This window comes from Neolamprologus multifasciatus, chromosome 2 (assembly GCF_963576455.1).
Source record: "Neolamprologus multifasciatus chromosome 2, fNeoMul1.2, whole genome shotgun sequence".
Taxonomy (NCBI): domain Eukaryota; kingdom Metazoa; phylum Chordata; class Actinopteri; order Cichliformes; family Cichlidae; genus Neolamprologus; species Neolamprologus multifasciatus.
In genome coordinates, this window is record NC_140440.1 from 24973074 (window position 1) to 25034021 (window position 60948).

The 60948-nt window shown below is 39.8% G+C and overlaps 2 long non-coding RNA genes across 3 annotated transcripts; both read left to right on the top strand.

The window, feature by feature from the left end:
• The first annotated feature begins 38555 nt into the window (after positions 1 to 38555).
• Positions 38556 to 40906, top strand: LOC146524434 (uncharacterized). 2 transcript variants are annotated; one of them, XR_014877064.1, is made up of 5 exons: positions 38556 to 38596; positions 39743 to 39816; positions 40063 to 40181; positions 40274 to 40401; positions 40488 to 40906. It is a non-coding gene; the product is annotated as an uncharacterized LOC146524434 (long non-coding RNA). The 2 variants fall into 2 exon arrangements; XR_014877063.1 differs by lacking the exon at positions 38556 to 38596 and having other exon boundaries at positions 39103 to 39816; positions 40488 to 40905.
• A 10058-nt stretch (positions 40907 to 50964) lies between these two features.
• LOC146524435 (uncharacterized) lies at positions 50965 to 60713 on the top strand. Its single transcript, XR_014877065.1, has 2 exons — positions 50965 to 51584; positions 51679 to 60713. It is a non-coding gene; the product is annotated as an uncharacterized LOC146524435 (long non-coding RNA).
• Positions 60714 to 60948: the final 235 nt, after the last annotated feature.

The following is a 60948-nucleotide window of genomic DNA, read 5'->3' on the forward strand; positions in this document are numbered from 1 at the left end:
GAGGGAGCTCTCCGTTTTCCCCAGTGCTTCCATCCTTTTAGTCCTAGTATAATATTTACTATAAATAACCTCTAAGTCCTAATATTATAATATTAATTAATGAACACTAAAAATAATTTTTTCTTGCAAATAGGAGTTAAAATTATGTGGCCTTTTGGGATGAAGCAGGATGCAAAATTTGTGTAGCTGAAAGTGGATTTCTTTCAGGTTTATGTTTAATAAGGGAGAGAGGAAGGCATAGAGAAAATCCTCAAGAGCCAAAACAGAAGGAGACAGCAAGTTAAAGTGTTTTAATTTTTGAAGCCCAGATCAAGAAATGTCACGGGCCCGAATGCTGTAACCAGTGTGTTAGAATCCAGGAACCCCCCCTCCTCTTTTTCTCTCACTCACAGACAATGTATGTACAAACACATGTTGACAGCATAAAACACTCTCTGCCCCCACACGCACAAAAATCAAATGTGTGTAAGTGTGTGTCCTCTTGCACGGTGAAACCTACAAACTAAACCTGACACCACCTGCCACAGCGAGTCCCTGAGGTTTTTTCTCTTTTTCATTACAAGACCCCGTTTGTCTCTGCCGAGGTTGTAAGATGTAAAATCACACAGGAGACAGTCTGAGGAAAGTCGTGTACTCCCATGTGGCCTGGGCCGTTTCGATAGACTGAGGCAAATAAATAAATCATTCTTGAAATTACAATAGTTTTCACTGCTTCACTGTTGTGAAAGATATTTGATAATACCTTTTGTTTCAATTACAATTATAAAATAAGCTATTAAAAGTTAATTCCATCACAGTTACTTCTTGATAATCACACAAACCTATACCTCATTGTGTATAGGGATTACAGATTGGTGTAGGCCATCAACACATAAAATAACTAAGGTAGGTAACATTAAAAAATAAATGGTAACAGGAAAGAACTTTTAGATATGCTGTCACTTTTTTTCTTCCATTGAATACCAAACAACCTAAAATGATTTAAACTGTGCCAGAAAACTGTGCAGTTAAACAACTACATAATGCCAAAGTTGAACCAGTAATGACTCAATCACGCTATAGTAAAAACAGGACAGCAAGGATTCAAACTAGGAAAAAACTCAGTTTTCATATTCAGCAACCAATTGTAAGTAGTTATGGAAACCACTTTTGGTCACAAGGCAATTGGACAGGTCACCTGGTGGAAGGACACTGGTGTCCAACTAACTCTGGTCTGACTTGGGCTGAAATTGGAGGTTCAGAAAAAATTGCCATCTAATTTAGAAATCCAGACAGTCTGACTGCAACTGTCTGGCTGAGTCAGAGTCCAACTCTTCTGCAGAGGGATCTGACTTGATTAGCTGGGATAGGTTATATTCAAAACAACGTCTCTATGTCATTTTGCAGTTAAGTTGCCATTCTGAAATTTCCGAATTTCTGTTTAGAATCTGTGAGGTTTTGACTGGACTTTCATTGTAAATAAATGTGAATTTCTGTACATGCAGATGTCAACATTTCCCCACTTTTCGAACCTTAAATTAACCCCAGACAGTGCATCAGAAAATAAAATTTCTATTTTTCTTTAACTATCCTTCACTGCTTGTGTCACACATAACACATTCAAGCTAAGTACATTCATTAGAATTAGAAATCAAATGGGAATAACGTTTTGTATTCTCGTGTTCTAATAATATTTTAATATTATATTAATATGGCATAAGGTTCAGATACCTTTGCTTAGAAAGAGTTGGTAGAATCGTCCTTCAAGGAGCTTTTTTATTTACTTTCTGACTTTGAGTGTGTTCAGAGCCTGTACAACTTTTACTGTAGTATTTCTTTAAGCCAGGTATTTGTACTTCTACTTAAAATAAGAATGATGTTTTTTACTTTTGCCACCTCTGGCATTCACATATGTTAAAGAAAAACGGCAAACCTGCACAACTGAACATCTAAAACTTGAAGCTTTAAAACATGACTGGTGGTTAACAGATTGTTAAAATAGCTTTTCTGTGAAATGACTCATCAATCAGCACTTTGCATCTATACAGCTTGAGATATTCAGTATGCAAGGTACGCTTTAAGCAGTTGAGCAATAGCTCCTTCTTCCCAGGTGAAATACGTTTTTGTGGCACAACACAACCTCCATCACTGGCATATAAAAGCTGCCAAGCAACATAATAACATAATAAAGCTTCTTCCCAACACATCCACAATCTTCCGTGACCTTTGATGTTTTTAACCTTCTACATAACTCAGATAAGGACTTTTGATTGAGTACTTCTGGGGAGTGCGTAGGCAGGTGTTTGCGTGCGCATGCATTGGGGAATGGGATGTAAAAAGTAAGTTACAGAGTTTGACACTTACTCCATCAGCTCTATGAATTGTGGAAACGCATCGATCGCTGCGACAACGTTATTGTGTCTCGCCCAGCCCAGCTGGGGAGAGAGATAACAGAGATAACATAGCTCGTTTCTCATGAGAGCATGCTTCTGTCTGTTTCCCCGCCTCTTCCCCCTGGGCTGTGCATCTGAACACCTGTGTGTGTTTGTATGGATGTGTTTGGCCTATGCCGCTTGGATGTATGTTATAGAAGGGGTGTCTCGGTGACAGTGCTTGAGATAACACATCAGCAACTGGTGTGTGTGTATGTAAGAAAGACCAAGATTTCCCATGTAAAATATGTTTTCACTTGCAAACAGGCTAATAGTGGGCTGTCAGGTAGTTTGAAATTTAAGCCAAAAACAGACATGAACGCACAAACATCAGGTCTTATTGTCTGTCTTTTATTGTACTGCAGTGTGAGGAGGTAATGGTGCAATATGTTAACCAAAGACAGCTCCAAGGTTAAATGTTTGCATTCCTGTGTGCTCTGCCCCATCAGAGTTGCATTGATGAAAAAAGATTTCCCACTCTCTTATCTTTTTTTTCCGGTGGAGCCCTTTGGATGATGATGAAGTGGTGCCGAACATGTGCAAGCAGCAGGGGAGTAAGAGATTAGAAGAGGTCTTATGTGAACTAATAGACTGAAGGTGGAGCTCGATCTGACAATTATCTTTGAGCACTTTGACGCCTTGGCATAAAAATGGATCCCTAAACCTTTGCATTTGGCTCTCCTTTCTGCTCTGTCCATGTCTCCTTTTTCTTTTTTGCCATCCCCATTTTCCTGCCTTGCCTTTTGTGTCCCTCGCTCTTCTTCATCTTCAGCCGTCTCTCCTGAGAACAGAACGAGGCTCATTTTACTGCCAGCTCACTGTCAGAGAGAAAAACGAGATCATGAGACACATGGGACACAAAGTAGACTTTTGACCGTAATGTAATTATGAGGCGGTGGCTGAATATTAAAGAAGGGGGAAATGTAAAGTGACGTCTGAACAGAAGGCTAGCAACAGTTTGTCAGAGCTAGCGGTCGTTCCTGCGCCATGCCGTGAGAGGTGGATGCATCAGAGATGACAAGGAAAACGATAAAGGCTCCCACAGTCTGTTAAGTATTCCATTATGTGCCATCTTGTGATGCCAGAATGAAGAGGAAAGAAAGAGGGGTTGTTAGTCAGAACACCGGAGAAAGACATCCTGTGGAGGCCATGGTGCTCTCAATAATTCAAGGACAGCTTGCTAATAGAACTGTTTACATGCAAACAGCAACCCCCTCTCTCTTTCTGACGCATGCGGGTCTATAGAGCATACATGCATGCCATTTATATGCGTTCCTGTTTTTCCCTTTGCAACAGACTGCACCAATCTCTACACGCACACACTGAAATTAATCAAAACCAAGATTTCTTCCTGTATGTTTAAATTCAGAATAGTATGCTGAACTTGCTGTTTATGCCTGCATGTGTGTGTTTAGTCAGCAAGGCTCAATCTGGGACAAGCAGGCCTGTTAGTTTAACCTTGTGCCCTGCTTGCGTGCCCAGCAGATAATGGGCACTGTTGGCAGGAGCTAGTTAGTATCCACTGATTTCGCATCTGCCATGCGGTCTGGCCAAGTGTGAGGCCGGTTTCTGTTGAGGAAGGCTGCTGTACCTTCTGACTGATGTTAATTCTCACTTCTGCATCGTTTCTTAACACACACTGCAAGTCGGCATGCATGTGCTGTGTTGTTGTGTTGCACCTGCCAGCCCGTGCACCTTTCAGAGCTGCAGCAGGCTAGCAGCATAGGCAGCGATACACAGTTGTTTAATCAAAGGGCTTGAGCTCAAGCTGTCGCCGGGTCCTTGAGTGAGACGCTGTGTCGCTAATCCTGAAGGGAAAGCTTCTGGCTGGCTTCTTGGTTTCTGTGTCTGACTGGTTTGAAAATGAGATTCCTGCTACTACTGTTGACAAAATCTGCCTTCGAAATGACAATTTCTGTTCTATCGTCCCATGGGTTTCTTAAGAGGCAGGAACATCTGCCTTGAGAAGCACTGTAAAGCAATGGTGAATTCATATAACACAACACTGGAACAGGGCTGGCCAATAACTAAAGGATTTATCAGCTCTCAGCTGGATTGCATAGTGGTGAAATGGCATATTGTCTTACCTAGGCTGTAATATGTGGGGTTTCTGTCCAAATACCTGGCTTTTGAGCATCACCAACACCAAACTGTGATTAGATGCAATTGCTAAATAACTCAAGTAAACATAACCTAATGTGGGAGCAATAAAACAAATGAAGAGGGTATTTATTTGGCTAATTTATTTTAGCTCATTCTACCGCAGCATGAGAGTCTCTACTGCATATTGGTGTAATTTACGGTACTTTACAGCGCTAGTTTCTTTCTTCTCTTCATCCACGCTTCACAGTGTGAGCTCATTGTCATGCACAGGTGCTGTTAATCTGAAAACATTAACATCAGTCCAGAAACCAGCAAAGCAAACAAGAACATCTTTTTTTTAATCCAGACAAATTTGCCGAAGTAGGAAACGTAAATAAGCAATCAGACAAAAGACACCTTGAAGCCTCTAAATGAACAAATATTTCAGGATAACACATTTTATCAAAATTATGTGATGGTATTTGTGAATAAAAAGCAACGTATTGTCCCATGTATTTGCACTGGCACCAAAAAATTAAAAAGAAAGAAAAAAAACCTAGCCAAACTATACTTGCTATGTTACTTTGCTATATAAAACAAAAATCCTAATAAATAGTAAAGCAAGTTCAGCAAAATTAAATACAACCACAACCCTGCTTTTCCATGTTTGTCGACTCTCCAGATCAATGTTTGTTTGCTCATTAATCACAGTAAATGTTAATTCTCCTTTTCATGGTGTACACATGCACTTCTGCTGATGTGCGATGCTGTAAACAAAACTAACTAAATTAAGTTTCCTTCATAGATTTAGATCCTATCTGAGTCAGTATTGGTCAGCACCACTAGCTTAAAGCATCTGAATTTGTTGGGGGTTTTTTTCTATTCATCCATTCAAGTTCTTTTTTTACTCTCTGTGTAGGTAGATCGTATATTTCTTCTGATCTTGAATTCAATGTTGTACAGAGTTGGACTGTTCTGTTCTGGTAAATGTGGTTCATGCAGTGGAAAGGTTGGAGAGCCACAGATATTCTTTCTCTCCCTGACACCTCCTGGATATTTTAGACTAAAAGCTTTTATGCTCATGATAGAGTTTCCTTGAGGGTTTTTTTTTTTTTTTTGCGTGTGTGTGTGTGTGTGTGTGTGTGTGTCAGATAGAGAGACTGAGAAAGAGAAACACAGGTGGCAAATGAAAAAGCAGAAGAAGGTTTGCTCTCTGTAGTTATCTTGAAGCATTATTTAAAGGCTGCTTATTGATATACATATATATACATACACAAACAGTATTCATCTATACCAAATAACAATATGTATTTAATGTGACAATAGCTTCAATTTGTGTTTTGTGTGTATCATCTTTCTTATGACATGATTTTATTTCAAAATTCAAACACACACACACACACACACACATGCATACAGTTCGCCTGAGGCTCGCAACAGGATTTTATGGTGCAAAATAATAAAAAGACATTTTCTGTGATTAATATGCTTCTCCTCCAGCCTAGGGAGAACTGACGCCTCCACTCAATCATGTCTTGAATCTATTAGAAATTATTGATTTTCTAGGAAAGGCAGAGAGAGCGCCATAGAAAGAGAAGGAGAGAAAGAAAAGTTGAGATATGGAGACGGCATCAAGATGAAGACAAACAACGAGAGACAAAGAGTGCAGCAATAAAATTGTCGTGTCCCATCAGTAATTGGAAAATGCCATCCGAGCGGGCACGCTTAACTTTTTTCATAACAGTTGTTAAATGCGCTGACAAGTTTGGCAGAAGTTTGAGGAGCGCGGTGTAGTTCACACACGGCCCTGGCCTCAGGAGCACGGCGTCTCTGATGTGACCCTTTATCTTTGGTGTCGACTATGTCCTCTCTGCTCTGGCAGTGACTGATGTGGAGAGACAAGAGCGAAGCGGTGAAAGCAGTTTCAATGCAAAGCTGTTCACTGAGTCCAACAATTGAAGAATGGGCAGGAATTCAGAGTGCTCGGAGACTGGCAGGTCTTCTCCTGAATTTTAATATCTAACATATTAAAAAAATACACACAGACACCCATGCACACACACACACACACTGACCATAGGTGAAGTGGGTAGAAGTGTGTCTTTATGTGTGTTTATAGATCGGGTCTTAGGATGAATGTTTGATTTTAATTCCTAAAGACAGGTCTGGTATTTCATGGTGAGCTGAGGCTGTCTGAGCCTGATGCAGTGAGTTGATGACAGCAGACGTGCTCTCTCACTGGCCACCATCTGTCCCCATCTTACCTGTTAGCTGCAGATACATTAGTCAGTCCTCGGTAATAAGTAATCCACAAAAAGGTTTCTGTAAAGAGATCTGGCACTCCATGGCATTGAATGGGATGAGCTGTCATGATGAGCACGAAGCAGGCAGTGGATGGTCCAGACTGAAAAATATCACCAGCTAGAAAGATTGATATGGAACATGCAGACCTTTATAGATGGGATGTGGACTTCCTGACCGGTCCAGCATGGGTCAGATTTTGCAGACCCATATCTCCAAAATCAATTCAAGAGCAGTGAAATAGATTAGACTATTTTTTTATATAAAAAAAAAGAGAAAATGAATGGAGTGGATACTACTCTATAGAAGCCTCGAGCTGAGCTTTCTTTTTTATTTTCCCTTTCTGCTCTTTTTTTAAACAGGACGTGACCCTGCTTTATTGTCTCTTTTACTCTAAAGGGGTCCGCACTTTACAAAATGGACATCATGCTGTATTGAAGAAGAATTGAGATTGGGATCATAAAACTGTCTGGAAAGTATTTATTAAAGTTATAAATCAAGTGAGGAATAAGGTGATTTTTCCCATGGACTTTTATATAATCTGACTTCTTTTTGAAACTAGAAGAAGCACTGAGTGCACTGACTTCATTTTTCTCACCTAAAGTCTACATCAGTGTTTTATATTCGGTTTTATGTACAGTCTTTTAGAAAAGGGAGGAAATCAGCGGGAAGGCATAGGCTGGTAACAGGCAGACAAAATGCCAGGAAAGAAAGTCAAAGGGGGGATTGGGAAAGAGGCCGGCAGGATTAAAAAAGAGAAAAGAAAAAAAAGGTTGGAAAGCTGCTGAGATGAGGCCCATTGACCTTTCATTTATCACTGCCGGGCTATTGGTGATTAACTCATTCACTGGCTTCAACATACACACTCATGCTCTCCTCTGGCCTCTCATGTCAAAGCTGTCACTTGTGATACTGTGCTGCTACATTAACCTAAAGGCAAAGTAAATAGTAAATGATCCTGTTTTATATTTAATTTAATGTATTCACAGCTTGTGTGACTGAGCAGTAGTGCTCAGATTGTGGGTGACCAGTGTAGGGTGCATTTTAATATTTATCATCGGTAAGTTGTTGTTGTTTATCCAAGCCTTCTGGATAACAATGGAAACGTGAAACAGAATAAGACAGCCATCTGTCAAAACAGTTTCGCACAGATGACGAGTCCTTATTAACTCTCAGTCGTTCACCGTGATAGCAGATAATGGAGAAATAATGGTGCGGACTGGTTTCTTCTTTACTCTATTGGATTCATTTTGCCCTCGATGTGGCTATTTTCTAAAGATTGTTATTAACACGGCTGCCATAATTCATCCTCTGAATTGTTGGTTAAATGTCACATTCTTTAATTAGCCTCCAAGTTGGGAATCAGCTATCTGATTTGTGACCAGACTTGCCTCCTAACCTGCTGTCCAGGAAGGGGGACCAGATGCTTCTCACAGCATGATTAACTCATGAGACTTGACTGGTTTTGTGAAAGAGCAGATGCAATGCTCCTTGAGTTTTTATTTCCTTTTCTCTGCGCTTTCTAACAGGAGATAGAGACACTTTTCCCTTGTTTGTAAAAGTCCTGCAAAGATCTGATGTTGTTGAAGAAAAAAATCACACACTTGCCCTGCTAATGCGCTCAAGTACATTTAAGTTGGAAGCAAAAAGAGTAATGTGAACTCTTTAATCTTTAATTATACCAAGAGTGTAATTTGGGGACATCTACTCACAAGGTGGTTGACCATTGATTCACCAATCCCACTGCTTACTGGTTTTAAGGCCCGTTTGGACAGAAGGTGATCATTCTGTGTACAAATGGCTCAGCAATGTTGCTTAAATTGATTCTCCTTAATACTCTCTTGATCTTTTGTCTAGAAAAGCAGCTACAAATTCCCTTTTTGTCACTGAGTTTAAGTAAGCTAGGAAATTTTAGTGTCATCATTTCATTAGACATAATCCTTATGCAGTGAAGGATGCTCATATTTGCCTGTTATATCAACATAACACACATCCCAGTGTTTAGTGTGGTCTGCCTCTGAATCAGCAGCTTTTTTAAAATCGCTGCAAACCTTCTGAAGCAAATACATTAAAAATAGGTTGGGATGTCATGCTCAATTTTTATTTTATTTTATTTTTTATCTTGATTCAGATCCCTTTAATATATCATGTCTGCTCATGCTGCTGATAAGTCCTACCACCATATTTTTCACAAGCCAAACACTGAAGTTGATAATAAAAGGTTATTTATGTTTTATGAATGAGAGTTTAGCAGAGAGAAAGAAGGAAAGAAAGATTCTTGGCGTCAAAAACGAGACTGCATAAACACTAATTTCAGCTGATGATGAGTGTGATGATTTACCTCGTAAACGATCTTTGGCGAGGCGCCTGTGTCACCATACACTTAAGGCACATCTCACATAACTTCAGCACCTGCTGTTTGTCGGAGTTATTTTCTTTCTTGTGCATCTGCTGCAGATGGTACGCTTATGATTAATAAACCTGCTGCCTGCACTAATTTTGAGTCAGTTTTTTCAAAGTGGCAGTCACTTCCTGTTAAGTATATAAAATTCCTTACTGAGTAGATGGAGCATTTTGTATACAGTTGTGGTCAAACGTTTGATATCCGCTCATTGGAGCTTTTAATAATTTCTTTGAACTGTTCTTTAATCTTTAATGGCGTTAAAAAATAAGACTTGGGTGCACAAATTTGATTTTCTCTAATCCACACAGGCTCAAAGTATAAATACACTCCCAATAAAACACAGTTACTTGTCCAGATGCTTTTGGTAACCTTCACTAAGCTTGTGGAACAATTCTGGCTGAATATTTGACCACAGGAGGGACATTAAATTTTATTGTGGGGCGTGTTTACATTTGACCCTGTGTGGATTGGAGAACATCAAATAGAATTTCAAATTGTTGCACCCAATTCTTGTTTTCTTGAAGTCATTAACCCTTTAAGACCTACCATAGAACCAAGTCCGCTAGAGCTTATATTATATTTTTACATGCTGTGGAGCCATTTTTGGGAGCATTTCAAGTTGCTATACATCAATACAACCATTAAAGCCTAAATTGTAATAATATGCATGCATTAAGTGCATAGTAATTACATAAATTGCAAAAACGTGCAATAAACTACAAAAAAATTGAAAATCGTTTTTGTTTTTTAACATATATTTCTAGTTAGAGAAATTTAAGAGGCTTATCCCTCAAAACTGTAAATACAAAAAAGTTGCACAAAATAGTTTCCCACCACAGGAAATTTATTTTGAGTGTCTTCATAGTTTTATTTTTGAAATACACCAATTTTTATATACTGCAGGAAAAACAAAAATAAATATTATAATGCAAATTTGCAAAAGAGCAGCATATGCATCAAAATAAACTATTTCCAGCAGTGCAATATGAATCCTAAGCATCCCAGAAACGACACAGAAAGTCATAAAGTCAAACATAACTTTTAAAAACACCAGTATAGGCTCATGAGGCTATATGGTAAAAAACTACATTTCCGCGAAAATGACATCACTTTCGGTTTCAGGCAGGTCATGGCGGACATGCGATAGTTCGCGCTGATGGACATAGAAAGTGTTATGAACAGCTGATCGGATCGGCAAACCGTGTTTCTGGAATATTATGTTTTTGTTGCTGCAAGTGCTTTTTATGCAGTTTTTGCAAAGCTATATGTGGAAGGAAACTGTGACCGAAGACAAGCTGATGGCATAAGATGTAAGTACAACTCCTCCGGTTTCATATGCAAAAAAAATTATTGCACTAGCTTACGTGGTTGCAGAGCTACCGGGATTTAAAAATAGTTATGCAAAACAGAGCGTGCCCGCTCCGACCGGTTTTAAAGGGTTAAAGATGTTTGCTGTATAATCAATCCGCCCTGGAAAAAGAACAGTTCAAAGAAATCAGTAAAAGCTCTAAAATTACAATAACATTCATACCCATAATGAGTGTGTTTGAACTTATGATCACAACTGTACGCATCTATCAATAAGACTAAGAATAACAGCTTTGCATATTTTGTGAGCGACTGACTCAGAACAGACACAATCAGCAGAGCAACCAAACAGTTTTCTCATTTACACATGTAATTTTCATTGAGTGATGCTCACATTACAGAGCTCTGCGCTGCAACAGTAGCTGGCAGAGGTGGTCAACACTGAAAGGACCCGACTGTGTTCTGCTTCGTTTTAGCTGGTATTGATACTACAAAACATAATTTCCATTAATATATGGTATAGCGCTTTTCTAGTCCCTAAGGACCCCAAAGCGCTTTACACATCCAGTCATCCACCCATTCATGGTGATGGCAAGCTACATTGTAGCCACAGCCACCCTGGGGCGCGCTGACAGAGCCGAGGCTGCCGGACACTGGCGCCACCGGGCCCTCTGACCACCACCAGTAGGCAACGGGTGAAGTGTCTTGCCCAAGGACACAACGACCGAGACTGTCCAAGCCGGGGCTCGAACCAGCAATATTCCGATTACAAGGCGAACTCCCAACTCTTGAGCCCCGATTGCTTTATGCACATTTCTAATAAGGCACTTGGAGGGAAAAGGTGGGCGATATTTTCTCAAAATTATATCACAGTATTTTAACTAAATTTGTGTTCATATTTCTCATGATATAGATGAAAATAAACTGAAAGTTTTATCGATGATTGCAGCTTGCAGAAAGAAGCATTTATTAGCGCGAATGAAATGAAGGACATTTTTCATCCTTCTTTTTTAATGAGCTACTGTCACTGATGACAGACTACCTGATTTGAAGTGTGAATATATTGCCACAAAGTGTCAGCAGCAGCTTTATAGTGCAATAGTGAGACAGCAGTATATACAGGGGCACAACGTAAGTCAACTGTAAGGACAAAAGAAGCCTTGGTACTGTTTTCCCTGGAGATTTTAAGTAGAAGTAAAACAGAACTGCTTAACGTTTTAGTCTAAAAATAATCAAAGCAACTTGACTTTGCAGTTCTTCTGGACCCTACACAATATTGTCATAAAATAAAACTACAAAATTTAAAATAAAAAAGTTTCTACCTGGGATGTTGTAACTTGAGCCGAATTTTCTAGCGTTTGTGTTTATCCACTATTTGAAATGGCATCACATACTTGGCCCAACAATATGTAACTGCATCAGTAATTTCCATCCACCGTCTCTCTTCCTGTCATACAGAGTCTAATGAGCAAGTGCTCTAAAGCTTGGTTGAGCCATTTGTGTGCCTTTGCACTCTAATTGTGTTCCCTGATATGTTTTTGTCTCAAGTAGCAAAACGTATAAAATGTATGAAGTCTTCATCGAATGCAGACACACTGCTCTATCTATCAGACATTTCTGAGTTTGTCTCCTTGTTGTGCACATTAGCAAACCTAAATACATGGAGTTGCTATAGTAATGATATGGCACTATGATGACACTTTTTCCATGTAGAAATCTCTTCCAGTATTATTATATATTATATATATTAGATATTATATACCAACACCCTATTGGTGGGTAGGTTTTAAGAAAAGGACACAGTTTTTTGGATTTAAGCTCCCTGCATTTTCTGTTTATGGCATATGTGACTCTTAGTGGAGAGAAACTATCCATTCTTCATTCTTTTAAGATAGCGCTATGTGGGGTCAGTGTCATACTGTCTAAATAACTGAGAATTAAATGCCTACCTGATTAAACTGAATAATGTAAATCAATCATTCATTGTTGTTTGTTTAGGTGAAGGATCCTGTTTTGACAGGACATGTTTTGATCAGATATTTACCACCAACATGTCTGCGTGGCTAACTCTGGTTAGCAATCGCCCCTTTTCTTCCCCATGGATGTAATCTACTCCTCCACGAGTGTCTGCCTTTTACATTTATGCACTGGGCTTCTGCATTTCACATACAGTAACTTTTAAAGCAACTTGTCTATAAAAGGTTTTGTCACTTCTTTAGTAATAGAATCTAACATAACGAGAGATTAAAGGCGTTGGCTGGTGACTACAAAGCAGATAGATCTGTGAAATGAGACCAAGAGCGTTGGCATTCATATGGGCGTATTGTCTCCCTAATCTTTATCTGGACAGGCCTCACACAGACAGACAGATGCACACACACACAATGACATTTATTCATTGACATTTAAATAAATCTGGCCTCGGGGTCACAGAGAATATTTGAATCCATAAAGAAAACAATACATGACAGCTGTCATTTACTTACAGTCGTTAGCACTGACGTAAAACTGTCAAACAGCTCTGAAAAGACAAAGAAGATCTATGTGCTTTCTCTACAAATATAATAAACAGTAGCAGTAAATGACAAATCATCCACAAAGAGTTGTACGGTTCATATTGACGTTCTTTTTGGTGCTGATAGCGAGACTTTTTAGATCTTTATTTCCCTGCAGCCCAGCGGTCTGTTAGTGGGATTTCACAAGTGCCAGAGCCAGATGGTGTGTACGTGCCATCGTGAACATGTGCATGGTGCTGTGTTGAAACAGAATAAAAACAGGTGTGCCTCTCCGTGCACTGCAACGTTCAATAATTACACAACATACACATGAAATTTACAGTGCATTTAGTGACAGAATAGTATTCTGAAATGCTCTTGTTAGCTAATCCACCCTTCCCCTCGTCTGTCTTTGTTAACAGCTCTCCTAGTGTGTAAATACCAGCCTGGTGATTAATGGTAGGATGTAAGTCCTGTTGTGTCTTTGTCACATCATTTATCATACAGTCTAGGATCACCAATAGCACTGACAAGATGAATGGATCTGATAAACTGGGTTTGCTGGCCTGTTACTAAGTTGGCCAGCATTGTTTAATTTTTTATTACTTTTAAAGCATTTCACCTGGACACTGATTACCACACAATTTAGCTTAAAAAAAGTCAGCATGAATCTTAAACACAAATAATTGATTCAGCTTGTCAGCCCAGACTCCACAGGAGTTAAAAAAATACATTAGTTCTGCTATTTATAATGCATATTATCTTGGTATAGCCCTGTTCAGATTGGTGTGGCATTGCCCTCTCAAAATAATCCAAACTAGTAAAATATATGCTCCTGTGTGTGTGAATAAACTGTTGCATAACTAGTGTGAGCATGCCCACAGGGCACTACAAGGAAGCACAGTGCAATCAGAGAGCCAACATATTACATCTGGAGCTGAATCTGCATACCTCAAGGGCATACCCTGCCCTTTCTGAAATGCTATCCGTTGCTTTTTCGCCACAAAGGGGCCATTGGCTCTCACCTTCGCAGGCCAGGAGACCTTCCTGGTCCCCAGTGGTGTGATGACCTTCTCACTCATTGAAAGAGAAATCACACCCTTCCCTTGATTCCACACTGAAGAGTCAAAGGTAATGCACCACAGTGAGCACCTTTGCTAGCTAACAGGTAGCCTTTTTCATTTTGCATTCCTTTTGTGTTCTTATAATGTATTTAATTAGTAGTAGATGACTCCTAACTATTGGTAGACACACTGATTCTTTAATATTAACTTTCACTTGTTTATTCTGTGCCTAGTTACCCTTTCATTCATTTGTACTGGGTGGTTGTGATGTTGGTTTACAGGCACTGAATCAGAATATCATTGAGAAGGTCATTCTCTGAGGCATACCCATAGAAAAGATAAGATTCATGAGCAATGTACCATAAATGCCGTACAGCCTTAGCTTTTATTCCTCATAAATCACATAATGTTAATCAGCATAGGAGGGCCTCTCTGTTGCATAATGCATGGAAAAATGTAATGTCCTGAATTGCACTGATAGCTGAAGTGATGAACTTCCACTGTTATTGCTGTTGGTTTGCTATAACTGACGATCTTCACACCTAAACATAAAGCATAAACATCAAACACAACAACTAAAATGTTCAATAAGACAGAATATTTGGCTTAAATTCAGATTCACAAGAGGTCTCAGGTGTGAACAAGGCCGTTCTGCAACAATTCACTTCCTCCACTTGTTTTGGGAGTTCAGCTAACTGCGCTGACGTTCCCAGGAGCCGTCCACACAGAGCCGGTTGAGCTGGTGGATTCTGGCCGCTATGCTTGACCTCTCTGCAGCCTGAAGTAATTGGCAGTCTAAAATCTCACCTCTCATCTACAAAGGGATGGGTCTGTGCTCAGCATAAAAATAACATCTTGTCCATATACGCTGCAGAACACCAGCACTTGGTGTCATTGGACTTCATGCGGACAGAAAAGGAGAGAGGCAGAACGAAGGTCTCGTCTCCATCTTGCATTTTCTCTTTCTGAGGAAGAATTGTGTGATTAAAGATAATGAAACTCAGCTTTTTCGTTTTGAATTCACTGTACTTTGATAGCATCTCATTTTCTTTCATAGCAGTTCTGTTACTATTTCGAGCATTAGTATAATAGCATAATAGCTTATGCATTAATATAAATGTACAGCCTAGAGTACAGCTGCTCATCAGATGACCAAGATATCATGAATCTCGTGTCTTGGACTAGTGCTGACCAGCACTAACCAACTGACATTATAGTCATTAGCCCCTAGTGTGGCTATAAACACACATTTGATGATTATGTAGAAACTAGAATCTGACATGATGGCTGTAGTGTTTGTTGCTGGTGCATTCTTTTATAAAAGTAAAGTTTTCATATCACAATTAACATTAACATGTGCAATTATTGAAAATGATACACATACACTGTTCAAACTCAAGATTTCATCCATTCATCAATCTTTTTTAATCAAACTTAGGTCTTAAGGGACTGGAGCTTATCCCAGCCGTCACTGGGCAACACTTGGGACACAAAAACAAAGCCCGTTGCAGGGCTAACATATATCACCACTTAACCTATTGTGCATTTGTTTGGACTGAGGAAGGATGTTGGACCAAACTCCACAAAAGAAGGTTCTGTGGTCACAGCAACAGATGAATCACAACTAAAACTTTTAAAGGCTTATTTGCAAATGAGAAGAGTTCAGTGACCGCCGGTAGGGAGACGGGGCAAATTTTAATTACTGCTCGAGTATTTGGACAGCGTCTTTAGAAAAGGAGAAAGACTATTAGATAAGGCCAGTCTGATCCAGACAATTTCTACAGGTTGTGGTCTTACTTGTTAGTGTAGGAGATCTGAGCTGTGTTTTTGGCTGTGAGAGCAAAGAAGGCCCTGCACTCTCGACTCCTTGAGGGAACACGGGCTGATGTTTTTTCAAAGGACAGGAGGCAGACTTCAGGCAAGAAACAAGAAAACAGACAAAGGTCAAGGTCAAATTTATTTATATAGCACATTTCAAACAGCTGATGCTGCACAAAGTGCTTAACAATATAAAAATGGCATTAAAAAGCAACAATGTAATACAATAATAACAATAAAAAACAATAATAGGACAATAAAAGAATTAAAACAATAACTAAAACTAATTCAAATAAGACCAAAATGCTTGGGTCATAGTGTGTTAAAAGCCAGGGCATAGAAATGTGTCTTTAGTAATGATTTAAATTGCTCAAGTGTTTGTGCAGATCTAATATTTAAGGGGAGACTATTCCTGGTCCCAGTCTGGGACCTGCCACAGAGAAGGATCTATCACCACAGGATTTGCGATAAGTCCGTGGGATGGACAGCATTAGTTTTGAGCTAGACCTCGTGGTTTTTCTTGGAGCATAGGCAGAGATGAGCTCAGACAGGTAAGGAGGGGCTCGGGCATTAAGTGACTTAAAAACAATAAGTAAAAGTTTAAATTGGATCCTGTAGGAGACAGGAAGCCAGTGTAAAGAAGCTAAAACTGGGGTTATATGCTCTCTCCGTTTGGTACCAGTTAGCAGGCGAGCAGCTGCATTTTGAACCATCTGAAGACGATGGATGGTGGCCTGATCTAGACCATAATACAATGAATTGCAGTAGTCTAATCTGCAAGTAAGGAAAAGGTGAATAACACGCTCAAAGACGTTAGCCGGGAGGTATGACTTTACCTTGGCTAGCTGTCTTAACTGAAAAAAGCAGGACTGAACTACTGCACTCACCTGCTTATTCAATTTAAAAGAACCATCAATGTAGACACCGAGGTTTTTTACATGTGTTTTACAATACGAGGAAAGGGCACCCAGAGTGCTGTCGATATGATTGTTACGATATGAAAGTTGCCAAAAATGACAACCTAAGTTTTATTTTCATTTAGCTTTAAAAAATTTAATGACAACCACTGTTTGACATCATCAAGGCAGTGCAATAAGAGCTGGGGATGGTCTGACCCTGCTTTTAAAGGTAGATAAATCTGCAAATCATCAGCAAAACAGTGAAATGAAATGCTTTACCGCGAGAAGATGGAGCCCAATGGCAACAAATAGAGTGCGAACAGGGCAGGACCCAAAATAGAGCCTTGAGGTACACCGTATTTAAGAGGGGCTATTTTGGAGTTGTGGGGGCCCATATTGACATGAAAAGACCTTTCTGACAAATAGGACCGAAACCACTGTAGGGCAGATCCTTTTAGGCCAGCATGAAATTCTAGCCGTGATAACAGGATGTCATGGCCGACCGTGTCAAAAGCTGCTGACAAGTCCAACAATAAAAGGGCAGCAGGGCTGCCAGAGTTAAAAGAATATCGTTAAAAATCCTTAAAAGTGCCGTCTCAGTGCTATGTAGTGATTTAAAACCAGATTGAAATTTTTCAGAGATCATATTAATAATAATAATGGATTGGATTTATATAGCGCTTTTCAAGGCACCCAAAGCGCTTTACAATGCCATTATTCATTCACTCTCGCATTCACACAAAATCAAGGTGGGCCTGCAACTGTAGGTAGACCACTTTCTCCAAGACTTTAGATAGAAAAGGAAGCTTTGAGATAGGCCTGTAGTTGGACAGAACAGTTGGGTCCAGGTTTTGTTTTTTAAGAAGAGGCTGAACTATAGCTTGTTCAAAGCATGATGGGACCCAGCCTGTAGCAAGGGACGTATTAATTAATCTCAGGATAAAAGGCCCAACAGTATTAAAAGTGCTTTTAAGCAAGCTTGAAGGGAGACAATCAGAGGGGCATTGTGATGATCTTAGGTTACTAACTACCGCGGTCAAGTCATTAAGGGAGACGGGATCAAACTGCTCTAAGACAGCTGAGCACATAGGAGAAAGACTCGGATCTGAAGCAGCAGACGACGAGACAAGGGCCCTAATCGATAGAATCTTGTCATTAAAAAATGCTAAATGCTTGGTGAAGAAATGACTTCAGCATTATCACGTGAACTAAGAAAGCGATTAAGGACATTAAAAAGTGTGACTGTGACCTGTGACTGTTTACTGACACTAAGTTTGAGACAAACTTTGTCTTTGCAGTTTTTACAGCTTCTTGGTAAGCAGAAAGACGAGTCCTTAAAATCTGTAGGGAACCGTACAATCTGTCCTTTTTCCATCTCCTTTTGGTGCATCTGTAGTCACATCTGAGGCAGCGCGTATGTTCATTCAGCCATGGCTCTGATAAATACTTAGCGCGCACAGTCCTGAGCGGAGCATTAGAGTCCAAGATATCAGTGCAGGTAGAATGAAGAATGTCTGAAAGGTCCTCAACACTTTGGAGTTCATTTTCCAGAATCCATAAAGGCAGCAGAAAAAGCGGTCGCTGTTAGAGCATTAAGCGCTCGCTTTTTGCGCGCTGGGACGTACGGCTTATCTACCTAGCAGCGCAGCGTTAGAGTGAACAACACAGGAAGATGATCGGCGATGCGCAACTCGGATATTTCCGTGATGCACACATCCAGCCCGTGGGAGAGCACCAAGTCCAGTGTGTGACCTTTTTCATGCGTGGGACCGGTAACCCACTGGGTCAAGTTAAAAGAGTCAATAATATTTAAAAAAGTCCTTGACCAAAAGTTTAGAGTCACAGCAGACATGGATGTTAAAATCACCAAGGATTAAAAAACTGTCGAATTTAAGAACAATTCCAGCCATAAAACCTGAAAACTCTTTGATAAAATCCTTATTAAACTTGGGAGGACGGTATATGAGGGCACACAGCAAAGGCGCAGCAGAGTTTAGGTGTAACTCAAACAGGTGGAGTTCAAAACTAGAAAATGAGTCGTGCTGTAATGTTTGATGGCAATGAAATCGAGTGTTGAACACGGTGGCTAAGCCTCCCCCCCTGCCAGAGGGCCGAGGGAGACTGAAGAATGAGAAATTAGGAGGAACCAGTTCTGAAAAAGCTACAGACTCACCGGGTTGAAGCCATGTTTTTGTCAGAAACAGAAAGTCCAACTGTTGTGACTTTAGGAAGTCGTTTAATACAAACGTCTTGTTTGCTAATGATCTTACATTTAGTAAAGCCTTTTGGAGTGTGTAGATCTTAACATCAGATGTTCCAGCTCGGTTAAGTGTGCGAAGATTTCTGTGGTCCACACCGCATCCACGGGTCCGAGGCCGCTTAGGGAAATAGAATGCTGAGAGCGGGGGATCAAGTGTCGTGGGAGCTCCAGGGACAACAGGCAGGATCCATCTAAAGATGCACTCTGCTGGTCCAGTAGTTCCACGAGAAGCAGAGTGCATGGAGAAGAGCTCGGACTTTGATGAGTGTACCAGCCCGCTTTCCTCGTTTCCTCGGGCGCTTCTTCCAGGAAGTGGTGTAGGAGTGTTGTCACAGATAAACCGGAATACAGGGCTCAAAAAGTGGTGGAGGAGGCCCATAATCATCTCCTGTCTCCATTTGTTTAAGAGCCAGGTAATACGATGCTTTGATTTCTAAGAGTAACTGGCGATTGTACACACGCAGAGTGAGGGCATTTTGGGATATAATAGAAAAGGATAAGGCTAGCAAAAGCCAAAGCAAAGCTAGCAGAGTTGACAGACGCGTCACCGTGCATACTGCTGGCGCCATCTTCCAGCAGGAAGGAAACAAAGATGCTGGGTTACAGGACATAGCACATTAACACAAACGTAAGACTAAGAGAGCCAAGCGCACAGCCGGTCCTACACAGCCACAGTCAGTAGAGGCACAACAGGTGTGAAGGTGCAAGCTTGGGAAGCACAGCTCGGCCCATGGGCAGAACACAAACCAGCCCAGCTCTAAGAGAACAAGGAGAAAGAAAACTGAGTAAACCCCAAACTTGCTCAAACCCTAACAGTCTGAGATATGTAGTCAGGCTCAGGTTATTTTATTGATACCCTTAGGTAGATTTGTTTTGCAGTAAAAAATTAGCTTCATAGTTCAATCCATCGATCAATTTTCTTCTGTTTATCCAATTCCACCTTGTTATAACTAAATCATTTTAATTTAAAAAGGGTAAAATCCTACTTTTACAACTCATTGCACTATTTATAATATGTTATGTTTTCCTGCCATGTCTCTTAGCTTGGAGTGGCCAATCTCTCCATGTCTCATAGGCTACATCTGAAGTCTGAAGCAGAAAAAACTGCACCAGGGTGCATTGCACTGCTGTTCCGACTTTAACACACAGTATGCCTTATTGCAGGTGGATACTGTTTCATTAACCCACCCGTCTGCAGAGCAGGGTCTAACAACATTTCTAGAAGAAATCTAGCATTGCATTCTGTGCAGCTCGGAAAACAATTTAAAATTTAAAATATTCACTGAAAGCCTTACAACATTAAAGTAAAGGGAGCTGTGTTCTCACAGTCGGCAGCTGAAAGAAACAAAAAGCCATTTTCCCTCTAAAAGAGCCCATCAGCGGACCTTTCACTTCAGATCATTTGTCACAACAGGTGTACATGTGTTGCAATCAGTCCAGCTACGGTGCCTGGCAAAAATGTTGTTCCAATTACAAACTGATTGTGTTCTCCTGTCCTCTGGAATTTGAAATCTCAAATTGAGCTTGTCAGTTTTATGCTTCCAAGGCTCTTAGTCTGAACATGAAGAACAAAGTATTAAAAAGGTCTCGTTTTTTTCCTGTAGTCATGTTCTCACTGTGCGGTTGCCAAGCAAACAGGAAACCCTGTAGGCTCCATTTTAATAAGAGTTTCAACAATACTCCTGGCAAAGCATTAGATATGTGGAGAAAACCAACAAAAATGTGTATTTGGATATTTGTGGATCAAATCATTTAGGACTTGTGAGTCATACATTTCTGATCTCAGCTGGTACAGTATGTGTGCACAACTATATCTTATATTCCAAACATGTGCAGGCCTGTCTACACACACCTTTACATATGACTGAACAGCTCTCTTGGCTGTTTATTTATTCATTTAAGCTCTGTTTCTTTCAGAGAGCGACCCTCTGGCTTTCATATCTGTCTGTTTTCATGATGATATCTGCCATCACACCTTTCATATATGCACACAGAAGAACAATTGCGCTGTTCACTCTGGGCCCTTTCTAACCCCTAACACACACATACACGCACACACACATATAAAAGAGTATGAAAGAGTAGAACACCATTTCCACTGACACATTACAGCTTCCAGTATGCATGACCTACCTTGCCATTATCTCAACTTAGAAATAATTTGAGTGTCAGATGTTTCGTCAGGGGGTGGTGATTATTCACCCTGTCAAAGATTCTGAAATTCAAATGGGCGTTGAGGGAATGGTGTTAAATTTAGGCCCTGTATGAAAATGACAGTGGTGAGATTTGGCGGAGATCTGACCGGGAAAATGAGACTTGTGACTTATGGTTGTGCGGTTCAGCTTTTTAAAATGTGATGTGTTATCCCAGTTTTAAGATCGTTACAACAAAGTCCTATTATCTCTGCTAATGACCTCATCATTCAAAGTGAACAAGCTTTATTCACTCCCCTTGTGATTTTCAGTATAAGAGAGCAGACTTTTTGTGTATCTTTTTTTTTTTTTTTTTTTGTTCGGCAAGCTCACATGAAATCACTGCTCACTGCTACATCTTGAGTGCTATAGAGTGGAAGGTTGAAGTTCACCACGCAGTTGTAAAATCAGCCCCTTTTCAGCTTCCCTCAGCTGGATGATGGATTTGAAAACATGTTTTGTCAAGTGAAACATTTTAGGAAATCTGCCTCCAGATCAACATATCCTCTGGGAAAACATCAAACTGAGGAAGTAAGATGTAAAAATGCCAATCAGTGTGGAGGCCTTCATTTCTGGTGCTGTGAGCAAGGACATCCTGTCTGAATGAAGCCAATTCCCTGGATAGTTTATCAGATGGGTATTGGTGTTGGAGCAGCTGGTTTCCTTTAAGCTGAGGCTTGAATCACAAAAAACTGAGCTAAGAAATATGAAAAAAGACATAAATAAATACATTTCAGAATGACTCTATAGCCAATCTTAAGTATGCCACCTTTCAGTTGTAAGATTTTACATATTGGTATAAAATAAAAAAAATCATATTGTCTTGAAATGCAGTAAATACAGCCTGAGACCAACACCAAACCGGAGTGTAGCCAAAATGTAAAGTGTCAGAAACAAAGTACATCGCATGTTTCGGTTTCAACTTAAGGAGCAGTAACTTGAAGTACTCTTTTTGTACAGCTTTATCTGTCTCACATAGCTGTGGTGGAATTTTGGCACACTCCCTTTTTAATAAGTTGCTTTGGTGTGTTGAGGTTTGGAGGTATTTTAGATTTGTTTATGCATACTGTGAGAAGACCTTGAGAGGACTATTCCAATGGGGTTGAGGCCGTGACTTTGACTGGACCATTGCAGCACCTTTGTTCTTTTCATTTTCTTACACTAAGTTATTGATTTTCTGCTGAGCTTGGGAGTAGACCCAATTACAGTCAAGGTTGTCAGACAGATGGTCTCACATTTGACTCAAGAATATTTTGGTGTATGGAGGCGTTTATGCTCAAGTCAATGAGAGCAAGGAGTTCAGGTCCTGTTGCATCAAAACAAACCCACATCATCGCCCGTCCGTTGGTGCTTAATAGTTGGTATGAGATGTTTTGCAGATATGCTGTGTTTGGTTTTCACCAGATATGTTGCTGTGCATTATAACCAAGTATAGTGCTACAGTGATCTCTTTGGTCCAAAGGACATTGTAGCAGAGGTCTCATGGTTTTTCCAAATATAGTTTTGTGAACCTAATCCATGCTGCCATGGCTTTCTCATGGAGCAGAACCGCTGCTCCTGCATGTCAAAAGGAGCTAGCTGAGGTGGTTTTGGGCATCTGGTCAGGATGCCTCCTGGGCACCTCCTTTTGGGGGTTTTCCGGTCATCCCTAAGTGGGAGTAGTAGACCCAGAGCCCATTCGAAATTTGGCTTGGTAGAAATGGTCTGGCCTAAGATTGTCTTGAATCTATATCACTTGTGAATAATCCTTCTCACTGATGGCCAGCAACAATTGCTTCTCTAAGATCACGGCTGGCGTTTTTTCTCTTTAACATTGTGCCAACGGACACCTGAATGCTCCAGACCAGCAACCTTTGGGGGCTGTTAAGGATCAGCTTATTTTCATGTCCTGATACATGAAACCTTAGAATTGAAAGAGGGTGTACTTTCTTTTTACTATGACTGTAGGTTAAAGGCTGATTAAATTGGACAAAGTAGAAAGCCTCGCTTTCACTTTTCCACACCTACAGATTTTGTGATTGACAAGTGCATTAAACGCTCAGCAATCAAACAACAGGCTCCATCAGCTGTTGGCTCTGCATTATGGGGAACAAAAAGGCTGCCGCTGGTGATTAGTGTGACTGACACCGCTGACACGTTAGCTGGCACAACAGGGGTAGCCTGTTTACAAACCTCGAGATGCAACTGTGTAACCTGACTATAGACTGAGATGGTCCTGAAGGCATCAATATTTAACCAAGCAGGCTGGTGGACAAAAAGAGCTTGTCCTGTTTTATCTGTCCCAAGAGGAATCAAGTACTCCAGCAGAGTAATTGCATTACATCACTATGCACAGGCAATTTACACCTTTTTTTCTTCTTAGAGTAAACAGACCATATGCCCAGACAGGCATTTTGAACCATACGAGGCTTTCCACAAGGATATGAAATAGCCATCCAGATTCATATAGATATGAATGCATCTATTGCATTATGCATATGTATGGATCCAAATATTTTCAATAATTACATGGAATTATATTGAATGAATTGAAGATGAATTAACCAACATGTTGTAGTCCTTGCAGTTCTTGCAAGGACTAAATTGTTTTAGCCCTGACGTTATTGTCTAAGTGTTTGCTATAACTCAATACCTTCTCTTTGAAGCTCCCTGTAATTGATCAGTGCTTGTTGGCAGCCGTCATTACAGCTGCTAAAAGGATTGTAGCTTGTTGCTTTAAACCACCACCTGCACTGTGTGAAAGGCTCTGTTCCTGTTGGGGATACTGCAAGGTCCTAATAATAGAATATTGGTAGAATATCATTGGTCAGAACTAAATATTGGTGGTAAATTGTGTGCTGTTTGACTGTCCAACATATATATGTGTATTTCGTGTGCATTCTGTGCTGTACATATATAATGGAGGATAGAGGAGATTACAGGTGGTAGCCGGTGGCGGCGGCTATGGGATGCTCTTGGAAAGGTCTGAAAGCTCTGCTTAGCTCAGGCCTAACTGTAAGTGTGCATGAAAAAAAAGAAAAACAAGAATAAAAAAACAACACACAAGCACTGTGGCGCTGCATGAATTCTCAGTGATAAAATTGTAAGGCTTTTTTTAATCGTTTTGCAACATTATGAAGAGTGCTAAACAACCTTGAAAACAGAACACAGAAATATTGTCAAAGGCCCAAATTGCTTTCTTTATATTCTTATGATCAATAGCCTTAGGCTGTCTTGCTTAAATGAAATGTTTAGATTTCAAATAGAATTTGAAATGCAAAGTAGTTCATTATGCTAATATGCTGACTCCTGGCGTTTCATATGCATAGATAAACAGTCTAAATGTGAATCTCTTATAGAATTCACTTAGCGAGATGGCGTTACAGATCGCAGTGCACAGGATTTCGGGGAGAACAGCTGAATATATGACAGCTGTACAGTACATTTCTGCACATGTACTGTACCTGTATGTGTAATTTTTATGACTGGATTTCCTTTAGTGCCTAAAAGGAGCAATTAAGTGTTCAGAGGCACCTCGGCTTATTCAAGTGTGCTGATGGATTTAAAGCCCTGCTTAATGGGATGCAGAAAATTGATGGTCTCCTCTCCCAGCTCTGCCAGTGAGTGGGCTACCTCTCTCTCTCGCTCTCTCTCTCTCTGACATTTTAATACAATTCACTTTGATTCCAAATGTTGTACCTTTCTTCTAACAGATCTGCTTTAATTGTGCACTCCAACCTGCCACCTCTCTCTGACAGTCAGGAAGAAAATGCCACATACCACTTGCTGCATGTCAGGTTGCCTTAAAAGACGTCTTGTGGGTGGATAAACTAAAATGTAGTTCTCAGCGAGAAATGGCAGCTCTTTTTGTGTGTATAAAAGGAGACAGCTTCTGTGTCCATCACCAAGATCTGTTTAGTTAGATTTCATTATATCAGAGCAAGGTCTCCACATTGTCTATTAAAGTGAACTATATTTCATCAGTCTTCTCCAGTGATAGAGGAAATACAGTACATGAACACAGAGTATAAAGGAGCAGTACAGAGGCTGATGTGACAAAAGGGGACATCACAGATTTTTGCAAACAGTGTCAGTGGAGATGTACCTTGATATTTTTGTTTTTGCATCTGTAGATCAGCATAATTGACATGCCTGCAGCTGAGACATATGATCACAGTATTTGATTAAATTTGAGCAAAATACACATTTAGCTGAAATTTAACCATATTGTGTGAGGTATGGGGGGGGATAGGAAATAGATCCAGTTAGCTTGATTGACAGTGAAAATGTAAGACCATTAGTTCACTATTCATCTTTGGTCATGGGGACTGGAGCCTGACTTTTCATTGTGAAGCCTGTGAAGATATACAGTAGCAGGAAAATATCAAGCAATTTCACTAATGCTAATACTGGTACCCAAAAGTGTTGGCTTGTCTCAACTTCAGTTCATCTTCAATCCCAACTTTTGGACTGTTTTCAAAAATGTAATTATGAGGAGCTTCATTGGTGTTTGTGGAATTTTACAGGTGCCAGTGATGGGGATTAGGACAGGACCCCGTGGAATTTAGACGCTGGTGAAGATGAAGATGGAGGATTAGATGGAGCTCTGAGTAACCAGGGTGAGGCAGAGAGGAGTTGTTTTGCACCAATGAGGGTCTAAAAGGCAGAAGAGCAGTGAGATTGAAAGCATGCTGAGTGGAGGCTGATTAGCTTGAAGAATGCTGGAAAGAAGATGATTGGATTAGGGCAGTGATGTCACCTCTCAGGTTGACAGCTTGGGAAAGGGTAAGTGATGTAAAAAATAGACTAGCAGCTAAACACCCAGGAAACTAGGCAGATTAGTGATTATAGATCTTCTTTACTGAACTCATGCCCATCTACAAACTCGCAAACCTCCGATATATTTTTTTAAATCAACTAAACCTAATGGGGCAGACTTTTCACAACTCTTCAAACTGTTCTCCTGACTGGGGGAGTCTGGGAAACTGTGGAGGTTGTTGATTATCAGATCAAATAACAGATTGTTATCAAATAACTTATTGTATTTTTTATATATATATATATCTATGTAACATTTTGAATCCAAAATTTAAAAACTGAGACAAAAGCAAAAGTTAATCGCTACACAGTTTGGTTTAGTAGTCCAAACTCAGCCTTAAGTTGTATCTGCTGTGTGTTGAACCAGTTGGTGCGTGACTCAAATTGCTATGTAACAGGAATACCGTCTAAAACCCCACACAGGACACCACCACCTCTTCTTGCACTTTAGTCAAACTTCAGTCTGGTGTGTTTGGTAATGTAGAGGACAGCTCCAACACAGGGACTACATCTCCCACATGTAGAGTGACTCAGTGACAGGAAAAAAAAAAAAAAAAGAGACATTCAAACTCATGTCTTATTACTTAGCATTGGAGAGACTCAGTCTATCTTCACTCCTGCACTCTCAGCATCTGTCATCTCTTTACCAGAAGCCCCAAGCACTTTCTGGAACACAGCATACAACATACCGTATGCAGACACAGCAACACAACACATACATTTGAACTCGGATTCACTCCTTTGAATTTACATAATGAATCTACATTCAATCTATAATCCCTCCAGAATATCTGTTCAGTAATGTGGAAACAAAATACAGTACTGCATTGATGCACAATAAAAATGTCTCTTTTTATATACACAATAACGTAGATGGCGTACCCTGCAGCTATTTTGGTGTTTTCTCGTTTCTTCAGTGTAAGTGCGGCTCAGTGACTGTAGCTTATATATCAAAATGATGGTAGTTGGTGGGTGACTTCATGAGGATACAAGCATCGGGAGTTTAAGGAAGAATCAGTGGTGAGTAGCATACCAATGACTGTTTTGCAATAGTAAAATTGTCAGTGGAGCAAGAAATCTCTGCATGACACAAAATCAGTTTAGGAACTATAGTAAGTTGTTAACAGCTCTCTGAAACAGTATCAAATTAAATTAAAAAAACATGTGCTCTATGAAGGGACATTGTTTTTGTGGCCAATAGATTTCATTCGATTGAATTATGTTGTACAAATCAATTCTTAAATGTACCTTCTTGGCAAGAAATACAAAAAAGACAAGCTGAAATGTGTGTGTATATAATGCACAGTGTTCACTGGATTGGACAATGAAAAAAAACATAGCAAACACGCAGATATTTTAAAGCATTATTGTGTTTAAGCCCAACTCAGTCCTGAAACTGTTCCTCAGCGGGCATAAAATCACTTTTAGAGTGAAATGAGCAAACTGTGAGTTTCATTTTACGACACGTAGATATCAAGAAGAGATGAGATATGAGTTTATCCGGAACCTCATGCACACTGAGTGAGTTATGTTTATAGGAACTGGTGAGAATTGATAAGAATCTATTGATTCTGATTCCATTATCAATTTCACTTACAGGTTTGATTTGTTATCAGTTCTCTTATTGATTCTCATTGGGTCCTTGCTAGCTCTGCTTCGAGAGTAATCACCATCACTAAGCAGCATATCAAAGACATTTGTGCATGAATTTCATGCTGTGACGTCAAATGTTTGTGGATATTGGAGGTGTTTTCCCTCCTTGTTTTGATCAGTGTTGGCTCATTACACACAAAAAGTAATGTGGTACACATATTACACAGAACACTTTTATTAAAAGTGATGCAGTACATTACTTAATTACGCCAAGGAGAAAACAATTCATGATGCTACTCATAACATTACTTTGATCTTATTCTGTAAAATGATTTGAAACACAATAGCTCATAATTACCATTAACAATATTAATCTGAGGCTACAGTCCCACACACCAACACAAATCCCTGTCCTGATGAGGACACACGTGATCTTTTTCTTAGTATTTAGGTATGAACAATAGAAAAATGTGCAGGTAGAAACGAAGGCTGCGGCCTGACTGCTTATCTGTTTGTTACCTGATGAAGTTCAGCGGCGGCTGGCTTCACTGCAGCTCACAAATGATGGCCTCACTTGACCCCAATCCTTGGCTGGGATTGGTATTCCCTCAGCTTCAGCATCACTCTGGGTTTTTGGCTAGCTTACCATTATCAGCTCTCTCTGCAGATACTTGCAAAAAGTTGAAGTTGTGTTAGCAGCATATTACAGTTTTTTCTGTTCTGGATACAGTTTGCACTTTATCATTACGCTCTTGCCCTTCTGTGCAACAAAAATAAAAGTAATGTTCATATCCATGCTGTAAACTACTCTAATATTTCCTCCTAAAACACATGAACGGAAATCAGCTCATTGTATCACATGTGCAAGAACCGATAAGGTTTAATATGCAAGCTAATGATTCCAAGGAATTTGATTCCTTGGCCAAGATACTTAGCCAGTGCGATTGTGACTGATAGCTAAATAAGGCACCACGTGGTGTGGCAGTTGGCACCATTGCCTCACAGCAAGAAGTTTCCTGAGTTTAAATCCATGGGTTGTCTAGGGCCTTTCCGTCTTGATATTGTGACAGAGCTCGGTCGTTTCTCTCTCTCTACTTTGGCTTCTTCCCACAGAGCAAAGATATGTTAGGTTAATTAAGTGGTGATGCTAAATTGGCTGTAGATGTGAATGATTGTCTGTCTCTGTGTTAGCCTAGATAGGCTCCAGCACAACCTTGAACTGGATAAGAGGGATCAATGGATGTATGGAACTAGTAGAAGTCATTTTCTGCTTGACTTTATTAGTCTCTCACATCACTGTGGAGGAATTTTGACCCACTTTTCTTTACAATGTTTCTTCTGTTCATTGAGATTTGTGGGAATTAGTTCATGCACAGTTCTCTTAAGTCAGTGCACGTGTCCTGTGGCTGCAAAACAAGTGCTTGACAGATGTATGAGATGTTTGTGCTGATTTGGTTTTTACTGCTTTGAGCTCATCTGTCCATTGTTCCTAAAGTCTTGTGATTTTGTTTTGATGCAAATCTGGCAACAGTTCCATACAAGTCATACTTGTTTAACCTTTTTCTAATTGGACTGTGTAGCGGTAGCAAGACAAAGTGAAGGGGACCAAATGGAAAAAAAAAACCAACCACACGAGCCTTCAACAGTTTTTCAAAGCTTTGAATATATGCTTTCTTTTTTTCTGGTAAAGAGGTTTTGTCATGCTCACCAGCAACACATCTAGAAATAACCACTCGAGCCTCTCAACAAACTTCTCCTTAAATAGATGCTGGTCATACCATCACCAATAAAATGTAAAAGGTCCCCCCCACCGACACAGCCCAACTACAAAAACCTATACAGTGAAATAATGCAGTTATTTTGACACACCTCACAAATATCTGATTGCAAAACACCCCCCAGCTAAACAATATCCAAACTAACTAAGTCAAATCAAACTGAAAATTCAGCCCACTCCCCCCCTCAGCTATCATCAGATGGTTCAATTCAATTCAATTCAATTTAATTCAATTTTATTTATATAGCGCCAAATCACAACAAAAGTCGCCTCAAGGCGCTTCATAGATACAGAGAAAAACCCAACAATCATATGACCCCCTATGAGCAAGCACTTTGGCGACAGTGGGAAGGAAAAACTCCCTTTTAACAGGAAGAAACCTCCGGCAGAACCAGGCTCAGGGAGGGGCGGCCATCTGCTGCGACCGGTTGGGGTGAGAGAAGGAAGACAGGATAAAAGACATGCTGTGGAAGAGAGACAGAGGTTAATAACAGATATGATTCAACACAGAGAGGTCTGTTAATACATAGTGAGCGAGAAAGCTGACTGGAAAGGAAAAACTCAATGCATCATGGGAATCCCCCGGCAGCCTACATCTATTGCAGCATAACTAAGGGAGGATTCAGGGTCACCTGGTCCAGCCCTAACTATATGCTTTAGCAAAAAGGAAAGTTTTAAGCCTAATCTTAAAAGTAGAGATAGTGTCTGTCTCCCGAATCCAAACTGGAAGCTGGTTCCACAGAAGAGGGGCCTGAAAACTGAAGGCTCTCCCTCCCATTCTACTTTTAAATACTCTAGGAACAACAAGTAGGCCTGCAGAGCGGGAGCGAAGTGCTCTAATAGGGTGATATGGTACTACAAGGTCATTAAGATACCCACTATCGGTGGGTGATTGGAGAACTCCTTTCAGGTGAACATCATTAGGCCATAATCATGTGTGCACTCCATGGCTGTGTCCCAATTTAGGGTCTGCACGCTTGAAGTACGCGCACTACGCGTACTACGTACGGCATGTACTATAAGTACAAGAAGTGCGGAAGTGAGAGGCTTGTGAAATGGGACGGTCTAGCCTTCGTCGCTCTGTTCAGGTTGCCTAGCAACCATGATACTAACCGCGAGAAACGTTACATACAGCTTTGTGTGACATAAATGAAGGAGAAAAAATGTTTTGTTGGTCATTCATTTTTGTCATGACATCACTTTGATTAGTTGAGTATCTGAGGCTGAGACCACGGGACTGTAAAACACGATTGTTGGGCTTCATTTCTGTACTGAACAGTCATTTAAGATTAGTTAGTAAATAACAATTAGCTCATGAGACTAAATTCATCTCACTGTGGTAATGTAAATATAATATGGCCAATATTATAGTTATTGTCAGATTATTATATATATATATATATATATATATATATATATATAAGGCTTTACAACTAAGTTAACGTTGAAAGTACAAACATCACTAATGTCACACAACTTTGCCACATGTGGCCAACAATGTTCTTTGTTATTAAACATTCGCACATAAATAAGTGACGTCATATTCAGTACTTACTTTTGACAGTTCTGCCGTATTTTGCGGCAAAATTATCCACACCCACCGCCGCGCTATGAATTGTGGGATATATGGGACCACAAAGCGTGCACCGGACCATGCTTGATATTTGGGGAAATCGATGGCGCATTTGGAGTATGCATTTGAAGTATGCATTTGAAGTACACTTCGAATTGGTACAGCCGTCGTCGCATGGCGGTGACGTAATCACACTTAAAATGCGTACTTCAAGTGTGCAGACCCTGAATTGGGACACAGCACATGACTCAGGCCTTCAGGAAGTTGACTTCAAGAGAGAGAGAGAGAGAGAGAGAGAGAGAGAGAGAGAGAGAGAGAGAGGTTAATGGACTTCAAAACAAAAGCATAACAAAATCAAAACTTCCTATCAGACATCATGAGTGCATACATCACTTAGTGAGGGAAATGCTCTCCAGCACCCTCACAGACTGTCATGAACTTTAACATTTAATGTGTTGAGTGAGGCCTGTAGAGTATCTGAAAAATTCAGTGTCTGGCCTTGAAGTGAAATTACTGTAACACAGACTCCTGGGATATGATTGGCATTGCCTGAAAGGACCCTCTTAAATCCTATGGAAGCAGTAAAGATACTACTTGTACTATAAAAACTTTCTTCTTCATATGACTGTAAGCTGTAATGTGCAATTTTTAAATTTATTTTGGACTGTATGACTTGTAAAACCTGTAATCAGGTCCAGATATTGTTGGTTTGTTGCTCGTTTTTACATGTACCACACAACAGCGGTTAATCTTTTTAAAACCAGCTGTCACTATTGGTAGTACTATTTGTTTTTAAGCAGGGTAGCTGTCTGGAATGAGGTTGCCGAGGCAGCAAACGTGACATTAAGGTGCAATGAATTGCTCAAACCATTATCTGTGTAGGCACAGATGCACTTTACAGAGATTTTTTACTCAGGAGCTGGCAGGCTAAAGACAGATTAATGTCCTTGTGTTTTCACTTGCACCCCATCAATGAATTCTTGGGCTGCACTACATTGTAAAAAACACCAAAATATTTGACACTTGCTGCTTATTTTTACCACTACTGTTTACATTTTTTTAATGACCAAACGTTTTAAATTATATGTCGATGACCCTGGAATTTCGATTGTAAGTAAGAATAGCATGAGAAACCACCTACCTCACATGCAACTGGTTATGTAATGTGAGAAGTAAAAAAAACACCAGGCACACTACGATAAAGAAAGTTCAAGTTTAGCCAACAGTTTTAAAAATGCCAGCCCCTGAACTATTTTCCCTCTAGCTGCTAATTCAGACCTAATACAGTCAGCAAGCACCGCCGTGGAGGACATTGTTTGTACAGCAGTTTAAAAGAGAGGTCGCAAAGAAGAGAAGCTTTCCATCACTTGTTGAACCACTTGACACCTGCCCCAATGAGAGAGTTTCCAAGATGAATGGTCACCTAAGGCACTCATCACCCCACCTGTGACAAGCTGTGCTGTGAAAAGACTCTTCTTTGCTGTCAGTCTGATATAAACTGGCATCAGGACATCAGTGGGGGCACTGGTGATAAACAGTTCAGCTTAACTGAAGGAAAATAATAAGACTAATTTTATTCGATCATAATAAATATGAATCAAATCAATTTTGATGCAGTCAAATAAAAGCAAAAAGGAAAGAAAATCAGCAACATTATTCATTGGCCATATTTTTAATGGAGACTTAATGGGTGCGATCAGACTTTATGATGCTACTTCTGTGACCCTGAACGGATAAACAGGTATAAAAATGGAAGGATAAATGCTGCTATTGCCAGGTGCATGCATATCCCTGTACTGTATGTGTGTATGGGCTTTTCCTAGGCTTTTAGGAGCTGGTTTTTATTGCTTGTCCTTGTCCTTCTTGTGTAATCGGTGTTTGTGCATGTGTGTGTGCGCGTGTTCTCCACAGATTTCAGTATTACTGTTTTTTCTGGTAGCTTATTGTAATGTTGCGTCTGGTTGTTTTTTTTATTTGTTTTTTTGAAAAACTGTTATTCCACAGATCCATCAAAGACCAGCAAATCTTGTTACTAAACATTTGCATGTTTACAGTCAGGATAAAATATATATATGTGTGCGCGCTCCATTATCTGGCTGTCATGATTTTTTTTTTGTTTTCACGTTTATTTATTTAACCAGGACATACTGTGGTGGCTCTTTGCAGTCAACTGCACTGCAACTTAAGATCCCAGCTGATAGAAAAATGCTGCAAAAGTACACAAATCATAATACAACACAACACAAAGGTTGAACAAAATAAAATGGAAGTGTTTTTGGGCAGACAGTAATGTCACAGAACAGCTGCGGAAGTGCAAAGCTAACAGTAACCGGCTACTAGCTGTATCTACAGTATTATATGAATCATGCAATAAGAACACACATTACTGCATATTTTTCTCCCTCACAACACTAATGAACCCTTCTTTTAAGCATATTTCATTTGTTGTGTTTTGTGACTTTTTATTTTTTTCAACCGCTATTGCGTTGTCTTATGTTTTATTCAACTTCCGTGGTCTTTTGTTCAACGGTTTTGTGCTGTATTTGTGAACCTTTTCAATTTTTTTTCTATTGATCTAATTTTTTTTTTTAACTTACTGTTACTTTTATTTTTGTATCCACACCCGAGTCAAGCCAGCTGCTTTAAAGCCAGGCATTGTTTGATATAAAAACAATATGTCAGTCAACCTTGTCTTATAATTCTTGACTTTGTAAGTCTGAATAGAATAAAGTACTCTATTGGGGTGATATGTTATTAGAAGGTTTTTAAGATAAGATGGGGCCTGATTATTAGATTATGGATATAACAGGGTGCCAGTTGAGATAAGCCAATAATGCTAAAACCTACAACAGCTACTAGCCCATGGAAACCCATTTAATGAAGCTCTCTATGCACTGTTTTTGAGCTGAAGGCCACATGAAGTTTGGAGGGCTGCAGCGATTAACTCTGTAGAAAGTTGGTAACCTCTGCACACTATGTGCTTCAGCATCTGCTTGTCACGTTAGACGTGATAACTGTGTTTTACTTACAGGCTGATATGGCAAACTTGAACTGTGAACAAATGTGGAGCATAAACTGTGAACTATGAAAATCTTAAAACTATAATTCAAACATGAACTGTGAGCCAGACGTAGAGCATGAACTATGAGCGATGATACTATACATATTAAAGAGTCCATGAACGGGGGCTAAAGGTGAAATGGGTCGTGGTTTGGAGAAGGTGCTCAGAGTCACTGCAACGAGAGGAGAGAAATGTCAGGAGAGTTCCAAAGAGGTGTCAGGTAAGCAAGTCAGGTGACTTTCAGTCTCTTACTCATTCGCAGGTGGAGAACAGCGTGGTGGGGAAAGCAGTCAGAGAGGTCCGGGTGAGTTTCCTGTCAGATGTCGTGATCACATGAATTCCAGTAGCCATGGCAGGGAGGCAGGCAGATGGAATGAAGAGAGGAGTAGAGCATGGACCGTTACAGTGAAGCTCCTGAGAAGACCAGCATCCAAATAAAGATGAGTATTGTTAGTAGGTGAACAAGATTACTGGGTGGGTTACTGGAAAAAGAAAAAGAAAAACAAGGTAAGTGAGACTAATAACTGTGAGAGCTTTGGCGGCCAACACTAAAACAGGTTAGCTATAGATCTGGTGATAAGATCGCTGGTCTTAAATACAGGAAGCCTAATTGCTGACAGGTGTGGACAGAACGCTGAATGGAGTGGCTCCGCCCAGAGGTGGAAACTTTATGGAAAAACACAGGCAGTCACCTGGACCATGACGCCACTAACCCAGCTCTATGATTTCACATGGCCTACCACTTTGTGGCTGAGTTGCTGTCATTCCCATTCACTTGCACTTTGTCATAATTCCACTAACAACTGACTTTGGAATATTTAGTAGTGATATCATGACTGAACTTGTTGCACAGGTGACATCTTGTCATGGTACCACACTGAAGTTCACTGAGCTCCTGAGAGCGACCCATTCTTTCACAAATGTTTGTGGAAGCAGTCTGAATGCTTAGGTGCTTGATTTTATACACCTGTGGCCGTGGGAGCGATTGGAACGCCTGTATCCGATGATTTGGAAGGGTGCGTGAATGCTTTTGGCAGTATAGCGTAGGAGTGAAGATGTGTCACAGGAAGTTGCGTCCTATTACAGTAGCTCTTTAGATTGACCCATTCTTTCACAAATGTTTGTGAACTGCATGGTAGCTGCTTGATTTTATACACCGGTGACCTCAAAGATAAAGAGGTGTGGCCCAATACTTTTGTCTATATGGCGTAGTTGCATGTAGCCCCTTCTTTTACAACGAATTCATGATGCAAGCATTTGATTCATAATTTCTTTTGGTCAGCTAAAACCAGCAACATTTCTGCTCTGGCTTCTTTTTCTATGATCCCAGCTGCAGCGGTGACCCACACAGCAACAACACGCTGTTTGATGAGCAGTTTGTGATGATTAACTTGCATGCCCGAGGCACCAACTCCGTGATGGTCTTTTGTAATTTCATTCTCAATTTATCTGATTCAGATGTAGCAGAACGTGTGCTTAAAGCCAGCAGCATATATCATTATTCAGAACATTACTTTCTGATGGCAGCCTAAAAAGTTGCTTTCCCTTTAACTGCACCCATAAATCAGTGAAAAGCTTTTATGTTTCATTATGGGAAGGAGGCATTATCCATCATTTGTCTGTGTTCAGGTTTGCTGTCTGGTCTGCAGACTAAAAAGGGAATATTTAAAAAGGTTAGATGGGGGGTTTTGTCAAAACTATCAAGGCTTTAAAGTGCTTTCTCTCTTCAGAGGTAATAAGTGGGAATAATGAAACATTTTAACTTTTTTAAACAATTCTTTGAGCTCACTACATTTTTCCCTTCAAATATTTACAACATTTTTCTGTGGTTCGTTTAATTGAGTCCTGCCTGACGACATACAAACAGCAGCATGCTACTTGAAACAGAAGACCAGATATCCCCTCGGTGTGTACAGTATGCCAGTAGATCGTTGCTGTAGTGCTTCAAACCAAAGTAGACTTCCTACTGTGATCTCCTCATCTAAATCAGGCTTTAGATGCACAGAGTAATTGCTTCCTGTGGCACATTTATAAACTATGATTATAAAGCAGGTCAAAAAAAAAGTGTTTAGTTCATTATAAGAACTTGAACTTTGCTGGAGGTTTTAATGGTCCTCTGACTCTTTGCCAAGAGATTCATTTGGCTTTAATCTTCATCTCCCCAGGTACAAAAGAGTGTATGTGGGAAAGATGCTCCTCCATAAAGAGATTCCTGCAGAAGTGCCTCTTATTTAAGATATCCAATGCAGCGAGGACATGCCATCAGTCATTTGTTAAAACTGTTTATCGTTCGAGTCTGCAAGTCGATTAAGGCTGACATCACCCCTCAATTTCACTGATATTATAGATTTAACAAGCCCTTACCATGATTTAATTATGCGATACACTTTAGTCAACCAAGGCAAATGATCACTACAAGGCATTATTTAAAAAAAAAATACTATCAGTATAAGGGAAGAAAGGCTATAAATTTTATCAACCACTTTTAGGGTATTTGTTTTTCTTTCTTCTATTTTTTTCCCCCTCCATATTGTAATTAGCACAAATTAAACCATTCTGGTGGAAAGCTGCAGTCAATTAACCTAGATTGCAAGAGCGAAAACGGTGACCTTTAATCACAATATGCCGAAACTATTTACAGGTCCTGCAGTTTTGTTTGGATTACAGACGAGAGCCTTATTTCTAGATCTGAGTTTATGTTTGTTTGAAAAATTAGCTTAGATGTATTGCAATTAACTACTTTTCATTAAAAAAAAGAAAATCTGAGGAGAAGTACAATAAAAGTAGACATATCTTCACCGTGTTACAAGTAGTCCAGTTCAGAGCAACTTGCACTGCAAATTTCTTGTAGCTTAACAAGATTTATTGTCTTAAATTTAGCCAGATTATCTTGTCCATCTTGTTTTGAACATTACAAACTAGTTTCCAGTCTCATGTGTTAGATGATTAGACTTGTTTTAAGTATATATTCCTTTTTTTTCTTATTTAGTCTGTAAATCTAAAAATGAACCATTTCACCTTTATTTCAAGCAAAAATAGCTTTTAGATAGAGTGTAAAACAAAAAATTATCTTAAAATAAGAAACATTCACCTTTTTCCTTGAAATAAGAAAGTCAATCATTGGAAGGTATATTTAGACCTGAGACGTGTCACAGATGTATTTGTTACCATGTAAAATAAGCCACTTTACTCTAACGGCATAATGTATAGCATCTTCAATCACCAAAAACTCCATATTAGCAACCTCTGATACAGGACCTAGTCCTTTCTCATTTACAAATATTGGATGCTCAGTTCCTGCTTCACTTTGACAACACTCCAGCAGCTGATTGTGGTTTACAAGAGACTTGCTCACATTCTTAAAGTTTAATTCGGCTGACCATTGTTTTTTTTTTAAAAAACTGCGTTTAGACTCGATTTCATACACGTATGACAAATTACAGGTCCCAGGGCAATAATCTGAGAGGGAAGATGCAGCATGTAATCTTCTATCATTTTTTTTTAGTTTGGACACAGTTTGTAAAGACACAACTGGGGCAAAAAGTATTTTAACAATTTCAATTAAATCAAAAATAAACTTGATAAAAGAATGGCAAAATCTTGATCAATATAAGCATTTGTCCAGGGGATTGTTTTAATCTGTTGTCACTTGAAGCTAAAGTAGCATTAAATTTTTTTTTATGAATTATAGAACATTTTTTGAGACATTTTATTAAATTAGATGAATTTATATTCCAAAATCTCTTTTTCCCCAAGTCTGTTTTTGTTTCATAATGGGGTTTTTCATAATGGTGTATTTATTTGAGGTCATTTAACAACTGAATTTCTTATTCAGGCAATCAGGGTGGGACCTGAACGCTCATTGGCTGCTGCTTAAACAGGTGCTTAAAATTAAAGTGTCTCAAAATGTTTCTATTATTACAAAAAAGAATAGTAGTGAAATAAATATTTAATAAAATATTATAAAAATACACAATGTAAAATAAAAATTAAATGACATGTTTTAACACTTTGGTGTTCCATAGTCTAGTTCATATTAAAAAGTTAAATAATGTATTAGCACTAGATTAGGTTCATGTATTCCTCAGTACAACCATCCCACATATCACACAAAAGTCTGGACTACTGCTATGAATTGTATTAATATGGCTCAAAAGAGACTTTACTGTTAAGGCAACAAAAACAAAACAAATCCCACACCTCCAACACGCCATCTTGTTTGGGGAAAAGACCTGAAAGAAGTTCTTGGCGGGCAGAGTAGTAGAGGTCAATACCAGGTTTGAAGGGGTGGTTTATACCAAGTCTGCATTTAACTTGTGTAGTAATGTAATTGTAAAGACTACTACAACAGTCATAGTAATTGATGGGTTATTTGTTAAAATTAGTTTTTCGAATGCAGGTTCATTATGCATGTTATGTTCACGTTTTACAAGCTTTACACAGACGAAAATATGTAACACTACCTCCCCCCTGGCTGCCCTCAAGTGGCTCTGTCCATTATCTCACTGTTTGAATCGGAGCTAGGACACGAGGGAGCAGGTTCGGACTGGATTCTGTTGAGGTAATTAACTTTTGCTTACAAACATTTCGGGTTCTTTTAGCTTTGACTTACTGTAGTAACATCAGTCGTGGTCAAATATTAAGTTTTACCGAGGCAGTATTATCAGTTCACTACCAATGGGTAGTTAGCCAAAACTGCCAGCCAGCTAGCTAGCTTAGTTCATTCAGTATGCTGAATTGTTAGCATGCAGTGATAGTTTAAAATTATTAATGGTGCTAGTTAGGTAAATTTAGTTTCGTGTTCAATATACTTAACATAGCTATATGACAAAAGAACTACAGTTGATATCCGCCTTTGCAAAAGTCCGTTTTGTGTTTCCCACCCACGGAAAATAAAAAGCTGCGGTGTTTTTTTTTCCTTCTTAAGCCGCGTGCTCTCTGTCTGCACTGTGCTTGGTGTGTTTGTGTGTGCAACTTGGGAGGACCGATACTGGTTTGAGACAAATCTCGCAATCGGGCTCATAACTTTACAATGCTGTTTTTTGTTATGGAAAAGGGGTGTTGGACAGATCTATATTTAACTTAAATGAGGATTTACTTAAGTCATCAAGAGTTAACTGTTTTATGACCAAAATTACATTTAACCAACATGAGTTTATTCAAATTTTATTATTTTACTATTTTTTGCAAGTCCAGTTTGGGTAATGAAATTAAAGATAACACAAGGGAATAAAATAATGCACATTTATGAAAGACATCTTTACCTATAGATTTACTTTAAGCCTCATTTCCGACAGATTATGATTAATCATATAAACTTGTAAGTTGGAGAAGATGTGAACTTGCTTCCAATTATTTATGTTGTAAACTATTAATATCAATCAGGTCACTTTAACCTTGCTGAACCGAGGTAACATTTTTTCTTATGGATGAAGTGGCCTAATCTGAGCTGTGGTCATTTGTTGAATGATTTGACAAGCAGTTGGGCACTATTAGTTTTAGTTTGAAAACTAGTTTGGAATAGCCTTGTCATAAATTTTAAGTGAGCAATTTTATAAGACTTAACCATTGAATTAACACAGGCTCTACTTGGTCTGTCTTTTGCACCTTATCCATGTGTCTGATTGCATAGACTTTGGATCCATGGCAGGTGGTGTCTTGACTCAGTTTTTCTTTTTGACCCAAACATATGTTTTTCTTTCCTCAGGGAAAAGTTCTGACAAAAGCTACACCAGTAAATCATGGAGGGTTTGGATGATTGCGGCCTTTCGGTTCTAAATGGTAGGCCAAGCATATGCATATTTATGCAAATTAATGTCTAAATGAATTTTGTGTTGCACACACTGACAGTGAGCGTACATAGAATCAGTTTTATGTTGTCAGATCAATAAAATATTTAAATTACATTTAATTGCATTTGACAAAATGACAATTTGGAATTGTTTCCTTTTTTGAACAGTGAAATGTATAAATTTAAAGAGATGTACAACTTTTACATTTCTGAAAGTTACTGACTTTTATATACAGCTGCAGACATAGATGAGGTCTTGCTCCACACCCTCAGTAGGGACGATTTAAGGGACCTGCTTCCAGGGCCTGAAAATTTTATGAGGAGGAAACAGTTGTGGGCTCAAGTTCACAAAGAGGCAAGTTTTGCCGCTTTTGATTTAAAAACACTTAGCACGACACATTTTGTTTAGGACTCCTGTAATATAACTATTTTCGTTTTCTTATTTAGGATGAGACTAAAGAAAAGGCGTCTCATGGACATCTCACCATGTGACCAGGGAGAAGATTATGATGCAGATTCAAGTGGTGGATCAAACATGCTTTTGCCACCAAGGAGCAGTTCTGGTGACAACAGTTGTAAGTGAAAGATTACAATTATGGCAATAATATTGAATATTGAACTGAAATTTGATTTAGTTCTTTCTTTCCTGTTCTGTTCATAGCCCTGTTCAGGACACTACCAACTTTCTTCCCATCACAAGTTGCACCACCCAAGAAGATGGGACATGCCAGTGAAGCACTGATTGATGTCCTTCAGGTCTGTGTTTCTTCATATTTGTTATCAAATAATGCCCGTAAAGCCTTCACTTTAACAGTTTATTTGGCATATGGCCTTTTTATCCATGCCAAGTCCTCCAACAATGTAGTTTATATTTGGAAAAGGTGTGCAGAAATCTGAAATGGCACAAACACTGAGATAAAAAAAATTTCAATAAAAATAATAAAGAAAATCATAAAGAAATTAAAAACAAAATGGAAATAATTACATATTTAACTATCACAGGTGCAGTATCTTTGTCATTTCCTAAAGTGTGTAAAGACATAATCCTAACGGTGATGAGGCAGAATTGATTACATTTTTCAATGGCATGAATATATATATATATATATATATATATATATATATATATATATATATATATATATATATATATATTTTTTTTTTTTTTTTTTTTAAATAATTATTATTTTTTTTTCTATACAGTATTTGTCAATCTAAAGAAAAATAACATTAATATGGTCTGTAGCGCATCTGATCTATGGTTGTCATCATTCATGTATCACCCGAAGGGTGCACCCCAAAGGGATCAATAAAGTGAAGTCTAAGTCTAATTACATACTTGTGGTTAAGTATTTGAACTACCCTGATAGCTTTGGAGTTTTTCCGTACATTGTACAATTTTTGTCTTTGTTTTTCTTTTGCCAACAGGAGATCCAGCGTCAGCCCCGTTCTGCTCTTTGAAGGGTCCCGTTGTCTTATTGCAGTTGGAACCACTCTCATCACCACATTTGACCACAGATGACCTTGGAGAAGGTTTGCTGTATCTTATGGCATACTACTACACCCTGCATCTCACCTATCCTAAATGTGTGGCAACGCTTCTGTCTGTCATTTAGACTGAAGTGTTAAAGGACAAAATCCATGAGCAAGACACCACAGGCTCATACAAAAAAGTCATGGCAGGCTGTAGGAATGTTTATTGAAACGTAGAGCTGTTTGAGCAAGATGTAACTTAGGTCTGTGTTGGAAGGTTTGGGCCTGATAGCTTTGAAGTTGCAATTTACACTTGAATTCTTTTTTTTATTCTTATTAATGTAATACAAAGTACTTTTTTCTTTAAACACATCTGTTCTGCAAATTGTGTTTAAAATTGCAAATGCTCTTTTTATTACATTTTATATGTTGAGTAGCTAACTGGTTTAGCACTTCTAAAAGGAACACAAAATAACAATGTTACACTTACAATGTGTCTTTAAATTTTTGTGTACTATGATTCACTGAAATATTTGTTACTGTTTGGAGAGTTTGTTTCCAATAAAGGTCATGTACACAGTATACTTTGCCTGCTTTAATTTGGCTTTATTTTTCTTATTTTGAGAATTCTTATCAAGTGTAATTATCTTACTGCACTGGCAGATTATTTCACTGAATTTAAGAAGATTTAGACTACAATCTATTATTTTTTAACTTATTTTAAGATCTTTAAAATGATTTAATGTACTAGTTTTTAGATTATTTGCCTTGATTTGTTCCTTAGAATGAGTGTTTTATGCCTATTTTCAGATTTAATTTCTTCAACATTTTGCTTAGAACAAGTGGTTAAATCTTATTTTAGGTTTCAATTGCCATGATTGGTTGCTTGGAATAAGTGTGTAAGGCTTATTTTAAGATTTAACTATCTAATTGTTCTCTAGAATAAGTGGTTAAAGCTTATTTTAAGTTTCAATGTTCTGATTTGTTGCCTGGAATAAGTGTAAAATACTTATTTTTAGCTTTATTTAAATCTGGATATTGTTCTTATTTCAAGAAATCTTAATAAGAAAAAAACACTTACCCCACTGGCAGATAATTTTACTTGTTTTAAGCAAAACTTCACCAAAAATAAGTGTATTTATCTAGTATTAAGGAGGTGGGTTTTTGCAGTGTGCACGGGGCGTGGAAATATTAATTCCCACCATCTTTGCCATTGTGCTTGGTTGGCCTGTTGTGCTCTGATAAAGCAGCTCCACATAAATCAGCCTAACGGTGTTTACAGCATGAGCTATAAGTGGCTATTTAACTAGCAAGTTAAAAAAAATTCATTTGGCTATTGCACCCTTGCTTTATTGAGCCAAAATTCATCATAAACATGCTAACCCAAGTTTGTTGTCTTGCAATATTTTGAGCATACATCAAGCTTTATTGTTTGCTGCTAACTACACTTGCACAGAACGGTACCTATGGCATATGCTGTATAGCTCCCAGTTCTTCCAGCCACCACGAATGAGTAATAATGCTCCTTTTAAATGGAGGTGAAAGAGTCTGACACTGAGCGCCATTATCAGAGACAAGAGTTTTTCTGAGGCCAACCGAAATGAGCACAAAAGAGTGACAGGGCGCTGAAAGAAGATAAGGTGCATTCTCTCCATCTCCCCAATTTACAGGCCTTGAGAGTCAAAGGAAGACTCGGGCACTTATATTAAAGGTTTAAAAATGGAGTTGTGTTTTTATTTCTTTTCCCCAGACCTCATTTTATCTGCTCTGAAGCTGTTGGTGCAATTGGTTTAAAGTACAGAAAAGTCTGCCCTCACTTCACTGCTTTGCCTCTCTTTATTCCTTGGTGTGTATGCTTGGTATTTATTATCAAACAGAATAACCCTCCCTCTGATTTCATAGAACATTCATTATTGTGAGGAAAGGGAAGCTTTCCTCAGTGAAGGCCTTGCTGTGTGAGAAAAGGAGAAGAGGAGGAGAACATTGGTTTAAAACCTTTAATGCCTTTGGGAGGGAATGGAAGTTTGACAGAATGTGTGTGTAAATACGGCGGGTGGTTGAGCTAAAGACGCGGCATGTTGTCCTCGAGGTTAGTATGAGAAACCACGCTTCTGGTGATAGGTGACATTTTATTGATCTGCAGCCAAGTTGGAGCTAAGCAGCAGCGTGAGCGAGGTGGCATTACGTGACTGGATACTGAAATTGTGACAGCGACTGGCTTTTTCTGTCCTCACTGGGCTGGGTCTTCATCCCCTCCTCCATTGTGCCTTTCTATCCTTCTACTTTTCCCTGCCTTTCTCTGTCTTAATGATTGAAACATATGTCTCGAAATCTAAAAAAAAATTCCCAGAGAGGCAGAAGACCAAAGTGAGCAGGGGAACCGTGGCACGCTTTAATTGAGACCTTACATCACCCTTTACCCACTGGGGTCCGCTGTCTTTGTTTTATACAGCACATGGCTTCTTGGACTTGTCCTCAGACACAGATTGACACAAACACAGATGCACAAATAGAAAAACAGAAAAAAGTAAAGTGTCCTCTTCTCCTGTAGACACAGGGACCTTGAGACAGCTGCTGTGAATGGCAGAAAAACAATGAAGCACTTTTCGTCCTCCAGTGAAGAGGCGTTGCCAGGCAGCGGGAGCAGGAGGTTGTTGCCACCTTCATTCTGCCTCCCCACTCACAAGGCTTTCAGGAGAGGGTCTGTGTTTCACAGGGACCTCAAAACTCTATGCTTCCCCATATACATATACATAGGGCTTAGACAGACTTTAGCAATGAGTTCTAACTAGCATTTTACTCAAGAAATGGATATCGATTGCAATGAAAATGAGTAAGTAGTGAGACAAAGCATTTCAAATATGGCCATAAACAATATTATTTATGTGTCGGGGATTATTCCTAAACATAAGCCTCGATGTGAAGCCATAATAATTTTTTCTGATTGAATAAAATTTGGCCATAGTAGAGGAGTAGCTACTGTTAGAGAGATATGGGGTATTATATTGACATGGGAAGGTCAGGGCAATATTTTTTTTTACTAATATATCACACAAGCATTTAATTACAAGTAATAATAATATCCTCCTCCATGAACCGTTCCCTGCAGCTTCAGGTCAGGCGCCAGCTCTAATTGTCGTTTGTGATTAGGTTGTAAATAAAAGCAGTAAATATATGTGGCCTTCTTGGAGTCCTTGGGAGGGGTGCTGGAAGGCTCCTCATCTGGGAACATTGTTGTAGTGCTGGGGGACTCGTGTAGGTAACAGGTGCAAAACCTCGGTATGCGTGGATTTGTTTAATCATGGGTTTCGTTGCTAATCACAGTTAGTCCATAACTAATCCTCTGTTCAAGTAAGCATACGGATGGACTAGCAACAGTGGTAGATAATCTCATATATAGATACTGAAATTGAGGAGCCGTGAACTGATAGCAGTGGTCCATCTGGTGGTAAGTCGGATAAGATGCCAGAAAGTGAGATTGTCTTGGGAGCTGGTTTTCTAGCAGAACTTTTGCAGTAGTCATAGGGAAGCTGGGGACAATGAGTCTGAATAGTCCTTAATTCCTCCCTCCATTTCTGAGACAGCTGTACCTAGCTGCACTTAGCTGTTCACACCTGGATGCGCATGGCCACACACGCTCCACATCTCCTCATCTCCTCATCCATAATCCAGTCTTGTTTTCAGGTATTCATCGTTTATCAGCAGAGTCGGGATTGTCAGCTACTCAATAAGTCGCTGTGACTCACCTCAGAGCAGAGCAGCGTCCTCAGTCTCTCCTGTAATCCTCTAATTCCTCGCTGGGTTGCTCCCCCTTTAATAAATGTTATGTATATGGAATTCGTTACATGTAGTTTTTTTTTGGTTTTTTTTGTATTTGTCAAACGACTAATTCTATGTAGCTCTTATCAGCCTGAATAGAAAAACAAATTGGGCAGACTTGCACATGTGGCCCCACAGTTCACTGTGGAAGCAAAGACTTGCAGTGACACTGGATTTGAGTAATAAAACCTAAATGAGAAAAGAGAGTGATTCAGGCAGAAGTCATAAAACATTGAAAACAGGGAAGGATTATGCTAATATGTGCTAATTTTGTGTTCATTCTTGTTCTGAAGACTGTAGTTCTCCAGTGTCACGGCACCCACTCAGGACTGGTATGTGCAGCAATATGTATCTTTGTTTTTATCTCCCCAACACTCGCCCACCTTTCGATCCTTTTACCCACCCATACCCCACTCTCCCCAAGCTGTCATTCTTCACCCCTGGCCCCAGATTAGCATATTATAATAAACTTATATACATATATTCAATTTGTACATGTTTATAAATGTATATTAGGTTGAACTACTTAGGCACTCAGGATTTATATGTATGTCTGATATGCTGCCGCGGTGCAATTAATGCAAACTGAAATCAAGCACAGCAAACACTATAATCTGATATGATCACCGTAATTATACTCACAATCAGGGTTTCCACAGTGTCTATAACACATGTGGAATATTAATGTCGTTCACATTAAAGCAGCACACATTTCCGTTATTTTGCATGAAAGGTCACTGAGCTTAATCAAAAAGTTGTTTGTCTTCCATTAGCTGCATCTGAAAAAGAACAGCATGCACAATAAGAAAGAGGAAAAGAACATTTTCATTAGGACATAAATACAGTCTGGATAACATAATTCGTCCCCCAACTCTAAAAAGACTGAAAAGGAGGTCTTAAAATGCTGCATTTTTCTTTTACTAAAAAAAAAGGCTTCACAGGCTTCACAGTCTAATTAAATCCATCCAGGATGGAGAATCCATCCATCAGCCCATCCCTATTCTTCCACAATTCAGGGTACCTGAACCCGCCGAACCCGTTTTACAATTGCTATTTAACCCACATGCATGTTTTGGGGAGGAAGTCTGGAGAGAAACCACAGCCTGAGCTGTTTTTCCCCAGCCAGACCAAGATAGCCAAGAGGTTTCCTAATTGATCCTGCCAGTAGTATATGCTTATCTCAGATTAATCCATGCTGGTGTAAGTACATGCAACTGCCTCAGTGAAGCTGTGAATGGTCATTAAATCAGTTATGGTTCCTTTGATCACTCCTTGGTTATTTGGATAACAATTCTGGAGCTAACATGCATATAAGGACTGACCTGCACGTATCCATGACCCAAAACCTATCTCAGGAGTCCCTCCAGGGACATCTTATTCGAATGTCCGCCCCATTAGCTTTCGATGGAACTTCTTGTGCGTACCATGATGATTGTGGGCAACACAGATTTAGGGTTCAATTCTGGAGAAGGAGCCTGAGAAATGCCTACCACATCCAAAAAAGACAGCCACTCCTGCCCACTCCTGACCTCGGGGAACAGTGGAGAAAAATACTGACACAGGACTTTTTCAAGGCCCTGTAATTAGAATTAAATGACTATATAAAACTGTTTTCCATTGAACATGGCTTTTAAATTGCATTACAAAATCACTTCTACTTAAAAGTTACTTGTTATGTTATCGCATTATCTAGGAAAAACTCATTGGAGTAATTTATCTACCAAAAAGTGAGTATCCCTTAGTGCTCCACTGTCCAGAGAGCATGTAGCATGCAGTACATCTACTTCTGAACGTATAAACCTGACTTTAAATGAATCTGACATGTTATTAGAGCCCAAAACAACTGGATTACATTAGCAAAAATGCTACATATTTATGTTTAATGTAATGTAAGAGCAGCAGTTTATCAAACGTTAAAACACAGTTTTGCTGATTGATACAGTGTGAAGGATTACTTGTGTTTGGTAGAGTTTAAATGTGCAATGTGGCTGTTTAATAGTAAATTGGGTTTGATAAATGTGGCAAACTAATTAAAAATGTAGTTTCCATTCATATTGTTGCATGTGTATCACATTTACTTACTAAATGTCTGAACACAGAAAATTGAAATTACATAGATGTATAAATTTGCAAACCTTTTACAGGAAGTTTCGAACTATGCATTTATTAATTCCATAAGAAATGGGAAATGTGCTTCATTAATTGATCATCACCAAGTACCTGTATAAACGCAGAGGTTTTGGCAGTTTGCTTGTCTGGAGCATTCAGGTGTATCTTAACACTGTGCTGCAAACTTCCTAGGAGTGGACATACCAGCAAATTCACCCCAAGGTCAGACTGTGCCAGCTTCACAGGCCTCAGTTAACACGTTAAATCTTAAAGCTTATGACAATAGAATTACAAAAAGAATGAACGAGTATGTCTGAAGGGGTGACAAGAGGGAAAAATGGCAGCTCTGCTTAGGTTTGCAAATTTGCTCTGAAACAAACCATAGAACTTCTGCCACATTGGCCTTTGGACAGACTGAAGTGGACATGTTGGACAATAATGCACAGTCCCACATCTGGCAAGACCTAACCACAGCTTATCAGCACAAACGCCTCTTACCAGCTGTCAAGCGTATTTAGTGGATGGGTGATAATTTGAGCTTGCTTTGCAGCCACAGGAACCTGAGCATCTTGCAGGCACTGAGTCAGCCATCAATTCCTCTGTGAGCCAGACTGTTCTGGAATCAAATGTGAGGTGATCTAAAGAAGATTGGGACAAAATGTCTCTGATGTGAGAGACAAAGTTACACAGACAATAATTACGTTCAAGTTAAGTTCAAGTTATTGCCGCTTAAGGTGGTTCCACATCCAATCATAGGGTGTACTTTATTTTTCACAGATTTGCAGAGTCCTGTGAAAACCTTGTTGTTTACATTACTGTATATCGATTGGAAAATGTTCATTCAGACCCATGAGACGACCGCATTACAGCTGCATACACATGTGGAAAAATATGTTTACATATTACAGACCTTTCACAAGTTACACTTAGCCATATGCTTGCAGTACTCATGCATATCACTTTTATTTCCTCTCCTAAATAGTAAATTGCACATAATATGCTCTGCTAGAGAGGGTTAACTCTGGAATTGAATATTTTGGAGTACATTTCAAGATAAAAGGAAAATCGCACAAACAACATACTCCGCTGCTACACCGTGTGCCCAGAATGTTTAATAGCGATAGCATACTAATCGCAGCTTATTTAAAAAGCGCACCTGACTCACCCAGCAGGACAAGGCGTCAAACTGTCACGAGAACAGTATGTTCAGACAGTTTTTGTTAAAGACGTTCATGAAAAGGCTGCTTCTGTTTGTTCCGTTTCAGCGTGTTCATGCAGCTGGAGATCTTATATGAGCGACTGGAAGTTTGCACTGGGGTATTATGAATGTTTGCTGCCTTTGCATGGTGGAAATATGAACTAGTGCCATGTTCAATGGAATTAACTTTCTTCGGAGGTCTGGTGGGAATTTAATAATACCCAGGATTTTGACATTTACATGTGATGAGGAGCCTTGAAGGAGCCTTTCTAACCACTGAGTCTCATGTGGTGTTTTGCCACCTCATACTTCTGTTTTCAGAACTTTAATTGCCTCCGTCCATCTCTCTCACCTAACAGTACTGCCATTCTTGTTCTGCTTTAGTTAAATCACACCCATCCTTCAGAAGCTCCATTAGCTTCTAGTTAAATATCGCAATCCACAACCTCGCTTCGCAGTACCTTGCTGAACTGCTGAATGTCTACCCATTTATCCTCTCAGATATTCTTCTACCCACCACCTCACCACCCTACGGCCACCGTGGGGTCTGGAGCTTTCAGCTGCACCACTTGAGCAGTCTAAGAGTGATCAGTTTCCAGTGAATATCAAATAGTGCCTGTTTTTTGTAATGTTGATCCCAAATGGGACTGGGAAAAGAATGAAGTAGAACAAGATTAACGACAAAAAATTTGTGATGTTCTGCATGTGGCATGACAAATAGACACAGAGAGGATGGTAATATAAGATAAATGACTTTGTTTTGCATTATCTAAATGAGAGTTAAGTGTATGCTGGCATATTCGAAATGTGCTTAATCTAAGGAAAGAATCATATTTTACTCCATTTCTGGTCCCTAAACGCTTGAATGCAGGAGTGTGACTATGGTGTGTAGCCAAAAGGGGGGAAAAAGTAAGTGGGCACTTTTTGAATCGTAAAAAAATATTTTTAAAAGCCTGGTGTTGTGCTCCTCCCCCTGTGACTCCGAGAAACCTTTACTCAAAGCGGTTCCTCTCAGCTGCACATCACCGACTCCCTCTGGACGCTCCCACCACTCTGCTGTCACCACATGCTCTATTTCCCCTCCAAATGTGAATACTCTCCATCCCTCTGTCTTCTATATCGTTTAGGGACAGGTGTTTGTGTGGCTGCGTGTGTGTGTGTGTGTAGAGTGTGCTCTGTTTATGCAGTTGTCTTGCAGTTCTGTGCTTGTCTGCTTGAATGAATAGATGTGTGTACTCAGTTAAATAGACTCTCATAGAATTCCATTAGTATCTATTTCAGTGTACGGTTTTACTGTTTCTGACATCTTTCCAAGTACTTGATGGTGTGTGCGTGTGTGTGTGTGTGTGTGTGTGTGTGTGTGTGTGTGTGTGTGTGTGTGTATGTGTGTGTACACAAGACTGGAGCTCTCTTGAGGGAAGCAGAGAGAACAGTGGGACTGAATGTCGGACATTTTGGATGGCTTCCAATCCGATACAGTGCAATACCTTGCTTCTTCCTCCCTCAGGCTTGGTTGACATTTAATTTCTCTATCCTGGTGTCCAATGCATAAAAGAAAAGGTCCTGCTGCAATTACAGCCAAGGTCAGTGCAATGGAGTGCAATGCACTGTGATGTTAAGATGTCGAATGAGCGCTTTTATAGCATAATTGTCCTACTCAGCGCCGGTGCATACACAAATACCCACGATAGCACGCAACAGGGAGAGGAAATCTTCATTTTTTATTAAAACAAAGACGTTATTATCATCCCACAGTATTACAGCGCTGAAACCATAAATGTAGGAGCATTTTTTGTCTGTGTCAGTCAGGATGTGTGCATATTTAATTTAATCCATTTATAGCTATTTTAGTCATCTGGCGTGGAAACCATGCGTGTCATGAATCCTGCCTCCTGCTAATGGTTTTAACATAATGGTTTGGTTTTACTCTGTCAGCCTGATAGATATGTGGGCTTCCATGTGCATTAATGACCTGTCAGTCAAGGAGAAGCAGAGCAAAAGCAACCGCAGACAAACAAATATGACCTAAACACACAAGTTTAAAAAAAAAAAAAGGTATGCAGTCACCTAGAAACAGTCATACACGGATCTGTGCAGTCATTTGTCCGTCAGTTTCTGGCATGGTCATTAGTGTGGTGACTCTCAGTGTGCACGTATTGCTTTAACCCTGCCAAAGCCTTACTTACTAGCCTAGCTTAACACCAAGCCAACTGAAGTGACACCTTGTTATCATTTTTTTTTTTTACCCCACTTACTGCAGCTCTCAATCCTGCCAACCTTTTTTTTCTCCCTCTATCTCCTTCTCCTTCCACCTAATACCTCGGCTCTCATCTCATTTAGTTCCTTCCCGGAGGCTCATTAAACAGCTTACTCTGGACAAATGCCTGGCCAGTGGAAGTACTCGTACCTGTGTTGGTGTAGTTGCGGCAAGCTACCACCAAGGGGTGATATTGTGCCGTAAAGAATTTGCTTTTTCAACCCTACTTTACTTTCAAGCGTTCCTCCTGAGCCCCCCACCCCCCCACCCCGCCCCCCACCCCACCCAAAAGTAAAATCATGTAGCCCAAACATGTGTGACCATGTAAGTGAAGAGGCTCTGCAGGAAGAGTGAAATTAAACTGTACATATGGGAGAAAAGACTTAGAAGGATGGAGCAGATGGTAGACAGATGGAGGAGGGCGGGCAAAGACGAGAGACGTCGCAAGAGAGGAGAAAGGGCAGGATCGAGGGTGAATCAATCAGCGTCTTCCTGTGAGGCGTGACAGAGTCGCGGGCAGCTAGATGGATGCCCGTAGGCGTGCTCAGTGACTGGCAGAGCAGCTGGCTGTTCACTCTTTTTTTTTTTTTCGTTGGATTCACCTGGACGCTCCATTGACACACGGCGCTGACACAGCACCGGCACCCACAAACGCAATCGCGCATTCACCCTCGGCTTATCGCACGCACACACAAACATGTTTAAAATTCACAGTAAGCCCTGCAAATCGAAAAGCTGTTTACAATGGGATTAATATGGAAATGGAAGTTAATGCATCTGTAGCTTTTTCAGAACAGTGATCACTCTGGTGCGCAGCCCTTTCGGTGAAACCTGGGTGAATACACACTTAGGCTCTGGTGGATGTGACTCAGTGGACTGAATGGCGAGACTGAGAGAGACAGGTTGGTGAAGAAGTTGAATGCTGAGCAGGTCCTGCCTGAGGGCCAAGAGCCAATATCCGTCACCGTGGCATTAATTATATTCTCTGTTCATTAGAGCACACCCTGGGGAATGCTGTTATTAGACGCAGCCCAATTAGGCCTGCAGTGAGCTAACGACGCCGGGCTGAGGCAGAGGGGCAGTGAAATGCATAAGGAAACCTAGAGGGCTCCATCATCTCATATTTTTTTTCTTTTTTGTGAGGAGGGTAGAGACCAGATGGAAAAGGATGATGTAAGAGGAAATGTAATCTTACAGGACATATCCTCAAAGAAAGAACTGCATTTGCTGAACTCTCTTTGAGTATATGAAAAAAAAATAAAAAATAAAGGCTTGTGTGAAATGCAGATATAAAAGAAGGCCTGTGTCACAGGATCAAGAGAGAGATGCTTTAGAGAACCAATTTCCTATGATGACATTCAGAGTTTTACCTGAAATAAACCTTGTGATAAGTTTATGTGATGGAATATGAGTGTGTGACAAAGATCTGTACAGCCTTAGTTTGTTGGGCCACCACATCCCAACAAACTAAATGTGGGATACAATGCTGGGAAGTAGTCAGATGTATTGTATTTGAATGTAACTTTTCCAACTCTTTTGCTAAGTAAACACAATAAGAATAAAAGTTTTTAAATATGGTCTCATGCGAGTCTTTATGGCGTCCTGTATTCCCTGTTATCTCACTGTTATTTCACCTGCTGTTGCATCTAGTAACAGTCTTTGGGTTTCAGCAGGGATGCATCCAAAAACTGGTATACCTATTATTTTGAGTCATACTTGACAATTTTAGCCAATTATGACACATACTGTGTGTTGCTTCGGATTATATTTTCCCCCTCAGCGAAGTTAAAAGTTGAGTCTAGCAAAAAAGACAAAAACTCTGTTTGTTAGAATATACTGGCTGCTTCATTTTCTTTGTGGTAGTTTCCATCATATTTACCTATTTACTTAAGCTTAAGACTTTCTGTTAATGTGTAACATTCACTAATGGCCATAACGCGAGACAGGCTAACCTTCATTTGACTGTAAAGTCTTCTCCTCACATGCATTGATTAAAAGCCAGACTTAGGAAAGTGCATGTCCTGCAGAGACAGGGACCGCAGGACAAGGCGTAAAAATGCTGTACAGCCATCATTTAGAGGGGGACGTCTGGTCGCTCATACTTGTACATCATTTTACACAACGTGACATCCGTGGCTCATGTGGTAGAGCGGATTTCATGCTAGTCACGCTGTTGGGAGTTTGATCCCCGACCCTCTGACACGCGTGTCCTTTAGTGAAATGCTTACACCCCAGGTTAGTCCTGATGGCAAGTGAGCACTTTTCATGTGATGAATGATAACCTTACTGTAAAGTGAATTAGACCTGAGATAAGGCTTAAAGGGGCTGTATGAGGGTGTAAGTGCAGATTTACTTCAGAGATTTCAAGACTTTTATTACTTAAAGAAAGCTGCTTGGGAGAAGTCACTGTCCCATGAATGACACTGCCTATTGCTCATTTTTACAATCCCAGAAGGAGACAGTGGAAGGGAAATGGAGCCTGTGCATTGAGGAGTAATACGTCAACTTTATGATTTGGTGAAGGGCTTCCAAATGTAAATGGGTATTAGCAGATGAGAGGAACTTCACAGTCAGCATTGCAGCCTATCAAGCTTTTTTGCTATATATTCCATACACTGCTAAAAAGTTGGTGAACTGTAGTTCAAGATGTATTCTTCTCATGTCAGCTTAATTAATTGTAGTAATTCTCTGGTCATATTTTTAACTGTTAAAGCTCATTTAACAGCTCCAGATATCTATTTTTATTGCAGCTTAACATCTATTTTTATAGCACTTTGAGTGGGATTTAAGCTGAGAGTAATATCCAAGTGACACACCAATATTTTTGGCAAAAAACACTTTGAGACCACAAACCTCCACCAAGGTAGCTCACTCTCTGGGCAGTGTTTAAGTATATAAAAGAATATTACTGTACAAGTTTATTTTTGTGTTTAGAAAAAATATGACTTATTCAGGAATATTGTAGATGTGTTGAAATTGTCATGTTGCTATAATTTAAATGATTTTAACATGTTACTGTAAAAAGTCCTAAAAGTCCTTTGGGGTCAACTTAAAAGAAATGAAAAGCTGTTAAATGTAGATATGAAATATAAGCTGTGTCCCAATTCAGGGTCTGCACGCTTGAAGTACGCGCACTACGCGTACTACGTACGGTGCCTACTATAAGTACGAGAAGTGAGGAAGTAAGAGGCTTGTGAAATGGGACGGTCTAGCCTTCATCGTGCTGTTCAGGTTGCCTAGCAACCATCATACTAACCGCGAGAAACACGAGATTGTGTGACATAAATGACAAAAAAAATGTTTTGTTGGTCATTCATTTTGTCATGACATCACTTTGATTAGTTGAGTATCTGAGGCTGAGACCACGGGACTGTAAAACATGATTGTTGGGCTTCATTTCTGTACTGAACAGTCATTTAAGATTAGTTAGTAAATAACAATTAGCTAATGTTGTTCATGAGACTAAAGTCATCTCACTGTGGTAATGTAAATATATCATGGCCAATATTATAGTATTGTCAGATTATTATTATATATATATGTGTGTGTGTGTGTGTGTGTGTGTGTGTGTGTGTGTGTGTGTGTGTGTAGAGGCTGAAAGTACAAACATCACTAATGTTACATAACTTTGCCGACATGACAACAGCAATGTTTTAATGTTCTTCGTTATTAAACATTCGCACATAATTAAGTGGCGTCATATTCAGTACTTACTTTTGACAGTTCACTCTTCGGCCGCTCCCTTCTGCCGTATTTTGCGGCAAGATTATTCACACCCACCGCCGCGTTATGAATTGTGGGCTATATGGGACCACGAAGCGTGCACCGGACCACGCTTGATATTTGGGGAAATCGACGGCGCATTTGGAGTATGCATTTGAAGTACACTTCGAATTGGGACAGCCGTCGTCGCATGGCGGTGACGTAACCGCACTTAAAATGCGTACTTCAGGCGTGCAGACACTGAATTGGGACACAGCAATAGTGTGATATTTGAAATCTACATATACCTACATCATTTCCTGAATGTTGCTAAAACAAACAAAGGCAGTAAATTTTAGGCATTTTCAAAGAGAAAGGCAATTTGACCATATTTGACCATGTAGGGTCAGAGGTTCAAAGTAATGTGATATTTGGAATCCACATAATTGTCCCCTATGTGCTGCCTATTTGCTGTCATTACTAACAATGGCAGTAAAAAGCATAATTTTAAATAGCTCTATAAAACATTATTATCAAGATCAATCTATTGACCTTGAAAGAGAGGTCAGAGGTCAAATGTGACATGATATTTGAAATCTGTATACGGCACCTTCTGTATGTTGACAACACACACCACACTTGTAAGCATCGTTTCTGTCTTATAAGACTTTTTGTCCATTTTCGACCAATAAATCATTATGCTGACTTTGAAGACTCTGGTGGAAATGAGCCAAATCTTAATGGACTGTTAACATGAACCCACTCTACAGCCCTACACAGTTTGATCACAATCTGATTCTAAACTTTTCAAGCTATTGAGTTTACAGATAGAAAGGCACAAAGGGCAAACACTACCAAAAACAGGTGAAAATATGGTTTCTTATCTGTTTGTTGATGTTATTTCCTTTGCCTGCTTGAAAGGTAGGGTACCTTCAATGATAAGATTCCAAGTCAGACATGAATATAAGCATTGCTTTAGCTATGGAGCTTATATTCATTGTTTTGTGTAGTTTCTGTAATATGCGATGACTGAATGACTAAAGAAATATCAAATGTCAAAAATCTCAACAGAAATCAGCAACACACCAGTGCTTTACTTAAGAGCTTAGTTTTGACAGCGTGCAAAGCATCACTTTGATGACACCCATCTCTGCTGACAAATCCAGCAACCCACCTTTGCTAATCTAACGTGAAGGCAGATAAAACACAACTGGAGCTGCTGAACTGTGCTCATCATGGCACAAACACAACTCGGCATGACAGAGCGCTGTGGTGTTTCTGCTAACGGTCTTAAGCTTCTACAAATATGGAAATTCCCCAGCACGCCCCCTTGAGATTCTGCAGTATTAATGAGGAAATGCAGACAACAGCAAACAGGTGTTTGTGTTGTGTATTTATCCAGAAGACTCTTGTTTATTCTGTGCTCAGCAACACTGTAAAAAAACTGCAAATTGGGGCAGTAGTTTTGTATTTATTTGTAGTCCCACTTTGTATTTATAATGAAAGACGTGAAACTAAAGAAGATACTGAAAAACAGTATAGATTTCATGACTAGATCTTGGGGGAAAAATGCAAATAAAAATCATTTCTAAACAACACAGTCAGTTGTAGTGCAACATTTGCACTTTTGGTACAAAACTGATGGAGTGAGTTCATCTCTATGTGATGTTAAAACACAGCAGTACTTGAATACCGTATTGATCTTCTGTTGGTGAGCACCCTCGCTTCCTGTTCGGTATTATTTTTGCCTTTCAGGTTATTTTTCCATCTCTATAATAATGACTGTAAATGTGAGCGTGCACTCAGCTGCCCCAGTTCAGGCAGTGTGCTGTTATGTCTGGAGGAGAGGTGAATTAATGTGTCAGCACTTCTTTGATGCAGGGCCAGTTTCGCTACAGCGTGTCTTTGGTTGATTAAACACATCGACTGGCCTGTCAGCGGGCTAGAGGGATGGCCCGCTGCAGGATTCTATGGAACCACTTCTCCACCATCTCTGAGCCTTAGTTGGAGGCTAAAAGTCAAAAGCAGCGCTGGGTGTGAAGTGATGTCAGCACAGTATATTTGAAAACACAAAATCATGTCTTCATCTCCACTGTTTTACCTCCTCTCGCTGTTGTGTAGTATTACTGACAGGGAACTTTTATCTTTTAATCTCCAGCTTCACATCCTGCAGCGTTCTTCAAGGTCCAAGACTAAAGAACTGCTCTTCCATGGTAATAACAGTGCCTATTTGAATACTAAATAGATGCTCATATTCTGTAATTGCTTCTAGCTGCTCTCTATTACTGAATTAATCCTTTCAGACGGCCTTCTTTCTCTCTCCTATACCCCTCACCGTCTCTAACTGTCGCTCTATCTCTGTCTGACTCTTAGGGGGAGCTGATGCCATGATATCGATGACTGCCCGCCTGTAGTGCAACCATAGGCTGATTATGCACTTTCCCCTTCAATCTAATCCAGCTAATGATCCTGGGATTTCATATTTATTAGGCAGCATCCTATTATTTATCATTTCCCAGCACCCCGCATAAATAGTGCTATTGGATTTGAGGAAATGAGAAGAAGGCAAAGGCAGAACTAACTGTCTGGAACCTGGGAAGCATAATGCCACCATTTACTATAACGGGTCCAAAGCAGGTATTTGTCTCAGAGTATCATTATCTCATTCTCCACCAGGTTACCTTCAAAAGTGTTAATGCGATGAGACCCATGGATATACACAAAATGGCTGCTTTTACAGTTTCTTCCACATGACTGACTGAAGGTTGTTATCGATTTAACACATCTCGGTTTATTGAACTGGTTCAGTCCAGCCGGGCCTTAAGGGGACAACCTACCGATTTAAGAAAGTCAAAGTTAATCATCACAGTCAAGGGTTGTTTGGGTTCTCACAGATATTTTAGTTTTGGAGACTACAATTTGTACAGGTTTTGAGAGGCAAGGGGAATTAACCCAATACATCAGGCCACTCTAGGACTACACCTCCTTAAAAATGTAATTAATTTTTGTTGTGCAGCACAACAAACTAGGATTGTGTAGTTCGTGAGGCTTGTGTAGGAACCATAAGTAAGCATGTAGTCTAGTGACTTTCGAGTCCCTGTCTGTACTCTTACAGCAGCATTTTGGATCAACTGAAGACTCTTCAGCAAGCTTTTAGAGCAACCTGATAGTAATGAATTATAGTAGTTGAGCCGAGAACACGTGAACTAGTTTTTCAACATCATTCTGAGAGTGATGTTTGTAATTTTAGCAACATTGCGCAACTGAGTGAAGGCGGCCCTAATATATTTGTTTAATGTGCGTGCTACAGGGCATATAGGGTGGCTGTGGCTCAGGCGGTAGAGCAGTTCACCTAGTAATTGGAACATTGGCGGTCCAGTCCCCGTGTGCTCCAGTCGGCATACTAACCCCAAGTTGTTCAAATGTGTCAATGTTAGATAGAAAGCACTTACACAGGAAACGCATATAAAAAAGAAAGTGCTGGTGTGAATGGGTAAGGAGGCAAGTTGTATAAAAGCCATGTTGTATAGAAAATATAAGAACCTCTCTGTTTATGAATCCTGATCATAAATGACTCCAAGATTGCTCACAGTGTCACTGGAGGCAGAGGTAACGCCAAAGTAAGTATCTGATTAGACACCATGTGTCTTCCTCTAGAGTCTAGAGGAAGACACATTATATTTAGGCACTCTGTTTTAAACATGTGTCTAGAGTCTAGACACATGTTTAAAACAGAGTGCCTAAATACAACAATTTCTTGCTTTTAGAAGAACTTTCAACAATATTAAGCTAGCTGGTAGCTAGCTTAATATTAAGCTTAATAGCTTAATATAGCTAGCCTCACTACCTCTAGTAGAGGTAGTGAGGCTAGGAAGGATAGGATGAGCTGAAGGAGGCTTGTAGAGCATAAAGCATGGCAGGCACTTTGAGTTCAGTTAGTGGATGGGGAATGAAGAGCGGGATAAGCAGGGTTGGTAGTTGAATGGTGCGTTGACATGGAGCTACTGGGGAACAGGAAAAAACAAGAATTCCTAGGGAAGTCAAACAGTAAAATAAAGAATGATTATGAAGTAAAATTAGCACTGAACAATCAGGGCTTTATTCACCTTTTTTAGTCTTATATAAAGTAATGTGTTTTTTCTTAATCTCTTTATCATCTACCAATCTGGATTTCAGTCCACCGCATAAAGATGCAGATAATAAATTTTTTCAACAAGAAAAAAACTCTTCTTCTTTTTTCCACAAGCTCAGCATTATGAGTTTAAGAAATACTTTATTTCTTTTTTTCTTTTTTTTTTCTTTTACATTTCACCTCAGACTTGTTCTAAGCCAGTAAGGGGAAATGACCTTTTTTCACTTTCTCCTCCAGTGCATATGTTATGCAGACTGTTGCTGCATTCTGATGTGCCTGTCAGAGCACGCACGCACGCACACACATACACACAAAGAAGAAACATGCAGTGGATTGCAGATAGATCTGATGTTGTGTTTGCTTTCTGTACTCTCCTTATGTTAATTGACCCCATTGATTCTGTCAGGCCGATCCAGAGCCTACAGACTCACTGCCTCCCCGCCCCCTCCAGCACACATTTCACCTCAGTTCATTTTCCGTTAGCCAACACACACGTACACACCGAGCTTTTCGCATAATCAAGGTGTGGCTTAGAAATACATATTTCACAGGTCGTGGAATTTCTATTTGCTTCTCTCCGGCCCCGTAATGACCACATGCTGTTTTGAAATAACTATAATGAGAATTTCTGTTTTCCCAGCAAGTATGTGCTGCTCTGTATGCTCATTCATACAGCTAAGCAATTGTAATACAATAAGGGGCTGGCCAAGATGTATGAAATGTCATATACAGTCACCTCACAGTGCTGTGAGATTGGTTAAGCAGAAGCAACAGCAGTATAAAGTTACGAGAGTACTTACTGTCTTGGCTCGGTCACATTATGGTCCAGTTATAAGCACGTGAGTGACAGTGACTGATTGTCCCAGCCGGGCTTATTATCGCCTGGTGTTAGATTCAAACTGTCTGAGTCAGATCAGCTGTGTTCTTTGACACCCCCCGCCCCCCGTACAAGTATTACAGGGGAAGTACAGAATTAAAGCTCAAATTTGAACGAGATCATGATTGGAGTGTTTTAACACCATACTTTCTAAATGGCAGAGTATAGCAGAACGCGGTGGAGTGAAATGGGCCGAATGTACCTCGTGGTGCAGCAATTCATCTTTACAAAAGTCTATTTCTGCTAGATTCTTTCCCCTGACATCCTTTCAGGTACAACGCTTTGCATGTTCCATATAATCCTTCTTTCTCTCGGTCAATTCGGCTCTGCAGCTCTACCCTGCGCCTAGATTAGGGTGCTGGGAGATGTGGAAAATGAAATCTTTTGGAAGCAGCCTGCTGTGATATTGCAAAGTTCTGCTGCCCTCACACCTACGCACACCCTTTCACCTTTACAATATTTATTGTAAGCACACACTCGACACTTTCTAGCGCTGATGGATGTTGTGACTGAGGGCTGCCTTCCTCTCCAGTCACAAGTCGGCGTGATAGGCAGCTCGACTTTGGCTCCCAAGCATTTCTAATTAAACGAAAAGAGATCCAGGCAGCATGTCTCTGTAATTCTCAGATCGTGCTGTGATTGTGATTCACGTTGTAAGCGACCGAGGAACTCCGCACTGCCCTATCGTTTTGACACCTCTTATAATTCCTGCAGCTGATAAATAGGGGTCATGGCTACCTGGAATTGGTCTAGACTAGATATGTAAAGTGCCCTGTCGTGCTGGAGGAGAAAAAGAAAAGAGAGGACAGAGAGAGGACAAATGAAAGGAACGAAAAGAGCATGATGGAAGCTGAAACCGAGGGCTAAACTGCACAGGGATATAATGATAGACCTGCCTGTGCTACAGACTTAAATGAACCAGATTAGATTTACTCGCCAACACTATAATCTAGACTGTGAACCCAGGGCTTTAATGTATTATGTCATGGCCGGCCAGAGAAGAGCCATGTTCAGCGATTGTCTCTAATGAGCTCACCCATGTTGAAGTGCAAAATAGGCTGACATTAATTCTTAATGGCGGCATTAAAAGCTTAGTTAATGGAGAATAGTGAGCATTTGTGATTAACTGGCCAAATTAATAGCAAGTGTCACATTTAAACTTTGCTGAACTCGGTGTGCCGGCCTTTCTGTAGCGAGCAGGGCTTTGCGAATTGCATCAGAGTGTATTCTGGATCTGCAGTGAGAAAATCCCCAAGAGAAAACAAACAACTCGAAGGCTTTGCAGGGAGAGAATGGTGTCATTCGGCTTTTTGCCATGAATAGCGTAGAAAGAAAAAACAACCCATAAGCAATCATTCATAGTCCACCTTTCAATACTGTCCAATTTTCCTGCTCTGTGTGTGGCTCAACAGGAAGTCTGTCAGGTTGTGCTGAGGAGATTGACACCTTTATAGTTCATTCTCACAAACTTGGACTCAAACAGGTGAAAATACAGCTTTTTTTCTGTTACCGTTGGTGTTTTAAAATTTTAAATTCGACCTTCACTGTTCTGCAA